We start from the raw sequence: 70,783 nt of genomic DNA, 5'->3' as shown, positions 1-70,783 counted from the left end.
TGTTTAGGACTGGAGAGTGACACTTCACTAGTTTTGTTGACATAACATTTGGGCATCCTCAGAATGTAATAATGAGCATTGTGCCAACTGCCAGTGCCTAATGACAACAAGTCTGTACTAAAAACTCACTGCTAAAAAATAAATAAATATATAACAAACAACAACAGCAAGGGATCAATAAGAAGAAAATAAATAACTTTACTAAGACTTCATCCACATTTCTGGTTATAGGGCCAACCATTCCAGTCCTTGACCAGGCCAGGGCTTGCATAAGTAAATCCAAACTCAGGCTGGGTTGGTACCAGGGAGGCACAAATATTGCTAAAGGGCTGTTACATGCAGAGACATAGACCAGCCAATTGCAACACTAATGTTGAACAATCCTACCAAGATCTCCTATGTCATAAAAATAAAATCATATGAACATTATTCTTTTTTTTTTTTTTGATAAATTGATCATTATTCACTTATTCAGTAGACTTCTCTAGGTATCTCATCCAAAATTTTATTCCCATTAAAACGCATGTGATAACATAAGGGAAATCTATGGCAATCCAATTGATTACACTTTTTACCCAGGAATGTTACCACATTACACTAGTCATGCATTCCCATAACATTACCTTGTAACTTTCAGCAGCCACATAAACCGGTTTGTTCATGCCATGAGCCACCAATGCAATCTGATATGTTCCCATCATGTTGATTATCCCTCCACTTTCAACGACTCCATCAGCCCCAACAAACACCATGTCAATTTCATCCATTGCATAGGCCACTGCAGAGTCGATTAGAAGCTTTACAGGAACATCCAGCTTTGCAAGCTCATTAGCCAATCGTAACCCTGTCCTATCTGGTCTTCCTTCTGCATATTTCAAATGCATGTAAGAAAAACCCAGGTTATTACATTGACATATCTGAATCATGATTCAAAGTATTGATAAACCTTTATTCATTAAAAAAAAGTGGTCCCTGAAAACCTGTAAATAGGTGTATTGGGTACCCAAAGATATGATGCAATACGCCTGATATCGGGGTGTATCATATTGATACTTTGAACCATGATATGAATTAGAATCAAAGAAGATGGAGAGTAATGCAACAATCCAAGTAGTGCAGTCTATTGGACTATTATAATAACTTTTTGGGTAAAAGACCTAAACATATCCTGAGTTTTCACAAAATGACATAAGCATATTCAGATAGACTTAAATATACCTTATGGGATGACCCCACTGGACTTCAACATACCCTCCATCAATTAAACAACTCATTTAAAACTTTTAAATGAGTTGGGAGGTGGTGGTGCTTCAAAAGGTCAACACCTTAGATAAGATTCAAAGAAGGCCAAATTGCTTCCTATCACATCATGTTGTAGCCTGTGCCTTGCTTGTGGTGAGACAATTACATATCTATTTATATCTTGTCCTTTTGTTTACTTTATTTGGAATTTGTTTTCATCTCTTTGGTTGCAAGTGGACTCCTTCCGATGTGGTAGGCCTTATTTTATCAATAACAGAAATCTTTATAGAATTCAATTAAGAATAAGTTACAGAAAAGCGGGGGGAGGTAAACTATCTTAACTCCCCCTAAAACAAAAATCCCTATTCACCCCTTGCTTAGCTAGCCCATCAGCAAAGGAATTTGCAGTTCTTTTCACCCAGCTGTACTTTATCTCAACATCCATTGCCAACCAGTTGAACTTTTTCCTCTCATTGCTGTATTTCCACTTTCCAATCTTATCTTCCTTTAGCCAATTTACCACTACCTCCAAATCGCCTTTAATAATCAGTCTCCTAATATTCAGTTCTCTTGCCCTTTGAATCCCTTCCAAGGCTGCTAAAATCTCAGCCCTAAGAGAGTCACCCTCACCAATCAGGCCAGAGAAAAGGGCTAAGGCATTCCCTTCCTCATTTCTGAAAATTCCCCCAATACCTAATAGCCCCGGATTCCCAATGCTACTGCCATCAAAATTCAGCTTTATATAACCAGCAGGAGGGGGAATCCAAGAAGGATTTATGACCCTTTTAACCTGGGCAGAACATGCTATTTCTTTCCATCTTCTCAACAAATCATCCACAGTAAAGTCTGAAAACAGGTCCAGGGATTTCAACCAATGTGCTACCCTTATGTGGATCAACTCTGTTAAGTTCTTAGCATTCCCCTCCTTATCTAAAAATAACCTAGAATTTCTTTCTTCCACAAAGACCAACACACAGCTGCCCTAATACTCCTCCACATTATCCTTCCTCTTTTCACTAGCCAGCTGAAAAAAGATGGAGAGAACAAACTCTGTACATTCAAACAAGGGTTCCAACTACACCCAAAAAGGGATAAAGCCCAATCCCAAATGACTTTTGCATAATGGCAAGACACTAATAAGTGGTACCCATTCTCCCCATCTGCTTTGCAAAGAATACACCTGTGCGGAGATAAACAAGTCTTGGGTCTTTTTTTCTGAAGAAGATCACAATTGTTGATTCTTTCCAGGAAAGATTTCCAACAAAAACTCCCAACCCGAGGAGGGATAGGTTTGCACCATTATCACTTTAACAAGGAAAGACAAGCTTCTTTAGACTTCCAAAGAAAAGGGGAAGGATAATGTGGAGAACCACAAGAGCAACTATTCTTTGGTTAATTTGGGAGGAGAGGAAATAATAGAATTTTTCAAGGGACTGACCGATCTAAGAAACAAGTCATTGACTCCATTTCCATCAATGTCATACATTGGCTGAAACCGATTGAGTTGTTCAAAGACTACTCGGTCGAGGATATTTTCAGAGTCTAGCTAATGGTGGCAAGCTCATCAACTTCAAGGAATTTGGGTCAGGATCATTGGATCCCCTCAGCACAACAAGTGAAGCTGAATTTTGATGGACGTTCTTTGGGTAATCTGGGCCCTTCTGGAGTAGGGGGAGTATTCAGAGATGGGAGGACAGATTAGTAGCATTGTACTCTGGACCTATAGAGGTGGGAGATTCACTAAGAGCTGAAATTATGGCCCTACTTCAAGGTTTGAGGCTGGCTAAGCAATGGGGTTTTCACAATCTGGAGGTGGAAGGGGACTCAGTTGCTGTTAGGATGGTTGCAAAATGAAAGTTTGGGGACTTGGAGTTTTAGACAGTAAATGAGAGAAATTTTCAGCTATGCAAAGGAGGTTGGGGCTCTCTTCAAGTGGATTAGGACATCAGTTAATGGTTTAGCTGATGTGTTGGCAAAGCAAGGAACTGCTAGGGAAAATCTGTTTGGGCTGTGATGTAATCTTTGAGTTAATTGTGGGGCTTATGGGATCAGCAGTCCAGTAGTGAGCGGTTGACATTTGTGCTCTTATCTTTTTTCAGTAATGAAAGTTACAGTTTCCAATCAAAAAAGGGAAGAAGAAGAAGAAATTGTTATTGTGTTTAATATTCAATAAGAAACAATATTAGCAAAGAAATTAATAAAGGCACATGACTAGTTCTCATAAACCAAGACAAACTCAATAAAAATTACAACATAGAAGATCCTGTTTATTGTCAAGATCATAGAGAAAAAATCTGAGAGAAAAGTAAACACATGAAGCATACTATTACGGGGAAGCCAAAATTTCTGGACCAGATGAAGGAAACAAAGGAGGATGGTTGGAAGAAGAAAAATACAGACAAATTTTATAAGAGATTAGGTAAGGTCTTCTGCAATGAAGCTGAAACAGAATTTGGTAAAGAGAGAAAGTTAGGCCATTTCTAGAGTAAAACAGAAGAAAAAGGCGCTTGATAGAGCCCACCAAAAATTTTGAAATACAATATACTTCATTGATTCACATTATCCCACCACCCCCAGCACCACCTCTAAACATCTTATTGGGATAAATTAATAAAATGCAGGAACCAAACATATTGATGTTTCACTTGACGCCTGATCTCCTAAACTGAAAAGAAAAAAATAATCTTGCTAAATGGCGGAATGCAAGCATACCTACTTTTTTAATCTATTTTATAGTTATTTAGATGCATGGCAATGGTGATTATGCTAATTTTCTAAGTAGATGCCATTTCTACTCAAACATTCACTTTTAGCCTGTTTGCAGTTGAACCAAGGAATGGACAAAACGAACCTGTGCACAAAACCCGGAAGAGTTTATTACTTTGTGCTGCAGTCCTTAGAACTTCCAATACAACTCTTGAGAAACCATGGACCAAGATAGTACAACCATCAAATATAAAATCTTGACTAAGCATTGCAATGGTCCTGCGTGCCTGAAACATAAAGGTCGAACTCAAATTTCACATAGATTTTTTTGGTTGCAATTGTCACTTCAGAAACCATAATAAGCTTATATACCTTGCGAGATATCTCCCCAAACTTCTCTCCACGTTCAATCAAACGAGACTTTGCAGCATTAAAGTCCTCATATTCTAAAGCTGAGGTTCTGGTTACATATCGCATGAATAGATCACAACCAGCAGTCAAGGAAATTGAGGTTGTGTCCCATGACTGAATTGCACAAAATGTTGTTAACTCCTTTTTTATAGTAAAAACATATTCATTAAAAGAAAGAAAAAAGAATATACAACCTATGGTAATAACTCATAACCAAAATATCCAAAAGCAGACAGTACATTCATTTTCCTTAAAGTACATACTTTACCCTCAAAATACATTATTGAAACAAAGAATAAAACTTCCTACCCCTTCAAATATCAGCTGTTGGACCCTCTAGTTGACAAAAGAGATCCATTCTCCAATTAAAAAAACAAAGAAGGAAGAAGAAGAAGAACCCAAATAAAGGCTTATGATGCCTTTTATCATTTCAGTAACCCAACCATCTCAACCTTTATATCTTCCACTCAAACCATACAACCTAAACATCGTTACACCTTCAACACTCTGCCCCCACTCCCTCCTAGCCCCTCAAAACTTCCAATCTTCCACCATCAAATGGTACCCTCACCAATTGGTAGGAATTAGGAAAGCTTGCATGTTGAACTGGCCATTTGCATCTTCCAAACTTTTTAACTTCTCTTTCTCTTCTAACCATTTTACTTGTGTAAGCCCAAATACTTGGTGAAGATGGTGGGCTGCGAAAATGGGTCGGGGAGAATGGAAAGTGGCTGGACCCCTAGAGGATCTGCACTACATACCCTCTGGCAAGGGATCAGGCCATCATAGCTCCCTATTAGTCAGTTATCTGAGAGAAGAGAGATACTGTGTGAGGGAAAGGGTCTAAGAGAGAATGTCGGTGGAGGGAGGACCTGGGGGAAAATGACGGTGGAGTAAGTGAGCTCCCTGTTAATTTCTAAATATTTACTATTTATATTTTCTAATTATTAAGTAGAGAGGTTTCTGGAACCTTCCATGCCACATTAGCTAATGCAGACAGTTGTTAGTCACTTAATTTGTTCCTAATTCTTATTGTTTGCTTTGATTACTACTTGGTGACCTGGGTTGGCAATTAGACCAGACCGGATAGACTTAGAATGGATTAAACCAGGTCTGTAGCGATTTGCAAGTCTATGCTCTTACTACTTGAAAGAAGAAGAAAGCAGCTCCTTGATTTTAGTTTAATCACTCTAACCTAGCAAGATGAAAACAATTTCATTATAGACATCTTATTTTTCCATAGATTTGTAAGTTGATCATGATAAGGTAAGAATCCCCAAACCCTATTTGCTAATACAATTATCAAGTCACCACGTAGAATCATTTAAAGAGAAATTCTAATTTGGCAATTATGATGCTAAGAAACATTCTCCAAGTGCAAGAGAAATCAATGACAGAGAATAAATGATAGTATAATAAAAGATTTGGTACTATGAGCAGAGAGAAAGAGAGAGAACAAAGAAAATAGGGAAGTTTATATTGGTATCCATAACCAGTAAAAAACTAAAAGATATATGATACACAAGTGTCTAGAAAAATGTATCATTCGCTTACATAAGTTGTGGATCAAGATTGAGGAAAGGATAGGGGAAAAAATTCCTTCAATGTCAGAAAACTCTTAATGAATGTATAAAATTCTTAACAAAGACATGGAGGCTGAAGAAAATGAAAATGTTAACACAGAAGATATTCTTTTATCTTAAATTGATGCTTAGAACTCCAGGTTTTTACCAATCATCCGGCCCCATGCCCACATAAGCTTCAAAAGTTTAATATAATATGAAAACAAAATGACATAAAAAAGATGCCCTAAGAGTCATGTTTACCTTTCTGTGTGAAATAGGTAAGGAGTCTCCTAATGTAAACATAATTAGCTTTTGGGTTCTTGTTCTTTTTGTTCTATCAAGGCTATCAAGGCCCTGTGCATCCTCTCATGTATACCCTTCTCCTTTTTTGTTTATGATACAAATTATCTTCTTTCTTCAAAAAAATGTCTCCTAATGCAAGCAACAAATGAAACGAACATTAAAGGTGACAGAAAATGAAAAGGACCAAAAAAAGGTAAACAAAACTTTAAACCAAGTAGGAAAAATAGATGATATCATTATAATTGAAAAAGAAAAGAATAAGATATAAGTAAAATAGGAGAAATTTTTTAAGAAAATTTTGAAAGGCTCGCGACTGGCCCAAGTTTCTAAAATTCCCAGCAGAAACACCTAAAATAAATTGGTTCTCAAATCTCAATTGAAATGTGCCCCCAATTTCACTCTATCTACACATCTAAAACAAGGAAATAAAATGCCGCCTCAATGCAGTACAACTACAAACCCATTCTGCTGCAGACCAATAAGCATGCAACATGAATTGACTTCACTAACTTCGGTAGCCAGAGAAAAGGAACAATCTTCAACACCCGTCACTAGAAAACAACAATTAAATCCAAATCCTATTCATTAGCCAAGTTTTAAACACAACCCAGTTCTCCTTGAACATTATTATATCAGGCATCACTTACTTTGAGCGAATCCGAGGCCTTCTTCAGCTCAATTTCGAGCTCCATCATAGTTGTAGCCTCACTTGTTCGAATCACGGCCGTCAAAGCCAGAATCGCAGCCACAGCTTCCGCCAGGTCGGGCTGTTTCCTCCACCGATTGAACTCGTCGATGACGCTAAAAGCCTTGGCAGATCCAGAGCTAGAAGCAGCGGGAGCGGCTAAGCCCTTTTCCAGCGTCAAATCGGCTGGGTCACGGGTTACAGCGGCCTGGGCCTGGGCCAGCCAGTCGCTGGTAACGACGCCGTGATGAGCCGCTCTGGTCTCGTAGTAGGCCGAGATTCCAGGGTTAGGGTTTGGGTTTGCTAGGGTTTCGGGTCTTTCGGCCATGTCGAGCCTCTCTGTTCTTCTCTCGTCAGGCTGCTGCCGTTGCTTATCGAGAACGAACGAGGCCGATCTCCTCCACATTTATACTCACCCTCCCACTCTCAGTCTTCCCCCCGCCCACTTTCTGTTTTTCTGTCTATACGAACGACGGTTTGCCTGATTCCGGTAACTCGGGAGTAGAGAGGAGAAATCAGTTCCGTACAATAATCGCTTGGGTGGTGTCGTGGTGATGATATGAATGCCTTTGCCTGGCCTCATGGCTTGTACTGTGGCTGCGCCACGTCTTTTTGTGAATACACCGGCAACTTGCTAACCAGTTTCTCCAAACAGTTGCCATATATATATACTAGAAATAATCGCAGTAAATCCTTTGATAACACTGATTCTTATTTCTTAATGATATCCCACGATGGAGACAATTGGCTGAATCCCGTAAAACAATTTCATATAAGTTCATTGATATCTTCTTTTTATAAAGCAAATCGATTTCAATTCTTGAATAATTCACATCACTTCTGATTTTATTGTAACAAAAGATTCCCTTTTTTTATGTGGAAAAGGCCCGTATCAATAATTATGATCTTTATATATATATATATATATATATATTATATATATATATATCTGAGGGTTGAGGCTGATTTGACTTAGAATCCGATTATCCTGTTTTGGATATTAGAACATGCATAGGATTGATACTTGGTGCAAATTCAAGTTAGACCCAGTCTATACTAAAATAGTTGTTTACCCTCATAACTTTACCGTATAGTTGATTTAAATTTAGTTATAATTGGTCATCCCTAAATAGAATATTTATAATTGAGATATTATTAATTTTATTATTTTTATATGAAATGAAAATAATTTGTTTTATCACTTTTAATATTTTGTTACTTTTTATTGTTAATTTTAATTATTCTATTAATATTATTTTTTAACTAGAATTCAAATGAACTTTAAGTCAAATGGAAGGGGTGGAGACTATGTCTTAAAATTTCATCTCTCTCATTAATTTTGAGTGATTTAACTATTTATGATATTTTTATTAACTAATTTTTTAAATTGTTATTTGTTTAATGGGTTGAGTTGGACCCATGTTGGTTTTGAAGTATTAAGTCCAACTTGGCCATGAAATTTGTGGGTTTGATAGGGCCAGCACCCGGGTTGGACTGAAATGATCACCCATAAACAAATTGTTTTTGGTTTATTAGATTAACAAGGAGAGGAGGGAGAATAAAATAAAATAAAAAAGAAAAAAGAAAAAAAAATTAATAAAACAATATAAAGAGATAACCAAAGGAATTAATGAGAAGGATCGTACAAATACATATATGTTTTGTACAAATGCAAATGCTATTATCATCTTTGTAAACCTTGCAGATTTGTATTTCTCTCCCCAAATGGAGCCATGTATACAAATTTATTGTATTTAATAATATAATATATCTAGCCAATAAAAAAAATATAATATAAAATTTTAATGAACTCAACTATGACGCTGGAACCAATCAACCAACTCATTAGGTTTTTTTTATCAAATAGGGATAGGCCGGGATTGAGTACTGGTCAAGCCCTTTCGGTATATCATGCATGCATAAATACATACATAGCTGGGCACAATAATATGAATTAATGCAGATCAGCTGAATTTTGGTTGGCTTTTCCAATGACAAGACTACACGGTAGTGAGACACAAGAGTTGAAGAGCTGAGTCTGTTGACGCACCTTATTTTTATTTTTGAAAATAGGGTTTGGACTTTGAAGAAAGGTGAAAGTTAGGTTACTCGAGTCGTCTTCTTCCTCCTCCCACCTTTGTTTAGTTATGTTTCCACGACGCATAAACAACATATGAATCTGTCTTCTTGTTTAGCTAGGCACCCCGCATAGTCTGTCCTGTCGAACCATGGAGTTTAGATTCCCTTCGAAGGATTTAAAGGATTGTTCCATGCCGTCTGTGAAAGCTGATGGAAGCTAGCAATGGTGCAACCGTAATCAAATTAAACCTTTCGACCACTCTCAGTGCTTCCTGCTGTTCTAATAAAGGCATCAAATTTGTTTGACAACCACTTTAAGTATCGGAAGGAAGACCAAAGGTGAAGGGGACTACGCCTGGGTTTTGCGCCACTTCTACAGCCCGGGGAAGGAGCACAGTCAGCACAGTGTACTGTAGACTGCTAGGCAGGCAGCAGGTCAAGACACTGCCTTCATTTGCGAGTATGATAACGGGACTAAACACAGATTTTTAGCTCACACCAGAAAACAAGTGATCAGCATCGCCAATGGGTTTCATGCCATCATCGTATCCAGGCCGCAGGCAATGGCTCTGCAACAGGCAGTAGTGGGGGAGGAGGATTTACCTACTCTAAAGACAACAATTGGCATTACTGGTGGTAGCTCTACAACTGCAACAATGGAAGAATACTAATCCATCTTTTTCTGTTCTTTTTCTTTTCTTTTTTTTTTAAGGAAAAATCCATTTTAATACCCTGAACTTTGGGGGTAGTGTCAAGTTAGTACCGGAACTTCCTAATGTATCACTGTTGTACTTAAACTTTCAAAAAGTGTCAAGTTGGTCCTTGCCGTTAACCAATCATCAGTCATCTTTTAAAAATGTCAAAACTATCATTCAAAATAAGACAATGTTCATTGTCTTCTATCTCGAGACCGAACTGGTTATCTTTAAAGAAAAAAAAAAGAGAAAAACATGAATTATGATAGAGGGAAACAATAATTAAAAGGAAAAAAATAACTAGATGATAACGACTTTCAGATCTAAAGGTAAAAGGCAATGATTTCATTAGTCTATAATCTCAAACACCTCAACCGGTTCAATCTCAATGTAGAAGACAATGAACAATGTCTTCTATTAGGGGTTTTTATAAAAGCTCTGGCCAACTCCTTTTAGGTTTAGCCTTCAAGTCGGTTTCTCTCCTCCTTTCCCTGCCATAAATAAAAACTCTTCAAACCCTAGCTACGGATCCCTTTGGCTGAGAATTATTCAGCATTCATTTAAAATTCTTCCTATCTTTTCAAGAACCTAGCGTTCTTCAATTCCTCATCTCTCTCCCTTTGTTTCAAAAAGGAAAGTGTCCCTGTAACTCTTTTGTCGGTTCTTTGATGCATTTTGATAGCTTTTCTCAATCTTTCACACAAAATCCTAGGTTTTTCTTTTTACCAAATTTCTTTATATTACGTTTTCTGCTATTTTTTTGTAGGAAAATTTGGCCATCTCAAGTCTGTAATCCTCAAGTTTTTTAAGTTCATTTTGATCTGTGGACTTTCGAGCCCTAGATTTTAGTAATTCAAATTCTAGAACTTCTTAAGGCCATGTTTGGTTGAGGTGGAAAATCAAATCGAGGTAAACTTTACACCCCGGTTCAATATTACACATGTTTGGAATGACTGTAATTTTATACCGTAAATCGGTGTAAAACACATTTTTTATTTATTTTTACACTGATAGTTGATGTAAAATATACATCGAAATTAAGGTTGTAAAACTAACGTCTCTTTATTCCTCTCTATATCAATCATTTTCTCTCGTTGGCACCGATGTTCTCCATCAAACATCCCTTTTGAGATTTTGGCACCAAAGAAGCTTTGATTGGCATTGACAATTTTGGCAACTAGGTGGGAATCCTTTCCACCACTCCAATCTCCTGCTATTGGATCTCTCTCTCTCTCTCTCTCTCTCTCTCTCTCTCTCTCTCTCTCTCTCTCTCTCTCTCTCTCCTTCTCTCTTCTTCTTCCCCCCCTCCCCTTCCTTTTTTTCTTTCTTTGTTCTGTCACCACCGCTACGACTGGTTGCAGTGGCATAACTAAACCCACCTTTGACCTTTTTCTCTCCACCTATCTCTCTTTCGTTCTTTCTCTCTTTCTCTCTTTCTCTCTTTTCCTCCTTTTTCTTCTTTCTCGTCTTCCTCTACTTCTCTCTTCTTCTGTTCTGTTTTTGTAATCACTGTAGATCGTCTTCTCCTTCAAGATGAACGCAGAACGACAACAATGAACTCAGGCCTTTATTTTTTCACCACCACTGAAAATCACCTTGTAAATAGAAGGGATTGACCTAGGTTGGTGACATGTCTTCCTTTGTGTTGTGTGAAGAAGAAAAACAATGACGTAAACAGAAGAACATGTGGTCCAAATGGAATTAGCCGACGTCAAAGTTTTTGCCAGATTAGTTCAAACATTGAAATGTCAATAACGTTTGTTTAATGTTAATAGCTAGGTAGTGGGGAAAATAACTACACCATCTTATCGAATTTACACATTGACAACCAAACATGGTAAGTGTAAATTTTCAAAATCTACCGGTCCCAATTTCCATAGACAACTAAACCGGTTCACATTTCCCATCAGTGTAAAACTGAATTTACACCTAAAACAAATGCAACCTAAGATTCATTTTATAGGTTTTTAAGGTTGTCTAGATTTGATTCCACTATAGATCTCTAGATTCCAAAGTTTTCGAAAACCTGAGAAAATGCTTACATATTTTAGTAATTCAAATTATGGAACTTCTTAAGATTCCTTTTCTAGGTTTTAATGCTGTATGAATTCAATTCCACTACAAATCTTTGGATTCCAAAGTTTTCGAAAACCTGAGGAAATGCCTGTGTATCTCATGCCCAATGCAATTGCAGCCATCAATAGTGGCGATGTGAACTCAAAGCCTCTTGTACAAGTCTTGGAAATCAAGCTCATAAGCAATATTCATAGGATCAATATCGTCTTTTACTCTCTGATTCCATTTCCACTCAGCATGCAATGTTGGCGACTCAGCTGAATGATCGGGTGAAGAGGGGGAGAGTACAAAAAGGATCTATTGTTCAATTGATCGATTACATCCGCAACATTATTCAATCTCAAGGTAGAAGACAATGAACAATATTTTCTTTTAAAAGGGTAATTTTGACATTTTCAATAAATAACTAATGGTCGATGATTAACGGTAGGGGCCAATTTGACAATTTTTGAAAGTTCAAGTATTGCAATGATGCATTTGAAAATTCAAGTACTAATTAGACACTACCCCTAAAGTTCAGGGTACTAAAATGAAAATTTCCCTTTAAAAAAAGTGTGTTGATCGACTTATGATTTATCTATCGCAACTCTTTATGTGTGGCTCGGACATGGTGTATTCCTATTAGAATTTAGGAACAAAACCAGTCATCAGCCAAGCCAAATTCAGCTAATCCGATATCCTCTGGCCCGCCCCATAAAGGAAAGGAGAGGTGCCTGGTGCCGTGCTATATGGTAGACGTTGTTATAACTTGGAAGGATGTAAATATATATTCTGCCCTAACTAGCACCATCGGGAATAAAGCTTGCGATTCATCAAAGAGAGATGAGGCTGAGGGTTCTCCGTTCCGGCTGCTTGTATGTTATAAGTCTAACAGCCTTTACAATCTTTCATCGGGAATATCTTCGCAATGCAAGATTATTCGAATGAACTTTGCTCTGACTGAATCCCGTATCCGGTTCCCTGTAAAAGACGTATTTAATACCGACGTAAAACCTTAAACTTTGCTCCCTAGCAATAGCCATCTTCTATCCCCGTTGTGGTTGGGATTTGTGAGTATAGGCTGTATAGCCAATAACCCATTTGCTTACTTGGACGAAACGGGATTTGCACCCGACAACGCTTCCAACGTCTCCACACATTGACATCGGAAACATCTGCGAGCCTTGTTGAGAGCAGAGCAGAGACCTTTTGAGTTTTGAGTTGGACGGTGTGGATCGATTAGCTGTACGCCTGTACCATGTCTTGGACCACAACACAAACAACTTACCCCATGGGCCATGGCCAAGTTCACTTAGCTCAAGACGTTCGGGTTCGAGCTTCTTGCCAAGTGCCAACCATGTCAGACGTCCAAGACTTAGGGCCACAGGATCTGTTGTAGAAGGATATATCACATATGGGGCTTACAACTCAACTTGCCAAGTGATGAGGTCATGGACCCATTTGGATTGGGTCCCACTGAAAATAGGCTTCAGCTTGGTATTGATTTAAGAATTTTCTAAGCCGTTATTTCATAGGCATTCTTAGGTTGGAGTGTTGTGTTGGACCCGTCCATTCATTGATAACACGTTGGAAGTTTTGTGGGCCCGGATGGCAATTGTGGATCCACGGCCCAGGCAGTTCCTTCCCCAAAATTAATTCCTATATACTTTATTGGAGAGCAGCGCAGCTCAGCTGTTATAGTATCCTGAACGTCCATGCTTAGGAGATTTGTTTATTATGTTTTTTTGATTGGTTTTTATTATATATATATGTATTTTATTTACATTAGTCTCTGCTCTGTAAATATATAGATATATATATATATATCTTTTCTTTTTATTGTTAAAATTTCAGTAATGAGGGTCTTTTTCTGTGCCACAAGCAAAACCAAGAACAAAAAGAAAAAGGGGAGAAATAATAAAGCCAGAAAGGTGAGATTTTCTGAATTTTGTTCGCGATTATTCGTTCAATTTCCGTGAATTCTGTTAGAAACCTTATCTTCTAAATTAATTAAATGGAATACTGATAGAAATTGCCGGAAATTATAGGTTCGTGTTGATGCTTCTTTCTCCATTTCTACTTTGTTTTGGTGTCTGTTTTCAACGTCTGAGAACAAGAACTCTGCAATCGAATATGGAAATCTTTGTTTGATTTCGATTTTGTTTCTGGGTTTTGGTCCGTGAAGACTTAGTTTTGGTGGGTCTTTGATTCTGTTCTCGTGGTCCAAATCGGCAGGCAGGTTTGTTTTGACTGGAAGATCTGATTGCAGTTTTGGTGTGAATTGAAGGTGCTTTTGATCAGAATTCGGAATTCCCATATAGGTCTTCGTTGGTTTCGTAAGGAAAAAGGTTGGTTTTTAGATGTCTCGGGTGTTCGAATCGAGTGCACTGGTTTCGAGATTGGTGATTTCAGGATAGGTTTACTGGAAGTGACGCAAGGGAGCAGTTTGAGTCGATTGGAGATGTGTCATGGGTGTATTCAATATTTCAATGCAAGTTACTCATTCCGCAGGGAGTGATTGATGATAAGTGGATTTTGAATATTTAGGAAGTCCGGGTTTTCTCTTCAGAGTTGTTTATAAGGTGAATTGGGTTGCAGTCTGTTGTGGGTTTCATTTATATTTTTTCCTAGTTGGTTTCGGTTATCAAGAGGATTATCATAGGTTTAATTTGGCACTTCTGATGTGATTTCGGTGAACAAATTTGGATCCAAGTGCCTCCTTGTTGGAAGTTTCAGTTTCTTGTACTTAAGTTATGGTATATGGAATTGGATTCTCATATAAGAGCAGGAATTGCATTTTTTTTGTTCCAGACTTCCAGTTACTCCTTTTCTGTGAGTTAAAACATTCACATAAGAAGTGAATATAGTGCCAGTAATTGCTATCCAGTACTTAGCATATGAATTAGGGCTTCTTAGGATCTTGATTGAAGCAACAATTACTGCAGGAACTGATGCTGACAATATTTGTTGCTTGATGAATGCTTTTATAAGGATCTGGATTCTCTTTCTTATAGTTGTAGGGTATTGGCATGGATTAATTGATTTCTGCTCTTCCAAACTTGGTGATTAGTGATTATTTTCTACAGTGGCCAATGAGCAGATCATAATGAGTGGATCTGGGACGGTTCTTAGTCAATGGACACCCCCGACAAGAGGTTTTCTGAGCTAGTTGATATCGTTAAATCCTGGATCCCTCGAAGGACTGAGGCACCGAATGTGTCGAGGGACTTTTGGATGCCCGATCAAAGCTGTAGGGTATGCTACGAGTGTGACTCCCAGTTTACAATTTTTAACCGTAGGCACCATTGCCGCCTCTGTGGACGAGTGTTCTGTGCAAAATGCACTGCAAACTCGATTCCTGCCCCATCTGATGAGCAGAAGACTGGCCGGGAAGAATGGGAAAGGATCCGTGTTTGTAACTATTGCTTCAAGCAATGGGAACAAGGTATAGCAGTGGTTGATAATGGCATTCGAGCATCCAGTCCGGGTCTCAGTCCTTCACCCTCAGCAACAAGTTTGGCCAGCACCAAATCTAGTGTCACTGGTAACAGCAGCAATAGCACTGTTGGTTCTACAGCATATTCAACTGGGCCTTACCAACGGGTACAATACAGTCCTAGTCTCAGTTCCCATCAGTCTGCCAAAATGGAACCTGGTACAGATAAGGAAGACATAACAACACCTGCAAGAAGCACAGATCCTGTTGCAGACATAGGGATTCCATCGCCCAACCAATATGCTTTTTGCATTAACAGGTTTGCTTTCACCTTTACTTTTGTTTATACACCTATGTTGAATCAATGGTATTGATTGTCTATGCAAATAGAGGTATTCTGCTATTTATAAAAGAAGGGTAGTTTACACTGTACTGCTCATAATTTTAACTTGATTTTTATTTTTGACCATTACTACACATAGGTTTGCCATTTGTTAATTTGATAAATACCAGACACATACTCATATGTGAGTGTTATCATTAGATGTTATCAGTACAATCAAAGTGCTACCACATTTTGGAGAAGTATGTATGGTTTTACATCATACTACAGCCTCTATTTCAGGGGATTTGATTGGCTTTAAAACATTCTCAAAATCTAAGGGGGTCTTCAGCAACATGAATGGTTTTGTTCTTCTTGAGTTTTCTGATGTGGCAGTTGTTCTTGTTTTGAAAAATAAAACCATAGACATTCCCCCTAAATCTAGCCCCCATTCAGGGGTTCAAGCAGACAAACCCATTTAATGATAGAAAAGGGTCCACTTAATTAGGTCTTATTCCTCATTCTTTGGTGTTGTAATTGAGCAATGAGATATTGCTGAAATATGCAAAAAGATTCAAATGTATTTGCATGCAAATCATTTTTGCATTTCAGGAGCTCAATAGCTCTGTATTCCTGACAGGTTAACCAATGAATGGTAATCCAACAGATTGAAAGGATTTTAGGCCATATTATAAGAAAAAAAACACATACTCACATATATGCACAAATATACTTGCATGCTTATTACCAAAAAAACCTGAGAAACTTGCATGCTTGCTTTTTTTTTATTTTTTTTTAATACCATAAGAGATTAATTGCTTGAAACAAGTACTTGAATATATATGATAAAATGGAGATAATTGAACTTTTTTCTTTAGTTTCTTTTTCTTTTGTATAGCCCCTACATTAAGTCTATTATGTATTATTACTAAACATTATTCTAGTCCAGAACCACTATCTTGTGGGTTGTCAACAAATTGTGCTCTTGAGATATTATTATGGATTATTTCTGTGTGCTTATTCTTTTTTGTCAGGAGTGATGATGACGATGATGAATACGGTGCTTATCGATCAGATTCTGAAACAAGACATTATAATCAGGGTGATGACTTCTATGGCCCTGCTGAATTTGATGAGATAGACAATGCCTATGGGTCACAAAAAGTGCACCCAGATGCTGAAAATATTGACACAACAGGGTTGAGCAATTCTTTGTTACATGAGAGTTTAGATTCACAAGGCTTGGAAGGAGTCAAGAAGCAGGGGGAAGAAGTGGAAGGACATGATCATGTTGACGACTGTGAAGCTGCTGCTTCTTTATATGATATGGATGGTACAGAGGCTGAGCCTGTAGATTTTGAGAATAATGGGCTTCTCTGGCTCCCTCCCGAACCTGAAGATGAAGAGGATGATAGGGAAGCCATTCTATTTGATGATGACGATGATGATGACGCCACAGGAGAGTGGAGATATTTGCGCTCTTCAAGCAGCTTTGGGAGTGGGGAATACCGAAGCAGGGATCGATCAAGCGAGGAGCATAGGAAGGCTATGAAAAATGTGGTAGATGGGCATTTTAGAGCTTTGGTAGCTCAACTATTGCAGGTTGAGAACTTACCTGTGGGTGAGGAAGATGACAAGGAAAGCTGGCTAGAGATAATTACGTCTTTGTCATGGGAGGCTGCAACACTCCTTAAGCCAGATACAAGCAAGGGTGGAGGCATGGATCCTGGTGGGTATGTGAAGGTCAAATGCATAGCTTGTGGTCGCCACAGTGAGAGGTAAGCTTTATGATAAGCTTATGATTTAAGCTTAGTATAGCACACTACCCCATATTGCTTGCTTGTTCCTGATTCCCTTATCTATTTGAGTTAATAAATCTAAAGTGTTTGGATTGTTTAAGGAAATATCATTGTGAATGAATGTTACTTTATTAATTAACCCAGAGGCCATTGCTTGGTATTACAGTAAACTCTTGGTCTGACAAGAGTAAGAATGTGGGTTCAAGTTTGTGCCATTTAGTGCTAAAAATATTAGAGGTTAGGTCTGTATCCATTTTACCCCTAGAGGTGTAAATCGGGCCGTGCACGAACTTGGACCGGCCCTGCACGACGGTCTGCGGGCCATGCCAGGCCCGACATGACCATGCGAGTCGTGCTGGGCCTGGGATTTTAGGTCCACGGGCCGGCACAGCACTGCACGACTGAGAGGGCCGTGCCGCCTACGGCTCGTGGGCTCGCACAACCCATATATATTATATATAAATATATATAATATTATATAGTATATAATATATTAATAAATAAGAAATTTTATACACAAAATTCATATAAAATTAAAATTTTAAGTTTTTTTGTCAATTTTTTAAATAAATAGCTTTGGCTCGATACACGGCCTGACCTGGCCCAAGGCTCGGCCCAAGGGATATGGGCCCGGGCTGTTGGCCGTGCCGGGCCGACCCCCAAATTTTTCACTGGGGAGGGTGGCGCGGCCCGTCATGGCCCGTGGGCTAGCACGGCATGGCCTGCACAAAGTGCGGGCCGCCCACGCCAACACAATAGATTTCAGAGATCAGTATTGAGTAATGGCCTTAGTTAGTTTTGGCCTAGAAAATTGTAATTTTCTGTTTAACTCTCACTTGGAGTGTTTGGTCCACCAAGAGAGGAGAATTAGAGTTTTGCATTTGATTTTTAATGTGTATCTTTTACTTTTTCATGCAGAAAAGGAATAAAAGAGAGATTACTAGGAAGTAGGAACTAAAGAAAAATTTTAGGATTTAAATTCTGAGTCCTCTCCATATATATCACCAAACCTGTAAGATCCGACTTGGAAGTTAGTTCATATTGAATTAGTTCACAAGTCTGTAGCATTTGAACAATTTAGTTAACTACAGTTTAACATTTTAACCATATTCTGCGCATCTGCTCATGTGTGCACATTCTTGTGCATGTGGTGTAGGACTGACTGGGGAGTTTTGTCAAATAGGTGGTTGTATGGATAGACTGCTGTGAAAAATTATAAAAAATTGAAGAAAATCTGATGAACAGAAGGTTTAAGCCAGGGTTTTGGGTTGGGAAGGTGCAGATAGGTTTAGGTAAGAGTTGTGGATGATAATTTATGGTTAGAACGTAGAAGTTCAAGAGATGGGTTTATGAGAAGAAACAGGGGAAAACTTCCTGGCTATGAAAATATCTCTAGAGAAATAAGTGATAAATCAAGAGAATAGGAGGAATTTTTCAAAATTGCTTGAAAGAAGTCTTTAAGGGTAAACTTAAAAGGGTGACTAGGGGGCTTCAGGTGTGGGAGGAGTATTGAGGAATGAAAGAGGTGCTTGGGTCTAATTGGGGAAGGGGACTCATTAAGGGCAGAAATCATGGCAGTTTTGTATGGTGCCCAGAAGGCAATTGAATTAAAGATTAACAAGTTAACGATAGAGGGTGATACAAACATTTTTTAGCTGGCCAAAGAAGAGGGGAAAATTGTTATGGAGGTGTTTAAGAGCTGCCTTGAGTTGGACCATTTGGGAGGAAAGGAACTCAAGGATATTCTTAGATAAGGAAAGAAATAAAGAGGCTATTATTGAGACTATCACTGTTAGGGTGGTGCAGTGGGTTAAATCCTTGGAGTTGTTTTCTGATTTTACAATGGGCGATATTATTAGAAATTGGAGGTATATGGCTTGTTCAAATCAATATAAGACTTTTACAAATACTGTTTGGTCCCCACCACCCCAGGGCTTCACTAAGCTAAATTTTGATGGGACTATGGGAGTAGCACAGGCAATCCCATACCTTCAGGCATTGGTGGTGTTTTTAGGAATGAGGAAGGCAATATTATTGGTCTATTTTTAGGGACAATAGGTGTAGGGCATTCTTTGAGGGCTGAGGTAGGCTTTGGCCATGATGGAAAGGGTGCAAAGAGCTAAGGATTTGCACATTAATAAGGTGGTTATAGAAGGGGATTCAAAGCTGGTGATGGGTTGGCTATAAAATGAAAAAGTCGGGCTGTGGAAATACAACAGTGAAAGAAAGAAGCTTAAATGGCTGACCCAAGGCATGGATGTGAGAGTACATTGGGTTGGAAGAACTGCTAATGGGTTTGTTGATGCTTTGGCAAAACAAGGGGTGGGAAGAAATCAGTCGTTTTGGGTTCAACTGTAATGGTTTTTTAATCTTTGGGGAGAGTTAAGAGATTTTACCTCTCTTCTGTAATTTATATTCTATCATTAATGAAATTTGCAGTTATTGATAAAAAAATAGAGGGTGATATGAAGACAATAGTGGCCATGGGGTGGTTGCTGAAGAAAGAGAAGGCTTTGTGGGTTTATAGGAATAAAATGAAAATTTTCAACTGGTTAAGCAGGGGCTTAGAAGTTCAAATACAAGGGGTGCAAGGATCATCCAATAGGGGTCAGTTCTCTTGGGTTTTATTGTAATACATAAGAACAGGGGAGAGATGGCTGACATGCTCTCCACTGTTGTTAATTTCTTGTACATTGGGTTTATAAGAAATGAATGAATTCATGGTTACTTATCAAAAAAATGGTCACTAGGTTATGTGGGACTTCACTACCAGGAAATAAGGTTTTTATGAGGTGTGATTTCTAGGAAAGATTTTTCTCTCTAAGGGAAAAGCAAGTAAGCAACAATAAATTTGGATTTTGTGCGACTTGAAGAAAGAATAACTCACCAGAGATCAATTCATAGGTCTTAGATAAATAAATTACTATTTCAAGGGACTTGATGTACTTCGCAGGTTCAAACAAAATAACAGGAGATGCTATTCTTTGTTCTACACAAATGCCCAGATTTCTGATAATCTGGTTCTTTTTTATTGCAATATTTTCAATCCTTACCTGCTGCTTATTAACCCTGAAAAAAACCAGAATAACAAGATAAAACAAGAGGGGGGGGGGGATAAAGCTCTAGAATCACTCGGGTTTATCTATGAATTAATTTTAAGGATCTAGGAACCACTCTTATGGTTTGGTTGCATCACATGACCAAGACTAGCTAGAGCTTCAATATTTCATTTTTTTTTTCATTTGCTCTAGAGGTAAGACAAAATAACAATCTAGGGTAAAATACTACAACCAAAGAGGAAAGGAGAACAATGGTTAATCAAGAAGAAGCATTATTAACTACACTTTACATCTTTAAAATAATCCAAGTCAAACTTTCAAGCCAACCCAATTTGCTCCATGCTGTCTTTACTTGGTCAAGCTTTCAAGCCATCCCAATTTGCTCTAAACTTGATAGGTTTCCCTTTTTGGTAGACTAGGAAGACTTGTGGGAAAACCTAACAGCAAAGGCCCTGCCTAGGGTAACTTTATATCATAATCCTGTTTGTTTAGGATTGTGGCTTGAGGAACCGTCGCTCACCCTTTCATTTTGAAAATATGTGGCTTGCGGAACCACCCTTCAGAGAAAGATTAAATTCCTAGGTGGAAATTGAAGATGGAATTGCAAGAGATCCTAAGAAGGGAAGAAATTTCTTGGAGGCAAAAATCTAGATGCAAGTGGCTTTAGGAGGGGGATTGAAACAGGAGATTCTTCCACTCTATAGCAAGTGGAAGAATTTCATAATGAGTGTAGAGTTGGATGCTCGTGAGTTTAGAAGGGAAAGGAGATTGTTAAAGTGTTTGTGGATTATTTTAAAGGTGTCTTCTCCAAAAGTGCTTTAAAAGGCATGCCTCAGGCGTGTCTGATGCGCCTTACACCTCAGCCTAGGTGTGCACCATTTTAAAATTTTACGCTTTTTTTATTTTTTTGAACCTAGCGGCTAGGCTGGGGGCTCTGCCCTTGGACCCCCGACCACGCCCCTCGAGGCAAGCCCAAACAACTGAACAAGTATATTTTAGGGTCGTAATATCTTAATTCTCACACAAAAAATAATGATTTTATAATTTTAATTACCTTTTAAGAAGATATTTTATTAGGATGAATGAATGAACAACATTACGAAATAGGGGGTGTACTTGTTTGGGCTTGCCTTGAGGGGCTTGGTACAAAGGCGACTCGTAGAATCAAGAATGCAATATATTTTACATCACATTAGCTACTTGAAGTAATGCAATTATGGAAAAAACGAGATTGTGGGTTTTACATGCTTGAAAATGTTTTATATGTTTGATTTTATTTTTAAATTTTCATTTGAATATGCCTTACATGTTATGTTTATGTATTTTAATGTTAGATAATAGGCTTTTTAAATATTTATTTTAAAATTTAAGTTTTTATTTTTATTAATATTATGTTTAATATTTTTTTATTGTTTTTGGTTTTTTGGCACTTTTTGAAATTTCTGTTTTATTTATTTTTATTTTTTTTGTATTTTTGTGTCTTGCTTCAAAAAGTTGCAAGCCTCGCCTTGTGCCTCAGGTGCAAGTTGCGCCTTGTGCTTTTAAAATGCTGCTCCAAGGTAGAGGTGGGTAGACAAGAACTCCTGAATTTGGATTAGGAAAGGGTGATAGATATTCTTTTTTTATCAGTACCAAGAAAGATTTTATTAATTAGAAAAGAAAGATTGGTCAGCCTCAGCTACCCCATTATGGTGATAGATATTCATTTTAGAGCCTTGGAGTCTACTTTTAGCCTTGAGAAGATTAAAGAGGCTGTGTTTTCCACCGAGAGATCAAAAGCCCTTGGGCTGGATGGCTTTACTATGACATTTTTTTTAAAGACTGTTGGGAGACTTCAAAAAATGATTTAAAGGAAGTCTTTGATGAGTTCCATCAGAAAGGGGAGATTTCTCCAGGAACAAATGCTATATTCATTGCGTTATTGCCCAAAAGGAAGTGAAAACCCCAAGGGATTTTAGTCTTATTAGTTTGGTGGGAAGCTTCTACAGAATAATAGCAAAAATCCTGTCAGGCAGACTAAAAAATGTTTTACCCAAAGTGGTCTCACCATTTTAGGGTGCTTTTATTGAGGGCAAACAAATTCTCAATTAGATTTTGGTGGCAGATGAATGTGTAGTCGAGAAGAGAAGTGGAGGGAAAGGCTTCATTTGTAAATTAGACCTAGAGAAGGATTATGATCTTCTGAGATGGGATTTTCTTCTAGGGGTAATGGAACGATTTGGGTTGGGGGATAGGTGGAGGATGTGGATTAAGGGATGCTTGAGTTCGGTGCAATACTCAATCCTGATCGATGGGAGTGCTAGAGATAATTTCCCAGCTAAGAGAGGCCTGAGACAGGGGGGCTGGGGGCATTATCCCCATTCCTTTTCACCATGATTGTTGAGGTCTTAAGCAAACTGGTTATTAAGGCTGATCTAGAAATTTAATTAGAGGATGGAGGATAGGAAATGAGGTAGTGCTTACCCATTTGTGTTTGCAGATGACATAATCCTTTTCTGTGATGATGAAAGTCTAGATTCCCTAAGAAACCTAAAGGAACTCATTAGCTCTTTTGAGAACATATCAAAATTAAGGTTTAACCAGGGAAAAAGCTGTGTGGCGGGCATAAATTTGCAAGAGGAGGAAATAATCAGAATAGCAGAGATCTTAGGCTGTGAAGTCAAAGATTGGTCCTTGGAGTACTTAGGTCTACCCTTGGGTGGGAATCCAAGATCAAAAAGATTCTGGAAACCAGTGGTGGAAAGATTTGCAAAAAAAAAAAAAAAAAAAACCTTTCCCCTCATATGTGCATACTTTGCAGAGGAAGCGGTGAATCCATTTCCCCTATCTTTATTTCCTGCTCATTTGTGCTTTGTATTTGGGAGCATCTTTGTTCTCTCTTTATTTGTCATCTTTTGAAGGTTTATACAACCGGGGGGGGGGGGTAGCCCATCCCCAACCCAGGATTTTCAATGAGAAGTGCCAATCCTAATTGGAAGTCTTAGACAGAATAAAAGTAAAGGTGGCACATTGGGTGAAGACTTTGGGAGATTTTCAAGTCTTCTCATTGATTGACATTTTGAGACATTGGCAGGAAGTAGCACTTTTGGCTCAAGACAAGGAAAGAATAGTCATGGAATGGAGACCTCTGACGACCAGCCCTATAAATCTCTACTTTGATGGAAGCTTTATAGGCAACCAAGGTGTGGCAGGGTTAGGTGGGGTCTTCTGTGATTCAGAGGGCAAGGTACTAGCTTTATTTTCAGGACCTGTTGAGCATGGTGACTTAGTGACCACAGAGATGATGGCCTTATTCCAAGGTGTAAAGCTTGCAAAGCAGCTTGGATTCAAACAGTTGGAGGTGGAAGCCTGGAAGGTGACTCTCAGGTGGTTTCTTGGACAAGAAGTAAAACCCAAATCCCTTGGATCTATAAACACACCATTTGGGAGATTGAAAGTATAACAAGGGAGCTAACTGTCAATTTTAAATGGGTGAGGAGAACTGCTAATGGGATGGCAGATACTCTAGCTAAAACAAGGGGCTTTTAGGCATCAATTGTTTTGGGTAAAATTGTAATTTTTGCTTTCTCAGGTAGAGTTTCCCCCTTGGTGTATCCTTATAGTTTCCTTAATAAAATCTCCTTTTGTTGATAAAATAAATCTAGGGTAAAATACTGTTCACCATTATTATGAAAATGTCATTGGATCCCTGAATTAAGTGAAAACACCCAGAACTCCCTATCTTTTTTTTTGATGAATGAAAATAATTTATTAAATCAGAATATAAGGCAATACAGGAAACCCATGAAGAGGCACGAGCTGTTACCTCTTCTAACAAAGTATTACATCAATTAAGAACTGGATAAGCAGAAATAAAATTACATAGCAGCCCAAAACAAATGATCCCTTGAAACCCCTTGCTTAGCTAGTCCATCCGCTAAGGAATTTGCTGATCTTTCTACCCAAAGAGAGGCAACTGTCAGATTTCTTGTGAGCCAATTGACTTTCCTCAATAAATCTCTATATTGCCACATAGCTGAAGCTGGCTTTGTCAACCATCCCACAACAATTTTAGAGTCTCCTTCAACTATCAAGTGTTGAACTCCTAACTGTTCAGCAATCTGGATGCCTTGTACAGCCGCTAAGATCTCTGCTCTATTTGAGTCTCCTATTCCCACAGGGCCTGAAAACAAAGCTAGGATGTTGCTCTCTCCATCTCTCAGCACCCCTCCTATCCCCAAAGGGCCCGGGTTTCCTTGGCTGCTACCATCAAAATTCAGCTTTGCCCAACCTTCAGGCGGAGGCTTCCACACTGCAGCTGCCTTGTCCTTCCTCGTATGACTAGTAGCTACCGCCTTCCAGCTACTCCAAATGTCATCAAAGGAAAATGTATGAAACAAGTACAAAGTTCTTAGCCAATGAATGGCTCTAGTCAATATACAATCCTCAACAGTTTGTAAGCTTCTTTCCTTTTCTTTGAACACCCTTGCATTCCTTTCTTCCCAAATTGTCCACAAAGCTGCTGCTCTAATACATCTCCATATCATTTTTCCTTTTTTTGTAGGCCACACAAAACAAGAAGGATCAAACAGCTGACTCCCTATCTACTGACTATGAAACTTGAAACTAACTAAATAATGGCTCGACAACTAACTCCCAATGACCAAACCCAAACTATTGATAATTAAAACGACAAAATATCCTTGCTTTCCATAAATTAAATAAGACAAAGAACTAACAAAATTATGAGATTGTGACACTTATATCCATGCCTTAGCCACCCAAATACGTGTAATGGGACTGTTTAAAATCCCCATCAATATTCATGCACATATTTTTGTAACCTGTCACTGTAACCCTTCCATCCTTTTTGTCATAAAAGGGTAGAATAACAATCTACTATATTCTTTTATTAAGGATTATTAAATGTTTATTGTCATTCAACTCATTTACCTTTAAGACTAACAAAGGCATCCAGATTATCAGAGAACTATTTTACATGTGAAATCCATGTTCTGAATTACAGAACTTGATACTCATGTCCATGTTTTGAGTTGTGGTATTTGGATTGTATCCCCGGTCTAATAGGCATATCTGTAACAACATAAATCTTTTGATCTATATTTGCAATTCAAATGGAAGCATAAAGGTATAGCATCTATACCTTATTTATCTGTTTTTTATTTCACTTATGAAACTTTTTACCTCATTTGTACTAGTGTGGTGGTCAAAGGAGTTGTTTGTAAGAAAAATGTGGCTCATCGGCGAATGACATCAAAGATAGAGAAACCCCGGTTCCTAATCCTTGGAGGAGCACTTGAGTATCAGCGGATTTCTAACCTCCTGTCAAGTTTTGATACTTTGTTGCAGCAGGTTTAAATCATTAACCTTTTTTTCTCTGGATTTGTAAAGTTGGATAAAAAAGAGAGATACAAGGCTGAAACAGTTTTTTTTTTCCCAACTTTTGATTATTGACTGGTTGATACATTAACCAAGCAAGTGTGGTGTTTCCTGGATTTGGATTATTTCTTCTTATGGGTTTACATCTGTATTTAGGAAATGGACCATTTGAAGATGGCGGTTGCAAAGATTGCTGCTCACCACCCCAATGTTCTTTTGGTTGAGAAGGCAGTTTCCCGTTTTGCCCAAGATTACCTCCTTACAAAAGACATATCCCTTGTTCTCAATATTAAGAGGCCCCTCTTAGAACGCATAGCTCGCTGCACAGGTGCACAGATTGTACCTTCAATCGATCATTTATCATCACCAAAGTTGGGGCACTGTGAAACATTCCACGTGGAGAAGTTTCTTGAAGAACATGGTAGTGCTGGGCAGGGTGGGAAGAAATTGATGAAGACATTGATGTTCTTTAAAGGCTGCCCAAAGCCATTGGGTTGTACTGTAAGTCCTTTGGAACAATTCAATATGAATTTATTATATTTTGAAATATTGTAATCCATGGTCTTGGTAATATAAACCATGCTAAACTTTATGTTAAGTATGTGGTGCCAAGTTTTATCCACCTGGGAAACTTTGTGCTCGAACAATCAATTCAACTATAAAATATAGTTTAGGAATTTTATTGCATAATCTAGAAAAGATTGTGGATTGATGAGTCAAAACCTTGAGAGAGTGTTCTCAGTACCTATAAATGGCTGGTGCATGTCATATGTTCCATTATTCATCATGTACTGTTTCAGTGTGTTTAGGGTTCAGTCTTTCTCCTTGATGTATCTATAAGTTTATTATTTGAATTTGAAGTGGTCTTTATTTGCTTTTATTTGTTTCAGATTTTGCTCAAGGGTGCAAATGGTGATGAGTTGAAAAAGGTGAAGCATGTGGTTCAATATGGAGTTTTTGCAGCATATCATCTGGCTTTAGAGACATCATTCCTTGCTGATGAAGGTGCCTCTCTGCCAGAACTCCCATTGAAGTCCCCGATAACTGTTGCACTTCCAGACAAACCATCCAGTATTGACAGGTCTATTTCCATGGTACCTGGTTTCAATGTTCCTGCTACTGGCAAGTCTCAGGGACCTAAATCCAGTATTGAACCACAAAGATCTGGCACAGTCCTGAGGTCAAATACGACCTCATCAATACACAGTGCCTCCATTAGCAAAATGGAGATGGCCTTGTCACTTGGTTCACCTAAGGATCTTAATTCTCTGTATGAGGGTCAAACTTCAAGATTTGACTCTTCAGTTCATTTCCATTCCTTAACTCCTTCAATTCAGTTTGGGTCTGATACCTACCATAATGAGATCTTTCCAAATCATTCTGTAGAAGAGAACAATAAAGTGGGTTTTAGAGAGTCTCTTGAGTCCAAGCATTCTGCAACTGATAATTGTGAAGATGGCATGGTTGGCCATCTGGTTGCTAATGGTTTTGGGGTTCTAGAGTCCTCAGGGGATGGTAGGGCTGTAATTAATGATTCTCAAGTTGATTGTGATGCAATTGCCACAAATGAACCTGGTGCTTCAGAATTGACATCCTTGCAGCATCATAGAAATAACTATTGTGAGGAGCAGGGGTCTTCTAAGGAAGAATTTCCTCCATCCCCTTCTGACCATCAGAGCATTTTGGTTTCCTTATCAACCCGGTGTGTGTGGAAGGGGACTGTCTGCGAACGAGCACATCTCTTCCGGATTAAATACTATGGTAGCTTTGACAAGCCTTTGGGGCGTTTTTTACGTGATCATTTATTTGATCAGGTTATTATTTCTTCACCGCTTCTAGTATCCACATATTTTCTGTAAATGGCAATCTGCCAACTCTATTTGGGACTGAATTGACATTTTTTGTCAGAGTTACCGGTGCCGTTCATGTGAGATGCCATCAGAAGCACATGTTCATTGTTATACACATCGACAGGGTAGCCTCACAATTTCTGTTAAGAAGCTTCCAGATTTCCTCTTGCCAGGTGAGCGAGAGGGCAAAATTTGGATGTGGCATAGATGCCTGAAATGTCCTCGAACCAATGGGTTTCCTCCAGCAACTCGGAGAGTGGTGATGTCTGATGCTGCGTGGGGTTTATCTTTTGGGAAGTTTTTAGAACTCAGCTTTTCAAACCATGCTGCTGCTAGCAGAGTAGCTAGCTGTGGTCATTCCTTACACAGAGACTGTCTCCGGTTCTATGGGTATGTTATGCTTTTACTTGAACAATTTTGTGGTACTGTAAATATATAGTATGAGTAGTACAAGCACTGGTTGTACATAATGAAGGAACATCAGTAGTCAGTTTGTATGACACATGAGCAAGAATAGACCTGCTATTTGATAGACCCAACTAGATCTCATTGGTGTTGACTCCTAAAGAAATCTACTGGTGCTCACTCCATTAGGATCTATTTAAATTTACAATAGCTATTCATTTCTTCATAGAGTTCTAGTTGATTATAGTCCAACAGTCACATCCTGGCCCCTTTTCTAAACCTTTTAAGTATCCCTTATTATTTACTTGATCAACCTGTAAGCTCTATTTCAGATAAATAATCTTTGCCCACCTATCAGTTCTGTCTCCCCTTTTTTCTTAATTTTTTGGAACTTCATTTATGATTTGTCTATCTCCTTTGTTGGGAATACCCAAGCTAAGTGTCAAAAGCAAGAAGATGAGGCCTTTCTGGTCTAATATCATACCCATCACAGCCACCTCAATTAGTTGCTAATTTGCTATTTGGGTGGGTCTGACATCAGTTACATGTTCACAGAAGACATGGTTAGAGTGCATTGATGATGGATAATTCATGTAGTCAACCCCAAATAATTGGGGTAAATGATTTATTGAAATGTTGTTAGGATTGGACTGTATGGAAACTCGAAAGCTCACTAGTTCACATTTTAACCAGCAGTTAGATTGTTCAGCTTGTAAAAACTGTCAAAAAACCAGAATCAAGTAAACTTGTGGTTCATCGGCTCAATCACCGGGTCAGATCTGGGTCTGATGGCACTAATTTGTTGAGTTGATTTCTTGTTAATCCATTAGACAAGTTCACAAGAATCCCAACATAAGACTGTTTTAGATTGGTTGGATAGAGTTGAAAAAGCAGTACGGAAAGAAAATTTGGGTAAAGGGGTGGTCATAGAATGATTCCAGCCTCCCAAAAAAATATAAAATACTGGTTTACCACCAAAATTACTGAAACTACAGCTAAAAAGTATGCTGCTATCTGGATTCTCCCGGGTTTAGAGATCCCTTAGGTGGTTATTTTCAAACTTATATAGATGCCTTTGTATTCCATTTATAAATCATAATTAGTAGTCTGTAGTACAGTAGATTTACTTTTTCATGCATTGTACTTGTAATATCTGATTCTTTTTTGATCAGTAACCGTGAAAAGTTTTACAAGTTTGATATGAAAAAATGCAGTGTACATAATATGCCAAGGATCCCTTGTGTATAGGCTGTCTAAACCCCTATCCCATTGACTCTGCTTTAAACTTACTCAGATTACAATTGAGCCTGATACAGTCCCATTGATATCAGCGAGCCTATTTGCTAATCTATGGATCCATTGGAAGTTGCAACCCTGTCAGCAATAGCTGCCTGTTTGGTCATGACATATGTACTTCCAAATTCCTTGTTATTCTTCAGCCACCTCATTACTATCCTTGACTCTCCTTCCATCAGTAAAATTCTCCTTGTGCTTTGGCCATTCTCAACCATTTTACTACTTATTATCTTGTCTGGACATTATCTCATTTTTATTGCTGTATTCTTTCATGAACAGGTTTGGGAGGATGGTTGCATGCTTTAGATATGCTTCAATTGACGTTCATTCTGTATACCTTCCACCTCCAAAGCTTGATTTTAACTATGAAAACCAGGAGTGGATACAGAAAGAAGCAAATGAGGTCTAGTGATATGAACTTGATTCCAAACACATGATTCAAATTGTAACTATTTATGGTGGCTGATTTTTTTTTTTTTTTCTTGAACAGGTGGTTGACAGGGCAGAACTTTTTTTCACTGAAGTATTCAACAGTCTCCATCAGATTGCAGAAAAGAGATTAGGTGCAGGATCACTTAACAGCAGCATGAAAGCACCAGAATTAAAACGTCGAATTGCAGAACTAGAAGGGATGCTGCAGAAGGAGAAGGCAGAGTTTGAGGTGATGCTTGTTGTCATTCTTCTCCTAATCTTCCAAGTTGAAATCACTTTTGGATAATACAGCAGGCCAAAATCGTAGTGTTCTTGACCCTCTATTTTCATCTTGGTCCACTTATGTATCAGCCAGACCTAGACTACCTCAAGTGCACCATAAAATTGGGTCTGGATGACTTAATCTGTTCATAAAAATAAGAAAACAGGCAACTAATCTTGCATGGATAAAAATATTCTCTCACTGGTTAATTTTAAGATGGTCCGGTTTGAATGGTCATCTTCCAAGTGGTTGCTAAATGTTTGGGTTTTCTGGATTGATGAATCCATAGGCTTTACACCACATAGGGTGCATATTCTTTTTTTGCATTCAGATTCTGATTGATTTTTCAACTTTGTTTTAGGAATCTTTGCAGAAAATACTAAATAGTGAGGGAAAAAAGGGCCAACCCATAATTGATATTCTTGAAATTAATCGATTGCGAAGGCAGTTACTTTTCCAGTCTTATGTGTGGGACCACCGCCTGATATACGCAGCCAGTGCTGAAAGCCCTCAGGAAGGACCATGTGGATCAGTAGCAAAGCAGAAGGAGAAAACACTCGGTCCTAGTGAGAAGATTGTTGAGATGAACTGTCCTTCCAAACCGGGTAAAGCTATTACTAGTCATGACTCCTTTGTTTCGGATGCAAAGTCCGATGAGGATCCTGTTCAGAAAGGAGCATTTGGTGAGCATCCCAACCAGCCTGACTCAGTTAATCAAGGAAGAGATACAAAGCAGGATTCTGATTATGGAAAGGAGGGCACAGATGATCTTTCTACCATCATAAATCATTGTGACCAATCTGACCCTTTGAAGACTGGGGCAACTGTTCGTAGAGTGCTCTCAGAAGGCCAATTCCCAATTATAGCAAATTTGTCAGACACCCTTGATGCAGCGTGGACAGGCGAAAATCACCCGGGAAGCACAACACCTAGCGAGAATGGTTATGCATTTTCTGATGCATCTCTGATGGATTCATCAGTCATAGAAGCTGTATCAGCAAAACCAGTTTTGGAAGATCATAGTGGCCAAAGTGGAGCTGAGGTGGTTCAATCTCTTGCGCCTGCATTAATGAGCAAGGGGGCTGACAACATGGAAGACTCTATAAGCTGGGTGGGAATGCCTTTCCTAAACTTCTACCGGTCATTCAACAAAAGTTCCTCAGGAAGTTCTCCAAAGTTTGATATGGTTAGTGAGTATAATCCTATCTATGTCACATCATTTCGGGAGTTGGAGCGTCAAGGTGGGGCTAGATTGCTTTTGCCTGTAGGTGTCAATGACACTGTTGTGCCAGTTTATGATGATGAACCTACGAGTATTATTGCATATGCATTGGTTTCTCCTGATTATCATGCCCAGGTATCTGATGAATGGGAAAGACCAAAAGATGGGATAGAACCTTCGGTTTCATTACCATCTATTGATTCTGTGAATCTTCACTTGCTTCATTCTTTTGATGAGACAGTCTCTGAATCATTTAGGAATCTTGGGTCCACGGATGACAGCATCTTATCCACATCTGTATCTAGGAGCTCCCTGATGTTGGATCCTCTGTTGTATACAAAAGCATTGCATGTTAGAGTTTCTTTCTCAGATGATGGCTCTCTTGGAAAGGCGAAGTATACTGTCACTTGTTATTATGCAAAGAGGTTTGAGGCCTTGAGAAGGACATGTTGTCCATCTGAGCTAGATTTCATAAGGTCTCTTAGTCGCTGCAAGAAGTGGGGAGCACAAGGTGGCAAGAGCAATGTCTTTTTTGCAAAAACCTTAGATGATCGGTTTATCATCAAACAAGTTACAAAGACAGAGCTGGAATCTTTTATCAAGTTTGCTCCAGAGTATTTCAAGTATCTATCTGAATCAATTGCTTCTGGCAGCCCGACATGTCTAGCAAAGATCTTGGGGATTTATCAGGTATGATATCTTTAAACCAAACTTAATAAGCTAAAATGTTGCTGACTCTTAACCATGCCCTCATCCAAATTGATTGGATTCTAAGTGAAACTTTTCCAGTTAAGACTCTATGCTAAGGAACTTGTTGATTAATGACCAAACTTCTATATTTTAGGACAAAGTAATCAACTAGCTTAATTCCAAGATTTGGATTCTTGGTATTGATTAAGTTGTCTTGGACAGGTCCCCCCCCTCACATGCTTCCCTGACTTTATGCACTGTTTGGAATTGAAAATTTGCTAATTGTTGATGTTTGTGAAGATTGGGAGTACTGGTTGCTGGATTTCAATATTTGTTTGAGTTTATTATGGCTGAGTCGTACTGCTTGAGATTGAGCAGTTCCTCTCCAGTTCACGTATGTAATTCCTCAAATGTCTATATCCTTAAGGCACAATTTCCAAGGTTGAAAAGTAATGCTTGGTTGAATACGCTACTGAAGTCCTATGATGCCCAGATATGGACATGGACATGGGAAACAGGGATGTCTCTCCATTTCTAAAATCCAGGACATGGATATAGTATAGGTATCCCATGTAATATGCTTATATCATGTTTTTATATCTATTTCTTAAAGAGAAATTTATTTCTCAAGACTTACATCTTGCTAAATAATATGTATAAATTTTTATGGTATTATTTGTTAAAGCATACCATCTTACATCTTTTAAAAGTTTTTAATGCTATAGAGTATATCTAAAAGTGTCCATGCAATATCTGTTGTCTTGTCTAGTATCATGTCCGAGCATGTCTTGAAGTGGTACGCCAGGTATGTATAAGTCGCAACTGATTATAACAATCCTATCTGTGCATTTCACTGCAGACCATTAACTTTGTTTTACGTTTTTAAAGAATTTGATGTATGGGACAATTTCAACTATTTTTTTAGTTGCCACAATTTTTACAAAGTATCAATTTTTTAAGATGGGAAAAATTCAAAATAACCGTTCTGTGGCCTTAAACAAAATTTGGTTGAAACTTTAATTTTACTTAACAAGTTGAATTTTATGACTAGTCATAAAATTATACCAGACTCATATTTGGGGTGGGGAGGGGTGATTTTCTAGTCAGGTTATTTTGTGAGCTTCCCTAAATGACCCAGGTATCTTTCCTAAATGACTGGTCCGTGGCTGATGAAGTCTGTCCCCTGTCCGATGGATGGTCTGGATCAACCACATGGTTTTTTATTTTTTGGAGTAAAGAGAAAATTCATTAAACAGAAAAAGATATATACAGGAGAATTTTTGACAAGTTTGCTAGGATGGAAGCCATTAGAGAAAGAATATTTTCTTGCATCTTCTCCTGGCTTCTCTCCTCTGATCAGTTCGAAGGTTTCATGTATGCTGATCTTTAAAGGAATTTAATAGAGATTAATCATTCTTCATATAGTGACAATCAGCCTGGACACCTCATCACTCCCAGGCCAGATCTAGATTATTTACTGATGTTTGATGGCAGTTGTATATCAACTTCTGGCCAGCCTCTGGCAGCCGGCATTGGGGGGAGTTATTCTAAACAGAGAGGGCTCTGTGATTTGGGCTTACAGTGGTCCAGTTGTAGATGCTTCTGAAGCTGAAATCAGAGCATTGGTGATGGTTCTGAGAATTGTTAGATCTCTTCAGCTTAACTCTGTTCTCATTGAGGGGGACTCTAGGAATGTTATTAATTGGGCCTCCCACTCAGATAAGGGCCCTTGGACGCTGGGTCACTTTCTCAATGAGATTTCTGAAGTAGTATCTTCTCTGCATTGCGGTTTTAGATGGATTCCAAGGGAGCTGAACTCAACTGTGGATCTTTTGGCTAAATCTGGGGTGGATAGAAATTTTTTGTATAGTGCAAACACTTTGCCCCCTTGAGTGGGGGGAAGATATTTTAGTTCTGTGTGTTTGACTATTTTGTTTGTACATTACATCCTCTCATGTACATCCCCCCTCCCCCCTTTTGAATATTATGGTTACCTTTTCTTAAAAAAAAAAAAAAGATAGATACAATCCAATAGGTGACAAGATGGCACCTAGCTTTTTTTTTTGAAGAATCAGAATAAAAGATTTCATTAAAATAGAAAAGAATCATACAACCTGTCAACCCGGGGGGGGGTGTTAAGATAACACCCAATTACAAGTCTGTAACTCAAGAAAATTCCAAAAATTCTCCCCCAACTTTGTCTGCCAGTCTGAAGGAAATCTGTATGCACCAGAATCCAATGTGACACCAAATTCGCAATCAAGGCTAAAAGACCTCCAACGTTCTTCTGTTTGTTCTCGAATAATCTTCTATTTCTTTCATTCCATAAGACCCAGCAGACTGCAAATGGGACGCAGCTCCACATGATCTTTGCTTTCTTGCTCCCATTAAATCTTGGTCAAGAGGATAACTCTATTGTAGACGAAGGCTGAAATAAGTTCATTCCAAATAGAAAGAGTTGCACCTAGCTTTACAAAACAAGACAACCTAAAAAGCATAAACTGAAACAGATTATAAAGACTGAATTTCAAGCACATTCCAGAAGTTCTCCCCCAAATCTGATCTATTGACTTCGTCAAAATCTGGAAGCACCCCAACCCAATCTGCTACAAGTTTCCCCACCAGAACAACCAGTGTTTCAGTATTTTTAGCTTTGTCTTCAAAAAGCCTTCTGTTTCTTTCGTTCCACAGGACCCAGCACATAGCAAAGGGAATGCAGCTCCAAACTATCCCTGCTTTCCTGCTTCCTCCAAATCTTGGCCAAGAAGAGAAAATTTCTGCTGTTGACCTTGGCTGAAATACTATTTGCCCGAAAGAGAGAAATAGAATTTCCGAATGATGTTTGCAGTCTTACAAGAAAAGAATAGGTGGAATACAGTCTCTTCATCTGAGCAGTACAACACACAGAAATTTGCTAATCAGAATACTCTACTTTTTTAAGTAGTCGACTGTTAAAATACTGTCCAAAGCGACTCGGGATCTGCTACCCACAAGTTGTATCCACATCCATACCCACAGAGCACCACCACCATGTATTGGGAACATCTTCCCATGAATGACAAGGGGGATATTCCCAATGCACAGTTGTCATGTCTCGTGGGTAGAGATGTGGGAACATCTTGTGGGTAGCAGATCTGAGCTCGTCCAAAGCAACCAACCAAGCAAATGCTTCCACTCTAGGTAGAACAAGATTCCCCCAGACACCCCCCCTCCCACCCCCATATGATCTGAGACCAGCTGATCCTTCACCAACACGAAATATAAGGTTTTCACAGTGAACACTCCATTCTTGCACTCTTTCCACCACAGACCATCCCTTGAAGAGGATGAAACCTTAACCTTCTGTAACTTTTCTGGCAACTGAATACATTCTTCTATCTCCTGATCCAGCAGGGGTCAGGGGTCTTCTGAATCTGGGGAACCAGACAATCTGATCTCCCTCAGTTCAAAGCTTTGATAAACTTTAATGTGATGCTCAGTCAACTTGTAAAGCTTCAGTCACATATCACACAGATTCCCTACTTCACACCACTCATCCTCCCAAAATCTTATCCTTGACCCATCACCCAACCTAACGGTCCTAACCGATTCTTTAAACTCTTGATTGAACAGAGCATTATCCCTTTCCAGATACCCATAAGACCCATCACCCAACCTAACGGTCCTAACTGATTCTTTAAACTCTTGATTGAACAGCATTATCCCTTTCCAGATACCCATAAGAGTTGGAGACCTCCCTCGACTCCCACCCAAACCTCACCAACCCGTACCTCCCAACTACAATCCTCCTCCAAAGAGACTCCATCTCCCTTTCTAGCCCAAACCTCCAAAGACACTTATCCAAAAGGGCCTTGTTGAAAATTTTGACCCTCCTAATACCCAAACCACCATTCCCTTTTGGCCTATATACCTTGTCCCACTTCACCCAATGAAACTTCTTAGCTCCCCCAGCCCCTTCCCACAAGAAATCCCTCTGAAGATTCTCAAAATTTTCCGCCATCTTTGCTGGAATCTTCAACAAAGACAGATAATAAATCTGTAAACTAGAAAGAACACTCCTAACTAGTGTAATTGTGCCCCCTAGAGAAAGATATTTTGCTTTCCAGCTCTCCAACCTCTTCTCCATTCTTTCAATTACTGGCCTCCATATTTCTACTTTAGAAGCTTGCCCTACTGGAAGGCCCAAATAAAGGAAAGGCAACTCCCCAACTTGTCATTCAAACACCACTGCAAATTGATCCAGCTCCTCCCTCCTTACTTCCTCACCCCAATCAGCAAGCTCTTAGCTAGGTTAACTTTCAAACCTGTGAGCATCTCAAAGTTAGCCAAAATGGCCCTAAGATTCAGCACCTGATCCACTGAGCATTTCTTCATGTGGAAGAAATAGGTATGGTTGTGTGGGGAATATCCTTACTTGACCTGATTAGGAAACCTTCTCCTATATGTATGTGGAGCTGTCAACATTCTAGATCGACCTAACAGACCTGAACTGGTCATACAAAAACCTGCATGCATGTGTTGTGGAAGAGAGAGACAATGGGGTCTGGTGTGTATTCTTATTGATTTGGGACCAGACCAACCTTAATCCAGCCCATTTATATGCATGTTTGCTTGTTGAGTTGTTTAGAAAGAACTTGAACAACCGTTGTGTCTTACACATGGCAACATTGTTTGAGGTGCAAAGGAACTCTATCTTTTCACTCCCTACTCATGGAAGAAGTTTCAGCTTGAAAGTCATAGCCACACACAATTTTAGAACAAGTTCTTTTATGTGGGAAGCTTTGAAACTTTTTTTGTAACCTTGAACAATCAATATTAATCATGGAAAGTCCAATACATGGTGGGGTGTATGCTGATTGGACAGTGGAGTTGGGCAGGTTGCTTATCCATAGGGTCCCTATCCAGGTTTGGCCACATATCCCTCCATGTGGCAGAAATTAGGCCAACTCGTATAGTAAAGCTTTTTAATTGGGGCATGGAAGAAGGTTCTTTAGTTGAATCAAATAGGGAATCTATAGAGACCTGCATATTTCTTCCATGTGGAGTGTGGCCAATCCTAACCATCCATTGGGCCTCTGAATTTAAATTGCTAACGTTTTTACTCTTTCATTTTACATCAGCTTATAGTGTCCTTGTATTGAAGGTTTGCCCAGTTTATACTAGTCATCTTGGCAAACCCACTCCCCCCCCCCCTCCCCAAAGAAAAAAGGAATGAAAGAAAGGAAAGAAAAAAAAGAAAAAGAAAAAGAAAAACAGAAACTACAAATAATGGATAAGAATAAGGAAGAAAAATAGAGTAAAAATACAAGTCAGTCCTTCTCTGCTCAACAGTTGTGATCATTACCATCCACAATATGCCAAAAGATTGTTCTTTTTGTTTTTTTTTGTATTTTTTTCCCTTTTTTTTCTTTTGAGAAAGAGTAGCTTCATTAAAAAGCATAAACAAAGAGGACATACAAGCTGCACAAGAAAATCAAAGACAAATATCCCCACCAAGTGCCTACTTAGACATTATGTTGTGACTATACAAAAAATACAAAAGACATTCCAGCCCATGATTTAGCTTATGTGTCAGCTACCAGATTAAGACCCCTTGGGATCCTATGGATCTGGGCATTAATCTGAGAAAGAAGTTCTCTAATTTCATCCAGGAAATGTGGTAATCTCTGTTGAGTTGGTCCGAGTTATTTTTTATTTAGTTAGGAAGTTGTTGGGCTTTAGGCCCATTAGTTAATGTTTTTTTAAGTTGTGACTGTTCAGCTATATTAGTAGCCGCCCTACTAAGGGCATCCTTGTAATATCTCATCCTTTAAGTTAAGTATAAATATAATGAGAGGTAGGTGGCTAGGGTTAATTATGAATCCTGGTTGACTTCCTACTCTTTTCTTCTTCTCCTTTCTTCTCTACTACTGAAATCTTCATCTTTCCCCTCTTTCCTTTCACAAGAAACTCGACTAAATCTGCAATTAGTTATTTTTACTTGGTATCAGAGTGGGCCGAAGGTTCCTTGAAGTTGTTCTCTCGTACAACCCTAGATCGGCCGACTACATGGTGATTTAAGAGGCTGATTGAAGCTCTCAGGTAAGCCCAGTTTTTGGATTTTTTTTGGTGGATCTGTGTGCTCTGTAGCTGGTTTAGGGTTTCTCATCAAAATCAGGAAAAGCTGGAGAAAGGGGAAGAGTCTTGTTTATGTTGGACTCTTCAATTTTGACCTAGGAAGTGGTGTCCTAATTTTTTAGGGTTCCTTGGAGTTTTTTGTAAGGGGTGATTCAAGTCCTGCCTGATTTGGATGCTTCTAGAGAGAGCGACTGCCTCTTCTCTCTCTTCTCCTGTCCCACAGAAAAGGAATCTTTTGTGGGAAGAAAGTCTAGGGCACCAGAAAGGTGGTGTTGGTTCCAAAAAAGTGTTTTGTTTGATCTTGTTGCAAATTTCAGTTATTTTCTTTACATTTTTTGAGAAGCATGGAGGGCCACAGAGTTGAAAATAAGCTCGGGAGTGAAATGGAACCAGTGGGAGGAGGTGCTGGAGACCCTTTTGAAACTGGGACCATTACTACAGTTAGGTTGGATGGTGCAAATTACTTAGAATGGTCACAATCTGCAAAGATGGCTATTGGTGCTCGTGGGAAATTAGGGTATATCACTGGTGAAGAGGTGAAACCCGAAACTAGCAACTCCCGGTGGGTACAGGAGAATTATATGGTGATGACTTGGTTGTGTAATTCCATGTTGCCCCATATAAGTACAATTTTTTATGGGCAAATACAGCTAAGGAAATATGGGATTGGGTTGTAGAAACCTATTCACAGAGGGAGAATGTTGCTAGGGCTTATCAGTTAAGAAATCAGATTATTTCTACAAGGCAGGGAGATAGATCTGTTGTAGCCTATTTTTCAACCCTTAAAACCCTGTGGCAGGAGATTGACCATTTAGAGACATTTGCTTGGGAAACCACTAAGGATGCAGCTAGACCTAGCGGCCCGGCCCCCAGACAGGCTTGAACAGGCTTTTTGGCCCGCGGGCTTAACCTCGGGCCAAAAAGCCCTGCCCGCATAAAATTCGAGCCGGGCTTGGGCTTTGCCAAAATAGCCCGGCCCGAGCCCAACTCGGCCCGACCTATAGTTAAACCTAAGTAAAAACCCTATGTAATGTCCATTTGAATAAATTTTTTGATTTAAGAAGGTTGTTGATTCACTTGTAGGCCCATTATTCATTTAAATAGGGGAAAAAAACATCTGAATTAAAATAGATAATGTTCATTTCAATAGGGAAAAATTCGAATTTCTTTTATTAGGTCGGGCTTCGGGCTTTTTATCAGGGCTGGGCTCGGGCCTAACATTTTTCTATTAATAAAGAGTAAAAGCCTGGCTCGAGCCTAGCTCGGCCCGGCCCATGAACAGGTCTAAATGCAACTACCTATCAGAAACATCTAGAGAAGTATAGGGTGTTTGAATTTCTTGCTGGCCTTAATCCTAAGTATGATATTGCACGACAACACCTTCTTTCCAGGGACAATGTTAGGGTTGTTCACGGGTCAGGTTGGGTCGGTTTATTGGGGTTTTCCCTACCAACCCGACCTAGTCGGGTTACCTGAGGTGGAAACCGAAACTGACCCACTAAGGCAAAACCGACCTGGTTGGTTTGAGTCGGGTTGGGTCGGTTTCGGTTTTTCTCTTGTACAAAAAGGACAGAGAAGCCTAGAACTAGAAGGAAATTTATTTGAGAAGATGGGAGAGTTGGGAGAGCCAAATTCAAAAATCAAATGATGTCTTGAGTTGAGGACTTGAGGGGGGCGGACCAAGTTAGAGAATAGAAGAGAAGACAAAAGTTATCAATAAAATAGAAAGTCAAACTGTTTTATAGAAAGAAGGCTGAAATATTTATATTTCAAGAAACTTTCTAAATTCTAATCTTAGGTAAAAAAGGACACCTAATTCTAATTGTAATTGCCTAATGGGTGCCTATTTGGTATAAAAGACTATAGAAACTAGGATAGATACAATTTAGGTAAAAAAGGAGACCTAATTCTAATAGAAGACAAAAGTTATCAATAAAATAGAAAGTCAAACTGTTTTATAGAAAGAAGGCTGAAATATTTATATTTCAATAAACTTTCTAAATTCTAATCTAGGTAAAAAAGGACACCTAATTCTAATTGTAATTGCCTAATGGGTTGTCTATTTGGTGTAAAAGACTAGAGAAACTAGGATAGATACAATTTAGGTAAAAAATGACACCTAATTCTAATTGTAATTGCCTAATGGGTTGCCTATTTGGTGTAAAAGACTATAGAAACTAGAAGACTAATTGGTTCGGTTCGGGTCGGTTTCGGTTTTCACACAAGAAAATCGAAACTGACTCGATATATCGGTTTATGAATTTGCCCAACCCGAAACCGACTGGTGCTAATGAAAACCCGGCCGACTCGGGTTGGTCGGTTTGGTCAGGTTGGGCCTTCTTATGAACAACACTAGACAGTGTTACTCTCTCCCAGGCATATGCCTTTGTGTCAGGGGAGGAGTGCAGGATAGATGTAATGATGAAAAACCTTATTCCTAATCAGTCTGCCATGGTAAGAGCTGTGAAACCTAAACAAAGTGGAGATTGGGGTGGCAGTGAAATCAAGAAGGAAGATAAAAGAGATTTGATCTGTGATTACTGTAAGAAGCTTAAACACACAAGAGATACTTGTTGGAAGCTTCACCCACATCTTGTGCCGACTAGATTGAAAAATAAGAAAGGAAATGCATACATGGCAGTTACTGGTGACATTCCGGCCCCTCCTACTATAGCTGCTCTGGAGTCTGTTGCAACTGCTACAGTAAGGGCCGAACTTGAGAGGTATGGGCTACTTGTGAACCAACGGGATACAACCAATTCCAGTTCAGCCGCAAGTGGACAACAAGGTACAGGTGGCATTGGTGGAGTTCACTCTACTTCCTTTGCTCACACAAGTAGTTCACACATCACTGCAAATTGTGTTTCTACTTCAGGTAAGGAGGGACCTCCTTGGATTATAGATTCTAGAGCCTCAGAGCACATGATCCAGAGCTCTACTATTTTTTCAACTTACCAGCTCTGTTTTGGCAATGATAGGGTCTCCACAGCTGATGGATCCCATGTTCTTATTGCTGGGAAGGGATCTGTCAAGATTAGTGATTCTATTTCTCTACCCTCTGTCCTTCATGTTCCCAGATTGAGCAATAATTTGTTATCTGTTAGTAGTTTGACTAAGAACCTGAACTGCTCAGTAAAATTTTCTCCTGGTCATTGTATTTTGCAGGATCTGGATTCAAAGAGGACGATTGGGAGTGGTCGTGAAGTGAATGGAATCTACCTCCCAGATGTACTTCCTCCTCATCAAAGTCATCATGTCAGCAGGGATAGTGAATCAGGGTCTGTGGATCAAATTATGCTTTGGCATAATCGTTTGGGCCATTTATCTTTTTCTACTTTGAGATTTTTGTTCCCAAAACTTTTTGAGTATGTTAGCTTGTCAAGTCTAGAGTGTGAAGGTTGTCAGCTTGGAAAGCATTGTAGACATTCATTTAAACCTAGTAATAAAATATGTTATTCTTTTGATGTTATTCATTCAGATATGTGGGGCCTTTACCATGTTCCTTCTATGGGAGGCTTTCGCTAATTTCTCTTATTTATGAATGATTTCTCACGATACTCATGGATTTACCTGATGAGATCCCACGATGGAGTACCATCCTTGGTGAGGCAATTTCATCAGGTGGTACTAACACAGTTTGGAACAAGAATAAAGGTGTTTAGATCCGACAGTGCCAGGGAATATTTTGAAAGACACTTTGCCTCATATCTATTAGAATATGGTGTTGTCCATCAAAGTAGTTGTCCCTACAGTCCACAACAGAATGGTGTTGCAGAAAGGAAGAACAAACACATTGTTGAGATTGCAATAAGCATGATGATCACATCTACAGTTCTAGTTCGGTTTTGGGGTGATGCAGTTCTCACAACAGTATACCTGATTAACAAGGTGCCCTCTCATATACTTGGATTCAGCACCCCATTCAGTCTCCTTTTTCCTCAAGGGAGATGTTTCATATTCTTCTCAGGGTGTTTGGGTGTGTCTGCTTTGCACATATCCTTGGTCCTCACCGCTCAAAGCTTGATCCCAAGGCAAAGAAGTGTGTCTTCCTTGGATATGCAGAGAATTAGAAAGGGTACTACTGCTATGATCCAGTCTCTGGGAGCCGGTATGTTACCATGGATGTCACCTTTTTTGAACCCACGTACTTCTTCTCAAAGAATCCTTCTCAGGGCGAGTGTTTTGGGGAAGTGAGTCAGTAGTCTATTCCTCTCCCAGTTCCAATCCCTGTGTCTACTCCTGTGCTAGACCACCACCCTGTGTCACCTACCTTGCCACCTCCTTTGCATTCTGCTTCTCAGCATTACTTACGACAGAGACTTCACAAGGAGGTTGATTCCACTACAGCAGAACTCACATCACTTCCTGTCGATTCCTTTGAGACTCCATATTCGGTTGACATGGATTCAGGTATTCCTCTTGGTCCTGCTACTGTTTCAGTTCCCACTGATCCTACTAACACCGTTACAGATAACCTTGATCTTCCTATTGTTCTCAGAAAAGGGAAGAGAAAATGTACTGCTCATTGTATTTCACAATACTTATCCTACAATGGACTTTCTCCTTCCTACCGTGCTTTTCTTTCCTCTCTTGAGTCAGTGTCTATACCCAAGGGTGTTAGTGAGGCTCTCCAAACCTGAGTGGAAGACAACTATGCATGAACAGATGGTAGCTTTGATTAAGAATAAGACATGGGATATTGTGGATCTACTAGAAGGCAAGGAGACAGTTGGATGTAGATGGGTTTACACAGTAAAATATAAGGCAGATGGAAGTATAGAAAGGTACAAGGCAAGACTTGTTGCAAAAGGGTACACAGACCTATGGCATTGATTACTTAGAGACCTTTGCACCAGTTGCAAAGATGACCTCTGTTCGGATACTTCTTTCTATTGCTGCCTCATACTCTTGGCCCTTGTTTCAACTTGATGTGAAGAATGTTTTCCTAAATGGGGATCTGCAAGAAGTGTATATGGATCTTCCTGTTGGCTTTGACAATGATACTGAAAAGGGAAATGTATGTAGGCTTAAGAAGTCACTTTATGGCTTGAAACAATCTCCCAGAGCATGGTTTGACAGATTCAGAAAGGCCTTGATTGCTTTTGGCTACACTCAGACTCAATCCGATCACACCTTGTTTGTGAAGCGAAGGGGATCTTTGGTGTCAGTCCTAATTGTTTATGTGGATGATATTATTGTCACTGGGAATGATCTGAGTGAGATTGATGGTCTGAAAAGGAACCTATATAAAGAATTTGAAATTAAAGATCTTGAAGAACTGAGATACTCCTTAGGCATTGAAGTTGCAAGATCAAAACATGGAAGTTTTATCTCTCAAATGAAGTATGCCTTGGATCTCCTTCAAGAGACAGGGAAGTTTGGAACAAAGGCAATCAACACCCCTATTGATCAGAACCATAAAATCAATGCATTAGAAGGTGAACCAGTAAAGGATATTAGGAGATATCAGAGACTTGTGGGTCGGCTGCTATACTTGTATATGACAAGACCAAACATTTCCTATGCAATAAGTATAGTAAGTCAATGCATGCATGCTCCACGAGTCCAGCATTGGGAGGCAGTTGACAAAATTCTTGATTATCTAAAGGGACACTCGGGCAAAGGCATATTGTTTACTGATCATGGACAGTTGAAACTAGAGGCTTATACAGATGCAGATTGGGCAAAATGCCTTGATGACAGGAGATCAACGTCAGGAGTGTGCACCTTTGTTGGGGGTAACCTTGTCTCATGGAAGAGTATGCAACAAACAGTGGTGGCAAGATCAAGTGCTGAAGCCGAATACAGGGCCATGGCACATGGAGTTTTAGAACTTCTCTGGATCCATTCCCTGTTAGAAGAAATTGGTGTATAGGCAGAAGAACTTATGATGCTATACTATGATAACCAGACAACATTTAACATTGCCCATAACCTAGTCCAGCATGACCGAACTAAGCACATTGAAGTGGATAGACATTTTATCAGAGAAATGGTAACTTCTGAAGAAGTTTGTCTTTCATACATTGCTTCTGATCTATAGCTCATTGATGTTCTCACAAAAGGTGTTGCAAAGAACAAGCTAGAGCATGATCTACGCAAGTTGGGAATGTGTGACATTTACTCCCAATTTGAGGGGGAGTGTTGAGTTGGTCCAAGTTTTTTATTTAGTTAGGAAGTTGTTGGGCTTTAGGCCCATTAGTTTATGTTTTTTTAAGTTGCGACTGTTCAGCTATGTTAGTAGCCGCCCTACTAAGGGCATCCCTTGTAATATCTCATCCTTTAAGTTAAGTATAAATATAATGAGAGGTAGGCAGCTTGGGTTAATTCTGAATCCTGGTTGACTTCCTACTCCTTTCTTCTCTACTGCTGAAATCTTCATCTTCCCCCTCTTTCCTTTCACAAGAAACTCGACTAAATTTGCAATTAGTTATTTCTACTATCTCCAATGGCCACTGTCCACATTCTGTCTACGAGATATCATTTCTCAAATCTCCTTTAATTGTTATCAATTCAATTTAGAGGAATTTAGCAAATCTCAGGCAAACTTGGAGGGCTCTATCTTTTGCTTCTATGGAATCAACCACTCCTATTGCTCCATTAAAAATCCAAGCTATAACTTTGTTAGCCTTAAGGATGATCTCACCAATACATGCTGTTCTAGGAGACCCCAGGTTCCACATGGAACTTCCATCAAACTGTTATTTGTATTCAGTACGAGAGATGGGCATAGGAGCTGGTCTTGAAGAAGGTTCCAAATATGTGGATAGGATGGTCTTTGGGAGACTTCTACTAAGATGTAGAAAGATATGTTGTCCCACTTGGCTGGCTCTCCATACAAGCTTTATCTCCCTCCCTAGCTAGAGGATCTGCAAATGGAGTTAATAAAAGAAATCCGAAGTCCTGATTAATTTTGCTCTGCTTGAGAGAAACGTCAAGAGAGTTTCTTTTCTTTTTTATAACTGTAACTTAAAAAAAAAATCGATTGAAGAATTTTCATTTAAGTATGCAAAATATGTAGTAGTAAATAATTTAACATGATGACCTCCTCAATTATGTAGATTACCAAAGAAACAGAAAACACATGGACCAATGCCTCACAAAGTGTCTATTGAATTCAATCTGGCTCATTTCATTAAATTCTTTATAAACCAAAGTCTAGTCCATAGAGTGTATTAAATGTGCCTTAAAATTTTCTTCTATTTCCTTTCTCCTAGAACCCACAAAAGACTCCAAGTGGGGTAATCCTCCAAGGTGAAGTCAACATAAAACATTCTCACTTGGAACTAAGCAAGATATGACAAGAAGGGAAACATCCAACGAGGAGCCTAAACCGACCAATCAATTGACAAGGAACTATACCTTTTACTTTCATATTTATATTATATTTTTTAACTAATTATTTACTTGTACAATTTTTATCACCTTGTGTTGTGGCATAATTTTTGGAGGTTGACATGCCAGATGCTTTTTGGATACCCAAATCCTCTAGTCTACCATCTACCTACAAGATAAATAGGGCGCAACCCTTTTTTAGGTTATAAACTATCAGCATCCTCGGCTTCTGTATGTAGCACATGGCGATGCACTTGACTAATAGTATTCTCTCTCCCCTTTAGCTGTTCTTGTATAAGAATTTTGTGTAGAGCCACAAACCATATTCCCCCATATTTTTGCTGCTCAAGAAGTAGACTTCGTAACCCCCTGATTTTTTAGGTCATCTTCCTACAAACAGGTCCAGTGTTAGGCTGTCAATAATAAGATCATGTTGTAGGTATATAGTGTTCATTCAGTCCCTCAGAGAACATTAAACACTGTATTGGTACCACGTGGATGCATGTGAACAACCTATAGTTAACTTTCCTTCTGTGATGAACCCACAATGCACCATAGGCCTGCGATGAACCCGCAGCGCGCATCGCAGAACCATGATAAACCTGTGGTTCATCGCACGCTCTCGATGAGCCCACTCGTAGCCCGAGCCAAGGCAAACCTGGGCCGAACCCGCGGTGAGACCTGCACATGCTCAGACTTGCAATAAACCCTCAACCAGCGCGACGCCATGGCCTGTTAAGGAAGTGTCCGAATGCCACTTATGCGTGTAGCGTCGAAGGAACGAACGTGGCAAGGCGCCACGTAGGGCTAACAAGACGTTGCCCGCCAAGCGGTGACGTCACTAGCGCCATGTCAATTAAGTAAGGCATACAAAAGGTGGTGGCACACGTGAGTAATGAGGGCTCCTTAGTGAAAGGAAAGCTGATCCTCAGGAAGATCCCCACGAGACACGTGGCGAAACCCCAGTGGTGGTGCACTTAATGATTTACAACAAACACAATATCCCCTTTCCTAACAGGAGATGAGCACCTTTATTTCCTACCTTTTAGGATCTCAGGATCTTCCCCCATAAATAGAGATCCTCCTCTTATTGAAGGGCATTCAGCTATCAAGTATCCTCATCATTGACTCCCGGCTCTATCATTCCTGCTTAATGCCCTAGCCTCAGATTCAATCCCCTTTACCCACGGTCTTTCTCTGTCTTTCAAAGAGACCGCCTCCTCAATCTAGTCACCACCTAACCTATACATGAATTCATCAATCTCCCTTTGCAGCAGAAAGCTTCTGATTGTTGTGTTCCACTTTGTCCATCTCTGATCATCAGATAATGTAGTGCCCACTAATTTTTTTGTTCCTTAATGTGCCTAACCTGTAAAGTTGGTGTAGAACTGACTGCTCTGATACCAAATCATGTGCAATAAATTGAATGCAAAAAAAGGTTTTTAGAGCTAGGTAAAAAGGTTTAGAAGGGATCAGGAATGAAACTGGGGCTGATAGGTATGATTGGTTGGGTTAGGAAGGGTCTCGGGCTTAGCCATGTGAACTGCAAGTGTGTCTCATAACTGTGAGACATTTCAGTTTGAGGGAAACAAGTCTAGAATTGGAAATTTTCAGATCTTGTAAGTAGGTTTAAAATGTAAGGGTGTAGGGACCAATTTTGTTAGAGTTCTGGGTACATCCTTCACAAAAGGACAGCAAATCTCATTGAAAAGAATATTCAGATTCTGGAAACTAGTTCTTTAGTTCCATACTCATGAATCAGAAATTCTACAGAACCCTAGGGTTCTAGTTCTTGGTTGTCAATGCTTGAATCCTGAGAAAGATAGTTACCTTGTAGAAAGTTTTTCTTTACATTTTTCTTGTATCTCCATTTCTGTTCTTGAATTTGATCTTCTGTATTGGTGTTCTATGGCAGGTTACGTCGAAGCACCTTAAAGGAGGGAAGGAATCAAAAATGGATGTTCTAGTTATGGAGAATCTTCTTTTTGGACGGAATGTTACAAGACTTTATGACCTTAAGGGATCTTCGCGGTCACGGTATAATCCAGATTCAAGTGGAACTAATAAAGTTCTGTTGGATCAGAATCTGATTGAAGCGATGCCAACTTCTCCTATTTTTGTGGGAAACAAGGCGAAGCGGTTGCTGGAGAGAGCTGTTTGGAATGATACTTCTTTTCTCGCGGTAACCTTAAGAACCAATCATTGATATTAATGGGTTCAAGTATTACATAAACCATTTACAAATTAGGTTCTTTCTCTTGGTGGTTTTGGCGTTGTACTCTAACTGTGTAATTATAGGTTTCATGAGTTCTGAGGTACCTGATGCCGAAACTAAGAGGGTCTTTAAAAATTTCACCTTTAGTCTAGGCAGATTGCAAACCATGCCATGCTCCAATAGTGATTCAACTCCTTTGGGTTTTAGACTTTTAGTTCAACAAAACTTTTCTTCAATTAAAGTGACCCAAGAAAAAAATTAAATAAAACAGACCAAAAGTTGGGCTACTTGGTGCAATATATCTAGGTTTAAAGCAGCATGGTTTCATCTAATTTTGTTTGCATATTCCTGAACAGCCCAGAGTGACAGCTTTAGGTTAACTGAGAGAAGACACAAGTAGTGGGGATCAGTCTATTGAAGGAAAAAGCTAAGGCTGATTAGATTATTGCCCCATCTTTTTCATATTTGTTTGGATGGTCTGCAAAACTGTTGGCAATGATCTTTTGACTAGGTTGACCTTAGCATTGGAGAGAAGCTAGGTGGTTTAGGTAAAACACTGGCTTCATCTCTCTTTTCCTGAAGTTACCGGAAAGGGTGCATTAGATTCCTTCCCTTGATATATCCTGTGAAGACTCTAGGTTTCCTTTTGTCTTTGGTATCTTGAATGATCATTAATCAAATTGACATTCTCATAATCACTTTGGGAAAAGGGAGAAATCTTTCTATTTTTATTATTGTGTATTCTGCAGTTTGCTGGAATTGGCTGACACCTAGTATCCTTAACTGGCTGCAAAATTTTGTTTTTTCCAAGTTAAATGTTTTTGAGGACTGCTTTGCAGTATGTCTTTTTGATCTGTAATTCACATTCATTTCATGGCAGTCCATTGATGTAATGGATTACTCATTATTGGTTGGGGTGGACGAAGAGAAGCACGAGCTGGTTCTTGGGATAATTGATTTCATGAGGCAGTACACATGGGACAAGCACCTTGAGACGTGGGTGAAGGCTTCAGGCATCCTTGGTGGGCCAAAGAATTCATCTCCTACTGTAATCTCGCCTAAACAATACAAGAAACGGTTCAGGAAAGCTATGTCTGCATATTTTCTTATGGTACCAGATCAGTGGTCCCCTCCAACCATCATCCCCAGCAGGTCTCAATCGGATCTCTGTGAAGAGAACACACAAGGTGGGACCTCCTTTGAGTGATGGTACAAACAAGTTTACCTGTATATGTCTGGATGTAAGTTGGAAATCAATGATCTCTCTTTTTGTTTTGTTTATTTTTTCTGTTTTTCTTTCCCCCTTTTTCTTTTCTTTTCTACTTGTTGCCTTTTTTTTTTTTTTTTCTGTTTTTCCATTGTAAATTTTTTGGATGGAAGCCTCATTGCTATTCTTAGAAAATGTATCAAAAAATTTGATAGAAAGAGCAGAACAAGGTTGGCTGGCTAATGCCAAGAAATTCTCGACGAGGTATAAATATTAAATGACCTCTCGGTGAGTTAGGTGTACAAGAACATCTTTGTTCATATTCTTATTTTACTTATAATATATATCACGTTATACCGTCAGATTTCTCTGCATGGGTTTGGTATTGGTATTACATGTATCATTCTTCCCATTTCCAAGGAGCTTCTCTGTTCTGATTATTTAGGGTGTTTTGGATCGAGGTTTCCAGCAAAGCCTAACTTAACTCAATTGGATAATGATACAGATTTGTTTTCCTACATTGCATTTGCAAAACGGCGAAATCTCCGCCATTGTTGCTAGGCATTCTTAGCCTTTTGTGTGATTCTCAAATGAGAAGTGTGAAAGTGCAACCACCAGATATGCCCTTCATTGTTTTATGTAGTAGGAACAAACTTAAAGACCCTGAATTTCAGGCAAGGACGTTTGTACTACAGATTTCTAAAAATATATATATTTGATATTTGGTGATACGCCTGATCTCCCCTAGGGGCTGTTTTGAGTAGCTCGGCACCACACTTATAACCCCCCTCTCCAAATTTGGTGGTAGTGGGATTCGAATCCGGACTTGTAATAGAATAGGAGATATGCAGGGAAGACATTTGAATTTGGTAATCAGAAACAGTGATCTTCATTTCTGGACTCTGAACCATATGTCTTTCTATTGCATTTCTGATCGTCTGCAAGCGGCCCAGTTCCAGTAAATATTCATGATTACTCGAGACCAGAAGATGTACATGACTAGATATAATATAGGTAATAGGTGCCATGCATATCATCATCATCATCATCTAAATAAATGTTTACAACCCCTATATCCATCTTACTTTATATGATAAAATGGGTATTCCAATGTCTTGCTAGTTTTCAAAATCAAGCAATAAATCTTTTCTTCTGTTAACTTTTAAGGACTGCAGCTAGTCGGTTTCCTTGCAAGTGCTGTTTGCAAGTCATAACCCGTAAGTCATATATGAAAAGATGAGCAGTTTGTTTACTAATGATTAATTTTTTTTTATTTAAAAAAAAACCACCTCTATAGGCCTAAAGAGAGTTATCTCCCATTCCTAGATCCTAAGTGTACAGTACATTTGAGGTTCAGGTACTTCAATGCTTCTTCTTCACATTGGGATAGTGTCTTACATGCATAAACATCATCATCATCATATTAAGTAGAAAGCTCTCTCTAAGCACTAGCAAGCAACTTATTTTGTTGGAGGCTTGGAGCTTTAACAAAATCTGTTAGAGCCGTTCCAGTCCACTTCTTGTGCAGTGACAGCTTTTTGTCCATCTGCTTCAATAATTTGAAAGCCGTTTCTCTGAAGAAGATTGATGATTTCAATCTGTCTGAACGCACTGAGAGTTGGAAAAAAAAATTCAATTAGAAGGCAGATGTATCAATATGTTGATAGCGGCTACACTGCTGCATCTTTAATTTGGGCAGAAAATTTTTTACCTTAGGCTGGGAGCTGGTTTTGGGGCCTCTGCAGGTTGAAAACGCGGGCCCTCGTCAAGTCCCTCGCATATAATTTCGCCGTTGCCATCCCTATAACAGACTATTCCCCTTGACTGATCTTCAAAAACCTGTTAGAAGCCAAAGTGGTGTTGACTTGAAGAACACACATGAGGATGAGGTGGCAAGGCCGACCCGCGTTGCTTTCTAACTAAAGAAAACAGGTAAACACAAAAGCTGGAAACATACAGAACGGATTGAAAAAGAAAAACAGTACAATTGGAGTAGAGCAGGATTAGCACCTTGTTTTCCATGGATGATCTGATCTGAAACCCAGCTGGTGATTTCTTGGCAGATGGTAATTGGATCTGTCTGTCTCGAAGCATAAAGATTCTGGTGACAGGCTTTTTGATTAAACCAGATTGAAAAATCATATGGGGAGAAGAAGAAGAACAACCTGTGGCCATTGAATTTGAAGCAGCCGGCTTTGAAGCTTCAAGTTTCAAGGGCACATTGGATAAGAAGAAGAGATGAAGCTGGCGATGGTGGCTTCTGTTTAGTGTTTTAGGTGGCTAAAGCTGAATAATGGTTTTGGCTGTGGTGGGTTTGCCTTGTACCAGCAAAGTAAACGAAGAAAAATATTTAAAAGAGGCTAATTGTTTATATATTCTTATCTTAGTATGTAGATGTAAGCTGGTATATAATAGGCTTATCTTAGTACTGTTGATGGAGAATTGATACTTGTGGGCCCCTCTGATACGTCGATTCCACGACTTGGCTCTCTATCATGATTGGTGGAGATTCCATGTGCTTACATTATTGTTCACCTATCGCTGTTATTTTATTGCCTATGTAGTCATGTACACATGTAATTCTACCACTTGCTCATTATTTATTATTTTATTTATTCAGTGTATGGTATTAATGGTGCTAGCGTATAAAGTCCAAACTCCCAAAAGAGTGAGAGATTGATCATACGGAGAATGACGGTTCAGCCGGGTCAGAATTTTTAGGCCCAAACCACTGTTAGGGTAGGTGTTAGCACACGGAATTGATGTTAATTTATGGGTGGGTATCGGTGCATAGAATGTAGATATTTGACATTTTAAATGTTTATAGTTTTGTAGTGAAATTTGGACATAGTCATTATTATAATTAAAATGTTTTATCTCGCTTTATAAATTTTTATTCATTTTATGGTTTTATTTACCAAAATTCCCACTTATGATATTGTATAATTTCCTTGTATTTTGCTAAATTCCCATCATAAGTCATTGTTCCTCAAATTATAAAAACTTATGAGGTGGGATGATGGGAGAATCAATAAAATCCTTATAATTAATTAAATTTCAGTACGAGTATAAGTGAACTTATGTTTATTCACGCTTCAAACCTAATAGACTTTTAAGACTTTTACGTGAAGGAACATGTTAGAGAATAAAAACCTATTTAAGAATCTCACTTAACAATTTAAGCTTTGAGACTAAACAGTTCCTCCAACTAAGATAAAAGTTTATAATAGAAAAGATGAATTAATCTGCCCGTTCCATCCAGCAAGAAGGAGATTCACAACTATGAACGGTTCATAGCTGATCGTGGCTCTGGCTCATGAGGATAACAGTACAAAGTTTTACAACTTATTTTGAAGATTGGGGTGCCAAGTGCTATCTGTCCTGTTTCAGGTTTAACCACTGGGGGTGTGATACTGCTATCAAATTCAACATCATTCATACATGTTTAGATTTTAGCAACCAATCTAATTCACTGTTGCCTCTGTCAAAACTAAATCACACTTGTTAACTCATCATGCTTCAATTTTGAATAGACCTTGAACTGACTAATATTTGTCTCTTCTGACATCGGTCTAGAGGTTATAAAGCAAGGCAACAAATCAAAGTTGACTGATCCCATGGAATGGGCCGGGCTTTAGGTCAATAGTTTTGAACTTTACATAGCACTTGAGGGGGCATTCTACAACGAGTTCAGATCTGCGCCCCACAACATTCCACAGCACATACTTATGTATTGGGAACATTTCCCGAAGATCATCATTATTTCTGGCATATTATCGGAAGATATTCCTAATACACGGCAGAGAAGTGCTGTGGGACATTGTGGGGCGCAGATGTGAACTCTTCTACGACATGAATGATTTTGTTTTCATTTATTTTTGGAATCATCACATTAGCACAAAAATAAAAGCATATTCTGTTTTTTTTTTCAAAGGAAAAAATAAATTGATTTTGCTTAGAAAAAAACAATACATGTTTTTTCTAGTGTAAACATTTTATGATTTATGGAACATGAATTGAATAATCAGATGAAAACATGTTTTTAAAACCAGATTCAAAACACAAATTTTTGGTTTCAGTTTTAAAAACCAAAGAAACACATATGGATCTTGTGTTTTTCTTTTAAAAAATATTCTGTTTCCAAACAAAATGATTTTGATTTGTTTTTGAAAGGGATAACAAAAAAAACAACTCCACCACCCGATCTGGCCTCTGGATTTTTTGTAATGATTGATTAGCAATTAGCACATGCCTTTCCAAAATAAAGAATATCTTATAGAATTGGGACCCAAAAATAGAGCTCTGTTTGTGATTTCCCTATCTGATTGCAGTAGGTTGCTGCAAAAGGATTAAATCGAATTGGATAATAGTATATTTAAATTTGATTCATTTATATCCGAATTTGAATCAGATCGTATCCACCCGATATGCAATTATAATCGGATATCAAATAGTATAAATTAATTAGACTAAAATGATCAAAATATCATATATTATTAATAAAATGACTAATATTATATTTTATGAACAAAATAATTAAAAATTGAACTTATGACAATTTAGTTAAAATACAACATTTAAATCAACTTTAATGATAGATATAATATAAATTTTAGGCATATTTGAAAGCACAGGCACCTAGATACACATTAAGAATATTTTTGAACTGCAAATGCTTTTGGCTTTGAAGTCCAGTTCAGCTCTCCCACAAGGGCCTTTGATATGCTTGGCCCGGCCCTAATTTTGGGCTGCATTTCTCCCTAACATGCCTGCATCTAACATTGAGTTTGGCGATGTTTTCGAACTGCCATTAATTCAGACGGTCGGCCCATTTGGCTCGAGAACTATTCAAACAATCGATTTTGTTTAATCACAAACCCAGTCCCTGCGCCCTGGCAAAAAATCATTGAATCAGTCGGTATCAATCCTCTGCTCCAGGTGGTTGAACTGTTTATCTTTTTTTTTGTTGGAATGAGTCATCCAACTGTCACTCAAAAACCTGTGGTCAGAATGATTTCAGTTCCAAGTTAATTTTTAAAACCTTGGAGTTTAGGTTATACTCAGATTTCCCAAGAGCCTAATCCTAATTTAATATATTGCAACACTAAAATTTGCATTTTATTTGTCACAATTTTTTTGGTAATATGAAGACATGTATCCCCCTAATTACTTTTTTTTTTTTTTAATTTGTCACAAATTTGACTCTAGTTTCTTTCTACCCAAGGTACTGTACATAAATCTGAGCTTTGATATTAGGAAAGTTCTGAAACAACTCTTAAGTTTGAATTGCCAACTCTGTTGGTTGGTAAGGTCTCTCTGGTTGGTAGCCTCTGGCTAGTTTGGAGGATGAGATGCCCCTATAATGTAGGCCCATGGAACCTAAAAAAAGTTTGAATTGTCACCAAAAAAAAAACTTTTCCACTTGAGTTCTTAACTTGGAAGCTGTTTGGCATTTCCGGTGCTGGAAGTGTTGGAAAATACTGAAAAAATAGGGAGCAAAAAGAAAAAGGAAAGTTCCAACTTCCAAAGCTTGAGAATTAGTTCAATGATAACTTAAAATTAAATAGTTAAATATGCTCTAATCTGAAAATTCAACATAAATTAAGTCAATTTACTATTCAAGTAATAAGTATTGAACCTCTTAAACGATAAATAAGGACTTAACCAGCTCAATTTACTAGCAAATATTCATTTATCTGTTGTTTTGGAGAACAATATTGTTAACTTAAAAATAATCACCTAATTTTTTTTCTGGTAATAATAACCACCTAACTTTTGAAAAGCAAAGTTTTCAGATAGAAACTATTCAACATTACTTGACTCATTTTTACAATCAAAATTGAAATTGAAGGGGGAAAAAAAAGAAAATTTTATGTTCAATATGCCCAACGAGTTGTTAAACTTTGATTTTGGTATCTATGATACGATTGAGATCTATTAAGTGGACTTTAATCAACAAAAAAAAATGTAACTTGTAATTTTTGAAAAAACCAAGATTCATAATGGTAGTCTGTCTCTCTCTCTCTTGTAGTGTTGAATATTGGATTAGGTGGTCCCAAATCTATAGTTGACGTGCATGCCCTCCATTAATTTAGTCTGTCCTCGTGATGGAACCGTTAAATATGAACTTTTTTTTTTTTTTTTTTTTTGTATTGGAGAATTTCAATATCTAATGCTTGAAAACTTTGTAATCTATGAGGAAAATCCTTTATATTCTCACAAGTTGGGCCCTGTCAAGGTTCATTCGCATGAAAGCAATATGTGATGCCCCATCAGAAAGAAAAGGGAAAATCACATAAACATCCCCTATTTATATCCATATCCATAACCTTTAAAATTAAAAAAAATATATATGAATGATCTTTGAATTTCCCGATTCTTTGTGACCAAAATTCCCTTATTTGCTAATTTGTCTCTATTTTATTGTGTGTGTTGGGGGGTAATAAAAAAGACATTTTATTATTCATTATAAAATATATTAAGTAATATGGAAAATTCCATATATGTAATGTGTATTTATTATTTAATAATTAGCTTTTCAAATTTCAAAAAACATTTAAGTTGTATAACCTATTGGCATCTCAAATTATCATTTATGGTGATTCTAGTGGTATTAGATAGTTGTGTAACTCGTGCTGGTTCAACCAGTTTAAACCGACTTAGCCCATATTTTTTCATGGGCTGAGCTTCAATTTTCAGTCCTCAGGCTGGGTATGGGCTCAAAACCCTATAATTTTTTATTTTTGACCGGCCTAGTTCTAACCCTTAATAGTTTGAATCTGACACAAACCCAACCCTCTCTTAGCCAAACCTGAGCCCAAGTACATACATATACAAAAGTACATAAATACATGCATGTATGTTTACACACATATATAGATACATACAAAAATGCATAAATGGATGTTTATATTGAAAATATACAAAATTTTTATTTAAATTAGTATTACTAAATAGCTTGACGCAACTTTTCTAGTGTATTGGGCCTAATAAGCTTGCTGCAGACCAATTGACCAACCTAAACCCTGCCTTTAGGTTAGACCTAGATTGGGCTTGGCTCAGTCTGGGCTTGGGCCAACGCACAATATTTAGCATTGGGCTTGGGTTGACCTTAAACTTAGCCCATGTCTGGCCATCGTTGAAATTCAAGGCTAGAAAAAGAACATTGCTAAATTTACTAATTAAGTTGTTAAAAATGGCTGTACGTAAGCCCCTTGTATAGCTTAGACCTTTTGTCTTTTTGAGAAGCCTTAGTGCAAATACACTGAGTTGAAATAGTCATTTAGTATTTTAATATGATAAGTAAAAATTGTGTCATTTAGACTAAAGTATATAGCATTTGAAGTTGGTCAAATATTTTTATTAAATTGACTACTTAAAAAAAAATTAGTTTCTTTATAAATGGAATTTATAACTTGGAATTTTCGATAGTTGTGGCAACGCCTCTACTGTATCCACATGAATATTTACATTTTCATTGGGTGAGATTTTGTTGCAATTTGATAGAGGGAGATTTGGCCCGATCCCTTGGTTATGCGACACGTGGAAGCAATTGAGAGTGACCTAGTAGAAGTGCCAGCTCGGCACGGCAACGGGACCACAATCTGAGCTTCGAGAAAAGGAGTCCCGAGCTCCCCCAAAAAAGGAACCCACGACCTGAGCTCCCCAAGGAAGAACCCGAGCTCTCCCTTGGAGGTCCTGAGCCGTACAAGGAGCGCAAAGGGCAAAAACCTGAGCTGACCCACCTCGGGGCAGTTCGGGCCACACTTCTATCCGAACTCAAGACTTCACCTCGCACACCACTTCGGCTCCAAGTCATCTGACTGAACAACCGTACCTGACGCCCAGGAAGCCAGTACACGGAGGTGGAGCGCCTGACTGATTAGGGGTCCAACACATGACAGCCGCCCTCCAACGGCCACCTGCCACCACCATCTCAGACATGGCAGAGACGGCCCTGACAAGGACAGTGGAGGTTATGACACCCGAACTAGCAATTGACAAAGGTTTTGACACTCGAACTGGCGTCTAGTAGGGATGATGACACCTGATCTGGCGGAGGTGATGATGCTCGATCTAGCAAAGCTATGGAAGTGAGTGTACAGGGTGATTATAAAAGGCCCCCATCTTCCAAAGAAGGAGGTATGTGATTTTCGTGCTTTCTGGTCTTGAAGTCCCTTATTTCCCTTGCCTTCTCTAGAGCACTAACTTGAGCTTTGGAGTGTTCCAACCGGGTTCCTCCTTGGAAATCTCCAACTTCTTCTGTGTTTCAGGCACCTTCAGCTCCGTCAAAGGCAAGGTAACCAGCAGCTAGGACCGACCAGATTGCGCACCATCATTTGGTGCCATCTGTGGGAAGACTTGAAAAAGCCTTCCTTAACCTTTAACTCTCTCTCTCTCTCCCTCTCAAAGAAACCTTAGCTCCCATGGCTTCCTCCAGTAGCCCCAATGCACTGAGTGCGGTGGCACCTGTGAATGTTCCCCTCCCCCCCCCCCCCCCTTATCGAGACAACTTTCGCCAAACCAACTATTGTCCCTCTGGTGACCAGGCAGAACCAGCTTGATGACTTGCTGCAATGCATGCGGGCAATGCAAGCCCAAATGCAGCACTTCCAGCAACATCAGCTCCATCAACAGCAAGTATTACACCACATTTCCCAACATCACTGCCAACAACAGTTCCCCCAACTGCCTCTGAACCAACCACAGCTCCCACCTCGGCACCCTGCTCCGACGCCGGTCAAGCCCTCCCCTCAGGGCGGGTGCCTTCACCGAGGGGAAGCCTCCCAACTTCAGAACCCCTCCAGGAGCCAGGCCTCATCCCTGGGCAGGAGGGAAAGACTAACTACCCCCGCCTCGCAGCTCGCTGGCGGATCAGGAACCTCCTTGCCGATCAAGTCAGCACCTCAGCACTCTAAGTTCGAGCTCCCACTCGTAGAGAACCAATTTGGCTTCTGGCCGCGGACTACCAATAGTCTGGGCCGATCGAGCTCGGCAACACCGAGGCAAGTAGCGCCAATACCAGGCCTTCTAAGCAGCAACGAAGACACTGACGAAGTCGCCGAACTACCACTCGCATCCTGCCTGAGCTCTGAGGTAAAGAAGAAACAAGTTCGAACGAGGTAAAAGTTTCCCCTATTCTTTCAGTTCCTTTCCCCCTGTCATCAGAACTCCTTGCAGTTCCCATGCCCAAAGATTTCAAACTCCCTCCCCTAGACAAGTATGATGGGTCCTTTGACCTCCATGACCATGTCGATGCTTTCCAGTCCCAAATGCACTTGACAAGTATGATGGTTCCCCGCACCTGGTACAGGAACTTGACCCCCACGTCGGTAAGAAGTTGGACCCAGTTCGTGCAAGTCTTCACCGCGCACTTCGTTACTAGCAAGTGGTGCCCCCGAATAGAGGAGAGCCTCTCGGAATAGTCCAGAGGGAAGGAGAGTCCATCCGGGGCTATGTCAAACGGTTCAATGACGCGTGCTTGCAGATACCGCGCCTAGACCCCGCGGTATAGCTCACGGCAACCAAGAGGGGTGTGACACACAAGGAGTTCAGGTGGTACATGGTAATCAACTAGCCCATGACCGTAGGTGAATTCCTCAAGCTCGCGGACAAATTCATAACAACAGAGGAGGAGATCAACCAAAGGACTGAAAGCAAGATCGAAAAAAGGAAGAGGGAAGGCGAACCCTCCAACCCAGATGACAGGAAGAAGAAAGACCCAGCTCGGAGGACGAAGCCAAGCCCGCTGTTTCAAGATCCCTTAATAGGTCGGACGGACTATACGCCCTTAAACGCGAAGCGGACCGAGATCTTAATGATGATTAAAGACGCCCCGTATGTGAAATGGTCACCTCGTCTGAAGGGAAACCCGAACGAGAGGAATAAAAACTTGTACTACAGTTTCCATAGAGACCACAGTCATAACACCGAGCATTGTAATAATCTTCGCAATGAGATAGAAGAACTTATTCGTCGCGGGTACCTAAGAAATTTTGTACAACATAATAATAATAATAATAATAATAATAATAATAATAATAATAATAATAATAATAATAATAATAATAATAATAATAGTAATAATAGTAATAAGACAGGTCGATAGGGAGGGCACAACAGAGATGCTCCCAAGTCCAGTAGTCGGCTAGCCGAACCGCAGACGCAGTCCCCTGAGGAAAGACCAGTTCGGGGAACAATCCACGTGATCGTTGGAGGATCGATCATAGCAGGATGCACCTCGGCAGTAGCTCGGGCATCAACCCGGGAAGCCGCTAAAGAAGAACAAAATCCCCCAAAGCAGCCCAGGATGGAAGACCCCATATTCTTCACCGAAGATGATGCGCGCGGGGTCCACTACCCCCACGACGTTGCACTTGTTATAAAGGTGAAGATCAACGACTTCGAAGTCCGTCGTGTACTTGTTGACTCCGGCAGTTCGGCAGACATCCTTTTTAAAGCGGCCTTCGACAAACTCCAGTCCTGAGAGAGTGATTTGAAGACCGCGAACACCCCGCTGGTTGGCTTCAACGGAGAGGAGGTCAAACCCCTGGGAAAGGTCACAATACTTGTGGAAGTCGGCACGTGGCCTAGCATGGTAAGACTCAGGCATGACTTCTTAGTGGTTACAACCCCCTCCCCCTACAATGCCATAGTAGGTCGGCCGATCACCCACGCTTTAAAGGTCGTGGTGTCCACTTACTATTTAGCTATGAAGTTCCCAACGGGCTTCGGCATTGGGGTAGTGCGGGGCGACCAACTCGAGTCCTGCAAGTGATACGTCACCTCCCTCAAGGGAAAGGCCAAGGTAACCAACGATCTCGAGCTGGAGCGACCGATGGAACAGAACGAGGAGCGAGCTGCACCCACGGAGGAAACTGTTCCCATCCCTGTCTCGGTAGAGGACCCAGCCAGATCGCTTCAGGTCGGTGCTTCCCTGGAGGAGCCCTTACGATTCGAACTGGTACGCTTTTTACTCAGTAACTTAGATGTTTTCGCTTGGTCCGCGATAGAAATGTCCGGCATAGACCCTAAGCTCATAACTCACAAGCTTAATACTGACCTTGTAGTTAGACCCATTAGACAAAAGAAATGCAACTTAGCCCCAGAACGCTAGAGGGCGGTCGATGAGGAGGTCGAGAAGCTTCTCGCAGTAGACTTCATAAGGGAAGTTCATTACCCGAGCTGGGTAGCCAACCCCGTTCTGGTAAAAAAGGCAAACGGCAAGTGGCGCATGTGCGTCGACTACATCGACTTGAACTAAGCTTGCCCAAAAGATTGCTTCCCCCTCCCCAGGATCGACCGCCTAGTGGACGCGACCTCGGGGCACGAGTTGCTAAGCTTCCTGGATGCCTACTCGAGCTACAACCAAATCAGGATGGACCCAGCCGACGAGGAAAAAACCGCTTTCGTAACCGAGTTCGACCTGTACTGCTACAAGGTTATGCCCTTCGGACTGAAAAACGTTGGGGCAACCTTTCAAAGGCTTGTGAATAAGTTATTTCAACCCTTAATTGGCACAAAGATAGAATGTTATGTAGACGACATGGCCATCAAGACACGATTTTCTTATAAAATGATATAAGATCTTCACAAGCTCAATACTGACATTGTAGTTAGACCCATTAGACAAAAGAAACGCAACTTAGCTCCAGAACGCTGGAGGGCGGTTGATGAGGAGGTCGATAAGCTCCTTGCAGTAGATTTCATAAGAGAAGTTCATTACCCGAGATGGGTAGCCAACCCCATTCTAGTGAAAAAGGCAAACGGCAAGTAGCGCATGTGCGTCGACTACACCGACTTGAACCGAGCTTGCCCAAAAGATTGCTTCCCCCTCCCCAGGATCGACCGCCTAGTGGATGCGACCTCGGGGCATGAGTTGCTAAGCTTCCCGGATGCCTACTCGGGCTACAACCAAATCAGGATGGACACAGCCGACGAGGAAAAAATAGCCTTCGTAACCGAGTTCAGCCTGTACTGCTACAAGGTTATGCCCTTCGGACTGAAAACGCTGGGGCAACCTTTCAAAGGCTTGTGAATGAGCTATTTCAACCCTTAATTGGCACAAAGATAGAATGTTATGTAGACGACATGGCCGTCAAGACATAGTTTTCTTATAAATTGATACAAGATCTACGTTCCGTCTTTCAAATTCTGCGTCAATTTAACATGAAACTAAACCCAAATAAGTGTGTCTTCGGTGTCACATCGGGTAAATTCCTAGGGTATATCGTCAACCGACGCGGTATTGAGGCCAACCCGGATAAGATAAAAGCCATCCTAGATATGAGACCACCCCGAAAAGTGAAAGAGATTCAGAGGCTAAATGGAAGAATAGCCGCTCTGAGTCGATTCATGTTTAAATCAGCAGACCGTTGCCTGCCTTTCTTCAAGGCAATAAAAGGCAAAGGGTTTGAGTGGAACCCGAAATGCCAACTCGCATTTGACGAGCTCAAGAAATACCTCGCCAGTATCCCAGTGTTGACCCGGCCCGAAGAGGGCGATGTTTTAGAACTGTACCTCTCGGCAAGCGACAAAGTGGTCAGTTCAGTTCTGGTAAAGGAAGCAAATCAGGTCCAACGACCCATCTACTATGTTAGTAAAATATTGCAGGGAGCATAAACAAGATATCTGGAGATAGAAAAGCTAGCCTATGCGCTGGTCATTGTGGCCCACAAACTCCGTCCGTAATTCCAAGCTCATACCATCATCGTCCTCACCGGCAAACCCTTGAGGCAAGTATTACTCAGGCCCAAGGTCTCTGGTCAATTGACGGAGTGAGCCATCGAACTCAGTGAGTACGACCTCCAGTACAAGCCATGAACCGCTATCAAAGCTCAAGCCTTGGCAGATTTTGTTGCAGAATGCACGTTCAGCTCCGAGGTCCTTAGCCCGGTTGAGCACGAGGCTCCCAGTTTGGGTGAGCTCGGTGCTCCCACTCCAGTTGAGTCCGAGCCCCGTAAGGTCGCACCCAGTTCGGTATCTCTCCTGGTTAGGCCGAGCGCGAACTGGGATGAAGAGCCCTGGATCCTTCACGTAGATGGCTCCTCAAATCAGTAGGGCAGCGGAGCTGTTGTAGTTCTCCACGGTCCGAGTGGCACAAAACTGGAGTACGCGCTACGCTTTGAGTTCGCGACATCCAACAATGAGGCAGAATACGAGGTGTTGATAGCCGGGCTAGCCCAAGCGCAAGAGGTAAAGGCAAAACACATAGTTATCTGCAACGATTCCCAACTTGTGGTAAACCAAGTTACAAGGGAATACGAAGCCGTGAGCCAACTATGATCGCTTACTTAGCAAAGGTAAAAGCGGCTCTGCTTAGCTTCCAGTCACACTTCATCAAGCAAATCCTGAGGTCAGAGAATGCTGAGGCCGATGCCCTGTCCCGGCTAGCCAGCACCAGTGACAACACCATGAGAATTGTATACATAGAGGACTTACTTCGGCCTAGCATTCTTCAGGGGGCAGAGGAGGTCGCTCCTGTCACCCAAGCAGAACCGAGCTGGATTGATCCACTCGCGAGCTTCCTACTACATGGAACCCTCCCCGCAAACCGCAACGCCACCAGGAGGGTAGAACGCCAGGCAGCCAAGTACGTCAAGATAGACGGACGACTGTACCGAAGATCCTACACACTCCCCTACCTGCGCTGCTTGCGACCTCCCAAAGCCGAGCTCGTACTCCACGACATTCATGAAGGCCTATGTGGCGGACACCTATGGTCAAGGTCGTCGCCCAAAAAGCACTATGACAGGGATACTATTGGCCAACAATGAAAGCAGACGCCGTCGGGTTAGTCAGGAAGTGCGAGAAGTGCCAAAAGCACGCCAATATCCACCACCAACCCGCCGCCGACCTCACGTACCTCACTATCCTGTGGCCCTTCGCACAATGGGGTATCGACCTACTCGGGCCATTCCGGCCAGCAACAGGAGGAAGGAAGTTCCTAGTAGTGGCAGTAGACTACTTCACCAAGTGGGTTGAAGCTGAAACTCTCATAACCATCACAACTCGAAATGTCCAGAATTTCTTCTGGAAGAACATAGTGTGCCGCTTCGGGCTACCTCGGGTGCTGATCTCCGACAATGGCAAGCAGTTCGAAGACATCAAATTCCAAGAGTGGTGCCAAGACATGAGGATTCGACAAAACTTCACGTCGGTCGCGCACCCACAAGCAAACGGTCAGACAGAAGTCACGAATAGAGCTATCCTCCGCGGACTAAAAGCCAGGCTAGACCGAGCTAAAGGGTTATGGGCAGGCGAGCTGCCCAACGTCCTATGGGCATACCGAACTATAGAGAAGACCACCACCGGAGAAACTCCCTTCAATCTCACCTATGGCATGGAGGCAGTCATCCCAGCCGAAATCGAAATCCCTTCACTTCGGTTGAAAGCATACATCGGCAATACTAATAACGACGAGCTACGTACCAACCTCGACCTACTTGACGAGGTGAGGGACCTCGCATACATCAAGACCGCAGTGTACCAGCAAAGGGTAGCTCGGTACTACAACGTCAGATTTAAGAAATGAAACTTTCACGTCGGCGACCTGGTTCTCCGCAAGATCATTGTACCTGAGCCCGAGGTTGGCAAACTCGGGCCAAACTGGGAAGGACCTTACCGAGTAAAGAGAGCACTCGGGGGAGCATACGAGCTCGAGACCCTGGAGGGTAAACAGATACCCCGGGAATGGAACATTGTCAACTTAAGACGATTTTACTTATAAATTATCAAACTAAGCAGGCCATGAGCCACTACCAGAGCCTAAGGGCCAGAATGTTGAGCTAACAAAGACCCCGGCACCCTAAGGCCCAGAATGCCGAGCTAACAAGGACCTCGGCACCGTAAAGGGCCAGAATACCGAGCTAAAGATGACCTCGGCACCGTAAGCAGGCCATGAGCCACTACTAGAGCCTAAGGGCTAGAATGCTGAGCTAACAAAGACCTCGGCACCCTAAGGCCCAGAATGCCAAGCTAACAAGGACCTCAGCACCGTAAGGCCCAGAATCCCGAGGTGCATAGCCCAGGGACCAATTCAGCATATGTTAACTAACCCGGGCGGAGAACAGATCGGGCACATAGCCTTACTATATTAACTCGCCTCGGGGCCTAAGTCTACCAGTTTGACAACATAGTCGGCCCAACACTTAGCCAAAAAAAGGGGGACTATTCATTACAAAATACTCTCGTTTACACTTCATTCAAAAACAAAAAACAAAAAGCAACGACAACGAGCTCATAGGCCTGGAGGTACATTTTCCTCACCTTGAGAAGGGACTTTGACAATACCCGAAGGTCCTGCTTCATCTTCGTAATTGGCGTCATCATCAATTGAAGCAGCCATTTCTGGAGTGACATCACCGGCGTGTATTCGAACATGGATTTCAACTTTTACGGGGGTGCATTCGCCTGACATCACCGGCGTGAAGGAACTGGTTTTCGGAATCTCAAAAGTGTGAATAGTTTCCACTTGGTCGAAATAGTTGATAGGTTAATTTTATAATTTCGAGTTCATGCGTTAGGTGTATTTAGGTCTTTTTGTTTTTTAACTGACGCTGAACTAACGCCGGCATTAAATCGTTGTAAAATAAAATTTCAGATATTAAATTATCGCGTTTTAAAATTTGAATATTAAATTGACAATCGATCTAAAGTACAGGATACGTATGGAGAATTTTCCCTTGTTTATTTTGCTTTTCACGAAAAGAGTGAATTTTATCAGAAAGGCCCAAAAGCAAATGCAAAAATATGAATTTTAAATTTTATATAAAAATATAATTTATTATCACTAAAAGTTCTATACGATTACGATGGATTACTGATGAAAAACTGAAAAGGGAAAACTGACGGGACTACATCAGGATCAGGTGGAATAGTGTTCCAACTCTAACTCTACACTCTACACCCAGTATTGTCATTTGTCAACCGACAATAGAGCGAGCCCACCCACCTAAGCCCTAGCCCCTACTACGTCAAGAAGATCAAACGGTTGATCTCTCTTGTTCAAATAATTTTAATTTTGCATGTTTCTTTAGCAAAACTTTCTGCTTTGACTTGACTGTAGGCCGTGCACTCGCTGTGAGACCGTAAAACTCTCTAATAAGCCCCTGTGATTTCTTCAGAGAATCAAACAAACGGGAACCTTCGTCCAAGAATTCAAAATATTAATTTTATTCATCATTTCTATCTCATCGACATCCATGCCTGAGCGTTCTTTTCCTCCCCAATCCCCACTTCCTCCCTGAATAATTCTTCTTTTCTTATTGCATTCTTGGAGCTGGTTCTCAAAAGGGGCTTCTCTCGACCGAGTTAGTAATACCTACAGTCAATGATTTTTCTTTCTTCCGAAGATACACTCTTTAACTGCCACATTTCCAAACTTTTGTATCAAAGAATATGATTCAAATGGTGAAACCAACTGAAGAAACAAAAGATTCTTCAAGCCCAAATTTGGTAAACCCTTCAAAGCTCCCAACCATGGATATCAGGAGCCCCAAATACTTGCAACCTTCATCTTTGTTTCCTTGTAATAAGGTTAAAGTCCCGTCTTTAATCTACTTTTCTTTCTTCTTCTATTGTAATTATCTGCAAAAGGTTTCTGTTAGTGCTGTCCATCTCTCTCTTATTTCCTTTCTTTTGGGTGTTTGTGTTTTAATTAGGAACCACCATTGGAGGGGAATTCGAGGTCATATTACAAGAACAAAAGAAACCCATTTGCAGATACCTTCCCTGACCCACTTTGCAAGCTTAATCTCAAGGAGACATCTGAGTTTGTCAAGGCCTTTCCAATGGCTAACAATGATACTGAAGGCAGAGGCTTTTCGGCTCAGAGTAGGAGAGAAGGAATAAGTTCAGTTGCACAGAGGAGACCAGATGCCCCTCCAACTCCTGGTAGGCCAGTTTTCAGCTTCGCCGTTGGAAATCTCTCCAGAAAGAGCTTCCCTTCCAAGTGGGATGATGCAGAGAAATGGCTAATCAGTAGTTCCTGCCATGATTCCCCTGTCCATGCGATGAAACCTTCCGAAAACTCAAATATATCAAAACAAAATGAGATTTTTCATCAAAATGAGGTCTTCGCAGAAAAATGCAGAGTCACCGAGGAGAAAGTCTCAAGAATGGCATCAAGCTTTCATGGTTCCGTGTCTTTGGACCACCCTAACCTAGCTCTCAGTGGGGTCTCAACGGAACTACTTTTAAAAGGTGAAATCTTGCTTTGTCTTTACTTTTCGTCTTCCCCTTTTTTTTAAGCATCCTTCCTGCTCCTAGCTGCAGTAAGGCTAAAGATTTTTCTCTTTTGCATGAATCTTTTGATATTGTTCTTTCTTATGAAAAATACCCAGTTCAGAGTTCAGACAATATACTACCTTGTTTGCGAGATCATTTTGGGGAAAATCAACCGTTTCTTGGTACCCATTTGTGGTTTCTATATGGGGTTCCTCTTGTGCTTAATAAAATTTTTTGAACATAAATAATGTGGTCTTTATACAGTGTCATCTACAACAACTTTGAAACTACCAAACGTTGGTACTCAAGAACTAGAGAATATAAATCCACGGACGGTAGCCCTTTATTAACTCCCATATTTTTTTGGCTCTTTGAAATTGGTTTATTGAATGCCCATATGGATTTCTTCTTCCAGATAAGTTTACAGACAGTGTGGGTGTGGATCAAAGTTTTCCGAATTTTAGGTGCTGTGAACCAACCAAAGAAGGCTTTTTATTCAGTAATACAGTTTGTGAAACGATGAAAAATGCGGCTATGGAAGTGGTTCCCGAGGTTCAACACAGAGACATTGGGACTGAGATGACTCCTCGTGGAAGTTCCACGACCTCAAGATGCCACACACCCTTCAAGAGTTCCTCTCCTGTGAGGCACAACACTCCAGCTGACAGGTCAGGCCCCTTGGCGTTGGGAGATTCAAGATCCACCACCACTACCATTGATATTTCTGAGCTTCAGGAGTACCATTTTGCAAAACTTGAACTTGGAACGCAATATGATTCGGTTGTATCAAATTGGAGCTCAAGGGAAGAGGAGGAAGAGGAGATATCAAAGAGTTTGAGACATTTCGAAACGGGCACCGGGTTTAGAAAGAGTGCTGCAGAGTCCAGAGCTTCCGCATGGGAAGAAGAGGAGAGGGCCAAGTGCTGTATCAGGTTTAGTAGGATCCACGTTTGGGAGTTTTTGTGTTGTACATTGCAACAATTTCAAGTTTCCTCCTCGACTTATTACCCTCTTATTTAGGTGTTGTTTTTTGTTGTTGTTGCAGATATCAGAGGGAAGAAGCAAAAATTCAAGCCTGGGTGAATCTTCAGAGTGCAAAAGTCGAAGCTCAATCAAGAAAACTAGAGGTAATTGGGGGAGCCATAATTTCCTTTCCATATTCACTGTTTCCAGCTTTTTTTCACTGCAAACAACACAGTAATTCTTTGAATTCCTTTTACCATTGAGATATGGACGATAGTGAGAAACAGAAATTTGTTGAACTCGGTTCTTAGAATAGGGGCATTGGCTGAAGTGGCTGCTGAACTGAATTGTTCACTGCTTTTGTCTTCTTTCTTCTTTTTTAATCCACTTCTTTTGTCTTGTAGTGGATAAAATATCCAGGACCAGGAGACATCTCAAATCCAACTTTTTTTTTGGGGGGTAAACATCTCAAATCTAATATGCCTAGTTAATTAATGACTTATCACTTATTCACTAAAAAGACAAATTCAGTTCAGCCACTGGGCGGACCTTCTCTTTGCTGCAGGCTTTTCATTATTTTTACTTTTTTCAGAACCCAACTCAGCCCTCACCTCGCTTTAAAACTCTAGAATTAGAACATCCCACAAAGAAGTTTTGTGGGTATTCCGTGAAAAAAATCGTTATTTCCGTTTTTCACTTTTACAATTTATCTACTACTCCGTTCTTGTTTTACCCTGAGTCTCAGGAAATTGTACTTTTTCATAAAAAAAAAGCATGTGTGAGTGAGGGTGAAGAACCGAGGGGCCATATACAAGTCTTTATGTTATATTATGCTAAAAAGGCAGTTGGGAGGATCATAGCAAACCCAAGTGCATCACCACGTAACATGGATTTCTTGTCTGGATGATCACGTGGTGAATAGCTCTGGTGCTCTATCACGGTCCTGTTTACCAGCTTGTTATTCTCCTCCTGTTGGTATTGGTAGTATTTACCTAATTACCTCAGTGAGTTGGTGCTACTGTTATTGTTAAATACACCATTCCTCACAAAAAGAAAAAAAAAGTAGACTACTATTCCTTTCCTTTTTTGAAGCCACTATGACTATTCCCTTTCTCGTATCCATGTTTCCTTCACCAGTTTCTTGCATCTTCTCAAATGTTCAAAGAATTTCCAATAGCAAGGGGCTCACTACGTAGCAAATACAGCTCACTGGTTTTCTATAACCTCCAGTGGGGAGTTAGCTATCAGTTTCATATTGCTTTGTGCTGTGGTGATTCCTTTTGCATTTTGTATTTTGTTCCTCTCTGGTTGGTTCTTAATGAAACTTTTCCTTGTAAAATAAGCTTCCTTCACCGGTTACAGCAACGCTGCCTGGGGACTCGGGCTGCATGACCTTGTAGCCTGCGTCTTGCTAATGCTATGGGAATTAATTGGGCCAAATATCACCTTGAAGCAATAGGACAGCCTTCCACGCATTTGCTCTCTATGAAGCTTAAAATAATGCATAGACTAGATGATTAAATCCCATTTAGTCAGTCAACAATCATCATATTGGTTTTTAGGTGTCGGCCACTCTTGCCTATCGTTGGTGTTCCCCCCGACCCTGAGCAGGAAAGTTTTTTTTTTTTTCCTTTTTCAGTAAATAACACAGAGAAAGATGGACTCTAAAGTCTAAACTGCACCTGGGGTTCCTTTTCTTTCTTTTTTTTTTTTTGGTGGATAACTGCACCTTGGGTTCCCGTGACCCAGACCAGAGACAGAGTCTACAGTCCATTGTTGATGTTGATTAAACAGCAAAGCTTTTCTCAGGTTCTTTGCTTGCTAATGCCTCCTCGAGCCCCGCAAGGCCGTAGCTCTGTAAAAGATTCTTAATTTTTTTGCCATTTCTTTATTGCTTGTTCCTATATCCTTGTATTAACAATTTATGTGCGATGGCCGGCGATAGCAGGCTACCAGCCTGTGTTCTTGAAGTTGTAAATTGGTCGTGAACAGATGCAGGTCATGAGATCAAAGCCCTCCATGTGAAGGTCTAATAAAGAATCCCTCAGAATTAGCGTTGATGAAACTTCCACGCATAAAAAATTAGCATTAGCTAGACCTAGGAGTAGGGGATGTTTTTGTCTAAAACATTAGCAGTTAATATGAATTTCTTTCACTAGAATAGTTGGCAACTAGCTTTGAAATGGTTGAATAAGATAAAGGGAAACTATAAAGCCATAACCTGTTTCTGTTAATGCCACGGGGAAACCTTTGTCCCACATGCTTTTCTTCCTCTAAAGAAATTGTTTTTTATGTTGAAAAGAGGAGAAAATCATGATGTACGACAAAAAGTTTTTCTTTCTTTGGGAGGGTGCCGTGGTGGGGAGTAGGGAGAAGGTGAGTTGGGTTGGTTTAATGGGTTTTAAAAGTTTGAAGGGAGTTTGATTGTAGAGATTAGTTGAAATTCATAATGTAGAAAATCCAACTTGCTCCAGAAACTTATGGTTGCAAGAACTGGATCTATTATTTTTCCAATCGTGGGTGTTTGTCTTTGCGATATATAATGTGATACAACCTCACCTTATCACCGTGTGTCTTTTGATGTTGAAGTTGTGTTTTGATAGGTGAAAATACAGAAGATGAGGTCAAATCTAGAAGAGAAGCTAATGAAGAGGATGGCAATTGTGCATAGAAAAGCTGAGGAATGGAGAGCAGCAGCCCAACTGCAACACTCACAGCAAAACCAGAGAGTTACTGAACAAGCACAGAAAATGAAGAACCAGGAAAACAGTTCATATTTCTCAGATCGTACCTCCTGTGGTTGTTTTCCTTGCAATAATCACCACCTCTAAACGAGAGAGAGAGAGAGAGTAAATTTCTGCAATCTTTTGTACAAGTCATGTAACAAACAGGTAAGAAAGAAAGTGAAGCACTTAATGAGAAGAAAATAAATCAAAGAAAGAAAAGGACTGACCATTCACAAGTTGTATTTAGAAATCCAAGAAGAAAGTGAACAACCTAACAGTGCAATGTGGTGGGCCTTGTGGGGGGTATTTATGATACTATCATATTAATTACACAAGAATTAAGACAACTGGTTCAATTCCTGCTCCTGGATTAGAGTGCTTTTTGACTGAGACTGAGATGAGAGTGCTTATTTGACTGAACAGGTGAGTGGGATCACTGGAGGTGCGCGAGTTGAGCTGTTGAGAGGTTCAGACTTGTCAACAGGTCATCCCTCATCCACATCCATGATCCATTTAGGGACCGCCAAATATTTCAGAGCATCAATTCAAGCCTTGAATAAGTTGCATCAATTTATATATATAATCTCGGAAAATCAAAATTGCGGTTTAGATGGAAGAGGCTTGTGGATGGACCTATTTCCGAATCCTGATTCCTGAGTTTCAAGTTGAGTTCAATTGCGACCCGCATCCCATGGCGGTCCGAGAGCTAAGCTGTGTAACTGTGTTACAGGGAGGGACGCTGTCTCAGTTCCTCCTTGGACCTTGGTGTACAGCAAGCACCCACGAGAATCTTACCTACGTTTATCGCAGTCACACATGGAGAATATCTCATCCTCTGCCTAGTATTAAGGAGGGGGAGATGTTCTCAATTTTCGGGGTAGTGTGGTGTGGGTAGATGTGGGCAGGAGATCCGAATTGTATATACAAGTGTACATGCACTAATTATGCGTCGATCCGATTCCGGTGGAGTCAACCCCAATTTCAGATCCCAGTATCTTTGAAGTCAAAGCAGAATAAATGCGCAAAACACATGGCATTCAGCCACCCATTCCGAGTAAGGTTTAGCTGAATTTTTTGGCTGTTTAGCAGACTGTGGAATTA

At 40.0% G+C, this 70,783-nt stretch overlaps 4 protein-coding genes across 7 annotated transcripts in view; 2 read left to right on the top strand and 2 right to left on the bottom strand.

The window, feature by feature from the left end:
- Nucleotides 1-7,552, bottom strand: part of LOC148846738 (uncharacterized) — an 8,318-nt gene extending 766 nt beyond the window's left edge. The window contains exons 1-4 of the mRNA XM_088950062.1: nucleotides 6,875-7,552; nucleotides 4,321-4,473; nucleotides 4,094-4,235; nucleotides 624-865 (exon numbers count right to left, since the gene is read on the bottom strand). Of these exons, the coding sequence (XP_088806188.1) occupies nucleotides 624-865; nucleotides 4,094-4,235; nucleotides 4,321-4,473; nucleotides 6,875-7,318 (981 nt within the window). The 5' untranslated portion in view covers nucleotides 7,319-7,552. The remainder of the gene's footprint in view (nucleotides 1-623; nucleotides 866-4,093; nucleotides 4,236-4,320; nucleotides 4,474-6,874) is intronic.
- Nucleotides 7,553-13,471: 5,919 nt separating this feature from the next.
- On the top strand, nucleotides 13,472-49,129 carry FAB1B (phosphatidylinositol-4-phosphate 5-kinase family protein). 3 transcript variants are annotated; one of them, XM_088949960.1, is made up of 12 exons: nucleotides 13,472-13,672; nucleotides 13,790-15,496; nucleotides 16,534-17,277; nucleotides 25,556-25,709; nucleotides 25,893-26,237; nucleotides 26,627-27,550; nucleotides 27,645-27,976; nucleotides 29,567-29,690; nucleotides 29,778-29,948; nucleotides 30,343-31,893; nucleotides 47,261-47,527; nucleotides 48,441-49,129. In XM_088949960.1, the coding sequence occupies exons 2-12, from the start codon at nucleotides 14,877-14,879 to the stop codon at nucleotides 48,765-48,767; spliced, it is 5,559 nt and encodes a 1,852-aa protein (XP_088806086.1). In that variant the 5' UTR covers nucleotides 13,472-13,672; nucleotides 13,790-14,876; the 3' UTR covers nucleotides 48,768-49,129. The 3 variants fall into 3 exon arrangements, with proteins under 3 accessions (XP_088806086.1, XP_088806088.1, XP_088806087.1); XM_088949961.1 differs by having other exon boundaries at nucleotides 13,574-13,672; nucleotides 14,828-15,496; XM_088949962.1 differs by lacking the exons at nucleotides 47,261-47,527; nucleotides 48,441-49,129 and adding an exon at nucleotides 32,116-32,285.
- Nucleotides 49,130-50,011: 882 nt separating this feature from the next.
- LOC148846736 (LL-diaminopimelate aminotransferase) lies at nucleotides 50,012-51,152 on the bottom strand. Its single transcript, XM_088949964.1, has 3 exons — nucleotides 50,778-51,152; nucleotides 50,479-50,606; nucleotides 50,012-50,378 (listed from the first exon to the last, which is right to left on the bottom strand). The coding sequence occupies exons 1-3, from the start codon at nucleotides 50,940-50,942 to the stop codon at nucleotides 50,252-50,254; spliced, it is 420 nt and encodes a 139-aa protein (XP_088806090.1). The 5' UTR covers nucleotides 50,943-51,152; the 3' UTR covers nucleotides 50,012-50,251.
- Nucleotides 51,153-64,802: 13,650 nt separating this feature from the next.
- Nucleotides 64,803-69,901, top strand: LOC148846735 (Remorin family protein). 2 transcript variants are annotated; one of them, XM_088948040.1, is made up of 5 exons: nucleotides 64,803-65,303; nucleotides 65,429-65,969; nucleotides 66,409-66,925; nucleotides 67,039-67,120; nucleotides 69,560-69,901. In XM_088948040.1, exons 1-5 carry the CDS (start codon nucleotides 65,166-65,168, stop codon nucleotides 69,785-69,787), a joined length of 1,506 nt encoding a protein of 501 aa, XP_088804166.1. In that variant the 5' UTR covers nucleotides 64,803-65,165; the 3' UTR covers nucleotides 69,788-69,901. The 2 variants fall into 2 exon arrangements, with proteins under 2 accessions (XP_088804166.1, XP_088804167.1); XM_088948041.1 differs by having other exon boundaries at nucleotides 64,856-65,303; nucleotides 69,546-69,901.
- The last annotated feature ends 882 nt before the right edge of the window (nucleotides 69,902-70,783 follow it).

This window comes from Nelumbo lutea, chromosome 6 (assembly GCF_056320005.1).
Source record: "Nelumbo lutea isolate HS-2025 chromosome 6, American lotus-T2T, whole genome shotgun sequence".
NCBI classification, from domain to species: Eukaryota; Viridiplantae; Streptophyta; class Magnoliopsida; order Proteales; family Nelumbonaceae; genus Nelumbo; species Nelumbo lutea.
This window is presented reverse-complemented; position numbering and strand designations above follow the sequence as displayed.

What these genes read in the sequence shown, in the direction of transcription:
- FAB1B (XM_088949960.1), top strand. Translation starts at nt 14,877, where the DNA reads ATGGACACCCCCGACAAGAGGTTTTCTGAGCTAGTTGATATCGTTAAA. An exon ending in TATGCTTTTTGCATTAACAG is followed by an intron (nt 15,497 to 16,533) that starts GTTTGCTTTCAC and finishes CTTTTTTGTCAG; the next exon opens with GAGTGATGATGACGATGATG. An exon ending in TGTGGTCGCCACAGTGAGAG is followed by an intron (nt 17,278 to 25,555) that starts GTAAGCTTTATG and finishes CATTTGTACTAG; the next exon opens with TGTGGTGGTCAAAGGAGTTG.
- LOC148846736 (XM_088949964.1), bottom strand. Translation starts at nt 50,942, where the DNA reads ATGGCCACAGGTTGTTCTTCTTCTTCTCCCCATATGATTTTTCAATCT. An exon ending in GATCATCCATGGAAAACAAG is followed by an intron (nt 50,607 to 50,777) that starts GTGCTAATCCTG and finishes GGCTTCTAACAG; the next exon opens with GTTTTTGAAGATCAGTCAAG. An exon ending in AAACCAGCTCCCAGCCTAAG is followed by an intron (nt 50,379 to 50,478) that starts GTAAAAAATTTT and finishes TCCAACTCTCAG; the next exon opens with TGCGTTCAGACAGATTGAAA.
- LOC148846735 (XM_088948040.1), top strand. Translation starts at nt 65,166, where the DNA reads ATGATTCAAATGGTGAAACCAACTGAAGAAACAAAAGATTCTTCAAGC. An exon ending in AACGGAACTACTTTTAAAAG is followed by an intron (nt 65,970 to 66,408) that starts GTGAAATCTTGC and finishes TTCTTCTTCCAG; the next exon opens with ATAAGTTTACAGACAGTGTG. An exon ending in AGGGCCAAGTGCTGTATCAG is followed by an intron (nt 66,926 to 67,038) that starts GTTTAGTAGGAT and finishes TTGTTGTTGCAG; the next exon opens with ATATCAGAGGGAAGAAGCAA.